General features: G+C 40.0%; 2 protein-coding genes across 5 annotated transcripts; one reads left to right on the plus strand and one right to left on the minus strand.

The window, feature by feature from the left end:
- Positions 1-10150: 10150 nt before the first annotated feature.
- Positions 10151-17261, minus strand: TRIML1 (tripartite motif family like 1). Of its 3 annotated transcripts, none has more exons than XM_060653026.3 (6): positions 16707-17261; positions 16371-16466; positions 14954-15127; positions 13674-13696; positions 13398-13495; positions 10151-11634 (listed from the first exon to the last, which is right to left on the minus strand). In XM_060653026.3, the coding sequence occupies exons 1-6, from the start codon at positions 17130-17132 to the stop codon at positions 11084-11086; spliced, it is 1368 nt and encodes a 455-aa protein (XP_060509009.1). In that variant the 5' UTR covers positions 17133-17261; the 3' UTR covers positions 10151-11083. The 3 variants fall into 3 exon arrangements, with proteins under 3 accessions (XP_060509009.1, XP_060509011.1, XP_060509008.1); XM_060653028.3 differs by having other exon boundaries at positions 10152-11634; positions 14954-15184; positions 16863-17261; XM_060653025.3 differs by having other exon boundaries at positions 10153-11634; positions 14954-15184.
- Positions 17262-41851: 24590 nt separating this feature from the next.
- TRIML2 (tripartite motif family like 2) lies at positions 41852-57225 on the plus strand. Of its 2 annotated transcripts, XM_060653023.3 has the most exons (8): positions 41853-42008; positions 42343-42583; positions 42859-42954; positions 45554-45742; positions 47323-47463; positions 49855-49877; positions 50047-50147; positions 56567-57225. In XM_060653023.3, the coding sequence occupies exons 2-8, from the start codon at positions 42395-42397 to the stop codon at positions 57154-57156; spliced, it is 1329 nt and encodes a 442-aa protein (XP_060509006.3). In that variant the 5' UTR covers positions 41853-42008; positions 42343-42394; the 3' UTR covers positions 57157-57225. The 2 variants fall into 2 exon arrangements, with proteins under 2 accessions (XP_060509007.3, XP_060509006.3); XM_060653024.3 differs by lacking the exon at positions 42343-42583 and having other exon boundaries at positions 41852-42008.
- Positions 57226-72089: the final 14864 nt, after the last annotated feature.

Below are 72089 nucleotides of genomic sequence, written 5' to 3' on the forward strand. Positions count from 1 at the left end.
GTTAGACATCTAGTTCTTCCTCTTGACAGATGTGGGGCATTGGGCAACTTCTTCAACCTCTATAAGCAGTGGAAATATTTTGCACAGTAGTTGGCCTATAATAGGTGTTTAATAAATGTGAGAAATTATTTTCATCTGGGATACATTATCTAAGAGAATATCTTATAGATAAAATACATATGCATAGAAAATATCTCACAAGTATTAGTTTTGTCTTGATCTCATAAACACACTAAAAAAGTGTGTTTAGCAATGGCTCAGCATATCTTGGTGGACTTGTTTATCTAAGCCCTAAGCTGGGATGATTAGCCATTTGGGTAGAAAGCCAGGGTATAATCCTCAACGGGCCAAGCTTCCAGGGAAAGGGTAAGGATCTAAACCCAAACACAGAACCAAGATAGTGTCCATAAAGTGAAAGGTACAGGTGGTAAAGATTAGAAGAGGTACATAGAGTAGAATCTGATTTCCAGCAGCACGATGCTAAGGCCCTACTAAGTAGATTATGTGTCTTCCACAGCTTGCTCTTTTTAAAGAGTTATTCTTAGCCTCTTCCCTGTAGGAGCTAATAGGAAAAACTAAATCAAATTATTTGTCCAACTCTTGAAGAGTTAATAATCATAGCTTTGTAAATTCAGTATATGAAGGATATTTTTCTTCTGCAGCAAAAGATAATGGTTAAAAATTGCAGACTTGGAGCTAGACCACCTGAGAAAAAGGAAGGCAAATCTCATGAATTGCCTTGTAATAGGTTAGCGTTAAAAAAAAAAAAGAAGAAGAAGAAAAGATTCTGGCGATTTTCAAGCAAAGAGAGATAGTAAAAATTTGGAACTAGAGGGACAATTGAGAAAAGTTTGGCTTATCGTGATAAATGAAGTGAGAAAAGTAAAAAAATATATATATGTATATAAATGTAAAAATGTAAAAATGTAAATGTAAAAAAAAAAATATATATATATATATATATATATATATATATATTTAAGGAAAAAATAATATCCATCCCAGTGAAGAATTTTTAGAACAGAAAACCTGGAAGCTAGGTCAGATTTAGAAGGTTTTAGAAGCCACAAAGCCAGAAAAGGTGCACTACCTCAACCTTTAGAGTTATTTTTGCTAAAACTCAATATCCTAAGCTTTAGTTCCTGAGGGAACAACTTAGCCTTAGCTGATGATAATGTTCCTACTGGAGAAAGAAATCTTATTTTGATGGTCTTGGTGAGTCTCAAGATTCCTATCCACTGTATCAGTATGTCCAAAACTGGTTTTATCTTTTCTCCTCACCCCTTTTTTGTTAATATGGGTACTCCAGGAAGCAGACGCCAAAGATAATTAAATGTGCAGGAATTTTATGAAGAATGCTGATGAGGCCAATAGTATGCAGATAATTATTCATCAACTAGGTCTCTATGAGAAAAAGACCTGATTTGTAATGTTTGTGTATTACTTGATGTAATCACTCCCACTTTAGCCCGTTTCACACTATCAGCATGGTGTCCCTGAACCCCAAGTTGAGAAGAGATGCACTTGATCCTCTTGAGCCAGTCCCAGCCAAGTGGGATCCAGCACACCTCTTTGTAAGGGAAACAGGGAGGGACTCATGCTAAGGCTGCACCTCAAAGTGAAGGAGAGAGGGAAAGAGGGTTGGATAGAAGTTGGGATGTTGGCTTTGGCCAGCCAGAATCGGCCATCAGAGAAATTGGCCATCAGAGGCCTGGCTCATGCAGATGGTGTGATGGATTTCAAAGCTCAGCAACAAGGCCCTTGGTCAATTACACACCCTATGATCGGCGGTCTTCAGGGTACATTCTCACGGACGCCATCCCTTGCAGACTTCTTTCTCCCACTGAAACTTGTTTCTGTATGAATGCTCTTACCTAATAAAGGCTAACCATGGGAACAATGAATTTGATAAAATTGACCAAAAGCATGTAGAAGAAGTCAGTCCATCAATTTTTTAAAAAGCTGTTGTCCAAAATAAGATGATAAATCATAAATGGAAGTGAAAGTAAAGAGTAGTACATAAACCAAATACTGAATAAAATAAGACAAAGGTAAAATCCAGGGAAAGAGCATTTTGCGGAAGACTCATATTGAAATAAAGCAACACACTCATGAACACTTACATTTCCATTTGGAATAACAAGCCCGCATTTAAACGTATACAGGCAGAAGAATTGTGTGCTGTGTATGATATTAAAGTAATGATTCTACTGTGTGGACTTGTCAAATACTACTTTAATTTATTGAGTTGAAGAAATGAACCCACATGAATTTTTGTTAATTAGAAAATAGAAAGCTTTAAAATGAAAGTCGAACAGAATCCTGTTCTTCCCCTTTCCTATTCAGGTCCTAGTCTCCAGCTTTTTTGTGATGGACATTTTGATGCATCTCGTAGATCCCTCAGCACAGAAAAATCTCACTGTCCTTATTGCTGGGAGTATCATGGACAGATAGGCTACGGCCATCTTCAAGAAATGGCTCAGCAGCAGAAAGCCACCTAGCTCAAGGGCACTCCTATGCAGTGACACATCACATCAGTGGCACTGCATAAAGCCTGAGCCAACTCAGTCTGACTCCAGATGACTCTAGTCTAAAAGGCCATTTTAGCTCCAGCATTCCTCCTGTGCATGGCCAAGGCAGCCTGACACTGGGCTTGCATTCACCTAGACTTCCTCCTCTGCATATTTCTGCTTCCTTCCCCCCCCATTGAAAATGCCTTAATAAGATTCAGAGAAGCAGAGAGCAGAATGCTGGTTGCATGGCCTGAGAGAGGGGGAAAAGAGGAGTTGCTAATCAGCAAGTATAAAGCTTCAGTTAGATAAGATGGATAAGTTCTAGGGGTCTGCTGTGCAACATCATGCCTATGCTTAACAACAGTGTATTGGACACTGAAAAGTCTCTTGTTGTGTTCTTACCATAATAAAAATAAAAGGAAAAAAGGAAAGAAAGAAACAAACAGGGAAATAGGGGTATTTTACAAGAGAACTCATGGAAACGTAATTTCACCACTTGGAAAATAAAATTCATGGTTTTAATACTGGAAGAAAGAGAAGGAAGGAAGGAAGGAAGGAAGGAAGGGAGAGAGAAAAGGGGAAGGAAGTAGGGAAGGAAGAAGGGAAGGAAGGAAGAAGGAAAGGAAGAATCTTCATCTCCATTGCATGTCCTAAAAAAATAAGGAACCCTCATGCAAAATTCCTACTCAGCATCTGCTCCTGCAGACGAGGACCCAATCTGCAATAAAAGGCAGCCACTTATTTGAAAGTTTTTACTGAAGTACAATTTACATACAGAAATTAGACATATAAATTTCCCGTTCAATGTATTTTCACAAACGGAACTCAAGATGTAATCAAATAAGCACAGAACATTTCCAGCACCTCAAAAGAGACAACAGTTTCACAGTTACTCTTTAAAATGTCTAATAAAATTTTAACTGAGTGTAACAGTTTTTCAGATGCATGCAAAGAGAAGAAAGGAAAAACCTTACATTATTTCCTAAGATAGTGCGCAGACCTTAAACAAAAAAGAGATTTAGACTTTAAATGCAAAGCTTAGAGTGTTGTACACAGTATCATATTGTTCTCAATATTTATATTACTTAAAACTGACTTTTGACTGATGCCCATTAATATAAAAGGGCTAGTTATACAATAAATAGGATGTATGTAGAAGCAGCGTGAATCCCTCCTGATGAGCCTTGAGAGCTCTCTGACTTCTTCTGCAGGAAAGCAGATGTGTGTTGGGGCAAAATCACCAAGCATCAGTCTGGCCCTGCTCTGTGCATTCAGCAGCTCTTCTCATCTTTTACGCCCGCCCCCCAACTGCAGAAACAGAGTCCAAGAAACCCCTGATGAGATTCTCTTCCCGAAGCAGGTTTACAGAGCCCATTCTTCATTTCCAAGAAACCGGAGAATTGGAAGATGAGCACCGAGGAAGACAGAGTGATAACTTGAAGGGGAGGGCACACTTTGAAGTCAAGAAGGGGGGCAGAGAAGAGACTCTGAGGAGAAACTCAGCTTTCCCCAGGACTCTCCCTACACCACCCCCCCTCACCACACGTACCACACGTCACACACCACATACGCTGCATACCATACACACACACACACACACAGCACACAACACACACATCACACACATACACAGCTCACACCCCCATACACATACATACCTACCTAACATACCACATACAACATACCACACCCCCACACACACATTCACACTCCTCACACAGTGGGAAATCTGTCTCTTCTGAGCACCCTGGACGTTTGTTTCCCATCTGGATAGTGCCAGAAGACTCAGGCACTCTGTGAAGAGAGGCTGCCCCTCACCAAAATGAAGTCAAACAATACTGGGGGAGGAAGAACTTCCTTTTGAAGAACCCGTGCATCCACCATCATTGTCTAAAAGCACGACCCAGAAAGACAATACCGGCTTGGAATGCTGTGACTTACAATTCACAAGAGTTTAGAATTTGAATCATCAACTGGAAGAGTCAGTGAGTTAAATAGGAGGCAATATTTGAAATGCTCAAGAATTTTTAGGAAAACTTCCTAAGGGATAAGGAGTGAGATCTGGAATTAGGAATGCAAAGGACCAGCAATATGCTTTGAGGTAGAGTTTCCATCAAGATTAGGACCTCAAGGGCAAGAAGGCAAGTAGGAAAAGGCAGTCTTCTGAACTCAGATATTCTCAGCCCATGGTCAGAACTGTAGGAAATGGAGCCGCAGAAGGCAGTATTCAAAAGTCCAGAGTCTGGCTAACGGAGATGCCAGAGCTTAGGAAGGACCTATTCATGATTAGCATCTATTGCGCGGTTATCCCTTGAATTAGGCGGTGTTCTAAACACACGTGTTCTGCCATTTGCTGCAACAGTCCCGTGAGGCAGGTAGGCTGCCAGCCCCATGTTGCCGACGAGGACAGTGAGGCCCGGGGTAGTACGCACCCTGCCCAGGGCCGTACAGTTAGGAAGTGGTGTAGCCAATATGCGAACGTAGGAGGCCTGGCTTTATTGCCCCTGTCTTTTGTACTTGCATCCTGCTAACCCAGAGGCACACACACCATGAAAATAGGTAAACTGCAGCTTATTGTCAGAGACCCTCTAAGACCCCCGGACCTAATGTTAGACTTTGTAACTTTTTATCATTTTGTCTTAAAGATCACTCCCCTCATCTGTATAAGCTTCAGGCCTTGCAAAAGCGGGTTCCTTCCTGCCAGCTGTCAATAAGAAAGCTGTTAACAGGAAATTCCAGGTAAGTGAGTCATTTATCACAGTCAGGTTATTTATAGATGCCTACAGTGGGGGAGGGGCAATGCTTCCCAAACTTCTCCATGTTGTGACACACATCTAACATGTTTTTATAAGGCTTTCTATGTTTATAACATGTTTTTATGATTTTTTAAAAACACATCTAACATGTTTTAAAAGGAGGAAGATATTCACAGCTGGTGGTGACTACTCCAAGCCTCACCCAAAGGCTAACATACCAGGCTGTGTCTAGAACACCTGTAATCTATTGGAAGAACAATGAGCATCGCCGTCCTTCTGGGTGCAGTGCTCTGAGTGCTGGCAGAGCTAATGATTAGCCAAGTTCTTACCAGGGCCTCAGAGCCCAGAGCAAAGGTGTGAGGTTCCCAAGGAATGAATGTGAGATTACCACTTTAGTTTTTGTTTTTATTAAGTTCCTATTCATATTATATGCATTTACTTTTTAAGTTTTTATTTTAATTCCAGGTAATTAACATACAGTGTTAAATTAGTTTCAGGTGTACAATATAGTGATTCTACAATTCCATACACCACCCAGTGCTCATCTCGGCAAGACTCCTTAATCTCCATCATCTATTTAACCTGACTCCCCACCTACCTCCCCTTTGGTAACCATCAGTTTGTTCTCTATAAATAAGAGTCTGTTTCCTGATTTGTTTCTTTTTTCCTCTTTGTTCATTTGTTTCTTAAATTCCCCATATGAGTGAAATCATATGGTATTTGTCTTTCTCTGCTGACCTACTTTGCTTAGCATTATACTCTCTAGCTCCATTCAGGTTGTTGCAAATGGCAAGATCTCGTTTTTTAAGACTGAATAATATTCCAGTGTGTGTGTGTGTGTGTGTGTGTGTGTGTGTGTGTGTGTGTGTGTGTGTACTTGAGCTGCTTCCATAATTTGGCTCTTATAAACAATGCTTTTATAAAGGTTGGAGTGCATGTATCTTTGAATTAGTGTTCTTTTATTCTTTGGGTAAATACCTGGTAGTGTGATTGCTGGATCATAGGGTAGTTCTATTTTTATAATTTTAATATGAATTTACTTTTAGAGATACCTTGGTGGTTCATTCGATTAAGTGTCCCACTCTTGATTTCGGCTCAGGTCATGACCTCAGCCAGGGTGGTGGGATTGAGCTCCGAGCGTCCAGCTCTGTGCTGAGTATGGAGCCTGCTTAGGATTCTCCCTCTCCCTCTTTGTACTTCACCCCTCCCTCCCTCTCTCTCTCTCAAAACAATACACAAAATATAATTTACTGTTAAAATTAGGTAATATATATTCACAAGTGTGAAGGTCAAAAGGACTTTCATGAAAGATAAAAAAAACAATCCATAGATCTAGGTTTTCTTTTTCTTCAATTGAATTTTATGTTAACACTTTTCCCCTAAAATAGTGACACCTACCTTAAAAATATTTCAAAGATTTTGGTGCCAATGTTTTCCATATTCCACACAAGTTTTCTGTGGCTCTTCTGTCCCCTTTATTACAAATTGCAAAATTGACATATTGTGGGGTGCCTGGATGGCTCAGTCGGTTGGAAGTCCGACTTTGGCTCAGGTCATGATCTCATAGCTCATGGGTTCGAACTTCACGTTGGGCTCTGTCCTGAAAGCTCAGAGGCTGGAGCCTGCTTTGGATTCTGTGTCTCCCTCTGTCTCTGCTCCTCCCCGGCTCTCTGTCTCTCACATACACACACACACACACACACACACACACTCTCTCTCTCTCTCTCTCTCTCTCTCTCTCTCTCTCTCAAAAATAAATAAACATTAAAAAAAATTTTTAATTGACATATTGTGTGAATTGAGGAAAAGGAAGGTGGGGGGAGACTAACAAAAATTCATCATACACCATGGATTAATTGTTTTTCTGTGTTCTGACATAATCATCATAACACATAGCTGTTTTTCATATCTTTGAGAAAACAAAGGCTCAGAGAGTTAAAAGAATTTGTCAAAGTGGAAAACAGTTACCTTACGGTAAAGTTGAATGTTCCAGCTAAGGGCTGTGTATTTCAAAGCCCAAGCACTACCGCCCAGTTTCTCCCAGGGTAGGTTTTTGTTTTTGTTTTGTTTTTTAAATAAATGCAGTGCTTCTGGCAAGACCATAGGGCAGGGGGAAACATGTTCTCTCACTTGTCTCAAAACGGTGTGTCTGCATCTTCAGTGTGGAAATGCCAGTGAGTAAAACCTTCCAGACTACCTGCCGTGCACATAAAACTTCTGTAGGGGAGTGTATAACCTGCAAACATGCCCACAGGATCCACAGGCGGCTCTCCTGCCTGCAGGAGACATTGGTGAATAATTAGAGATACACCCAGAGGTTTATGTACATGCGCATTCATCGTGGTGTTGTTTATAATAGCTACCAGTGGAGAACAATCCAAATGTCCCAGTGGGGGAATGATTAAATAAATTAGGGACATTCATATAATGAAATCTTACTGCCATTAAAAATCATAGTTTCCAAGACAATTGCATTTAATGCATGATCCTTTATTATTCCTGGATACTGGAAGACAGCTATAACGAACACTACAAGGCTAATTAGGAAACTTTTAATATGGACTACTTACCAAATAATATCGTTTATTAAATGTTTATATGATAGATGTAATTTAACAAAATATGTTAATTCTTAGAAAATACATGCTTATATATTTAGGGATGAAAAAGTCTTATTCTTAAGAAATATAAGAAAGAAGCTCACAATAGAATATTAAGATAATTAATTTTCATGTTGCTTAAAATATATATGCATAGAAAAAAAACAAAGACTAGAAAGACACACACCATAATATAAGCATTGGTAATCTCTGTATAGTGAGATCCTATGCAATTTTTAAAATTTTAGCCTTTGTACATTTTATCATTCTTCAATTTTCCTACCAGGGCCTACTATTATTCTGTTCCCACACCTTTAAGGTATATGCACAGGGAGAAATTCAAGAGTAGAGAAAGGTTGATTGGGCACATCGCTGACTTAAGTCAGTAAGAGGGCCTAGTAAAGCAATCCAAAGTAAAATAAGGTGCCCAAGTAGGTACTGGGAGCATAATAGGTCAAAGTTACATTGTTGGGGGGAGGGGTAATTAGGGCAGGAGGGTATATAAAGACCTCATCTGAAGAGCTAAAGGAGTTTTACTGGTAAATTAGATCTCAGGGCAAAAGATGTATAATATTTTATTTTTAAGGTACTCTAGGACAAGTCAAGACAATTTTTTAAAAATGAAGAAATCAAATTGCAACTTTGTATGGAAGATCACTCTTGATGTCCTCTGCCCTCACAACTTGACATACCCCTTCTCCTCTACCTCATGTCTAGAGAGGGAAATGGTCATGTTTCTGGATTCCATTTTGGCAATGTGCACGACAAGAGGCTACTTGTGACTTGCTAGCCCCCTGGGGAAATTTTCCACTCAAGAAGGTAGAAGAAAGAGATCTGGGAAGGAGAGAAGGAGTCAATAGAAGAGACAACAGGATAGCTTGAGTATCGGTCCCATGTGGGACACCATTCACATTTAAGAAAATGTCTGACAGATGTTCAAAGGCTGAGGCACAGAAGAGACCAGACCCTGGTCTCATACAAGGGGATGAGTTTGCCAAGCAAGGGAGTGCACCTCTCAGTTGCTCATTCCGCCCACTTTCCCTCCCATCCCCATCACCACATCTGTTTGGTGTGGAGTTTATATCCAGAAGCCTTGGGTGAAAATGCTTTTGCAACTTTTTCATGGTTGTTTATGCAAAGTCAGCAGAGTAAGAATAGTATAGATTCAATCTTCCCCACACAGGTGATCAGTGGCAGGCCCAGGGCAGACAATGATCCACATGGGATGACTTTGCCAGAGGAGAAAAAGTAGGCTGTTTTCCTTGATAATACCAGCCCCTTTGGGACAAAGGGAAAGAAAAGGAGCTATTACCTTACACCACAATTTAATGTAATGCGTACTAAGTTAAAATATACGACCTTTATATTCATTTATAAAAAATCAATGTGGGGTTTTTTTTGTAATTGAGAAAGCTGTAGACCAAATATATTTGGTGTTTGCTATTCATAATTTGTTCCTTAGCGTTTTGAGGTGATAAATCAAGAAACAAAATTTAATAAAATAAAAAATGGGGAACAGAACAAATTGTTCAAAGAGAGTGTGATTGGTTCTCCATCACTAGAGTTCTTGGACTCTAAGTGTATGTGGTGTCAGGGTGAAAATGCAAAGAGCGAACACAGAGAACAGAAGAGGGCACGATTCGGGACCCAAAGTCTAGTTCAGATCTGTTCCGATGCCTGTGAGGGCACAAGATAAAAATGCATAGGTTTGAAAGAGAAGACAGATCTAGATGAGTGAGAAAGGTGGATGCCAACCTTACAGTAAACCCAGTTACCTATCCTCTCTCCCTACTTAGCTCCCTCCCTCTGGTTGTCTATGCTAATTAACAGATTCAATTATCAATTTTTCACCCAACTGAGTCTCTAATTTAAAGACAAAAATCTGTGTTAAACATGTTCCTTAATAATCATGCAGTTGTGTAAGGGTTAAATCCTATCAGTTTTCTTGTCTGCGATTGAAAACATGGGCAGTGACTTCTGTGAGTGGGAAGAGGCAGGAAGGGGTACCCTCTGTGATTGGTGCCATTCTGCAATGCAAGCAAGGAAGGATTCAAACAAACAAAAAACCTGCAGGGACAGAGCACTAAGAATGGGCAGCCAAGAGAAGGTCGGTTCACAGAACTTTCTCCCAAATCCTCACGTGTTGGGATGGAATAAGTAAACTTGATTTCATCTTCCAGTGATTAAAGCCTTTTGCTTATAGCAAGTAGCAAAAACACATAAAATAACCTTATAAAAAATTCAGTAAAGTCATTTGGCACCTATAGCATTGATACATTTATTGAATAGAGACTTTGTTCTGTGATCTTTAAACATATTCACAGAAGGTTCCAGCCTCTTGTGGTTGTGGTAAACATGAAGGATAATGATGATATTGACAACTAAATTTGCAGTATTCTGAACATATAAGCCTTCCCGAGTACAGATACTCCAGGCCCCATGGAATGGAAAGAAAAGCAACTTTTCAGTGGAGGCTGAGTCATGAGTCCCTCTCACCAACCCTGGAAAGGAGAACCCATGCACTTGCTCCCACCCAGAGGAGTCAGTCTTGTCCCAGCATGCAGAGCTCTGCACATAGAACAAAGACATTCAAACAGCAGAGTTCTTAGGGTGCCTGGGTGGCTCAGTGAGTTAAGTGTCCAACTTTGGCTCAGGTCATGATCTCACTGTCTATGAGTTCGAGCCCCCCATCAGTCTCTGTGCTGACAGCTCAGAGCCTGGAGCCTGCTTCCAATTCTGTGTCTCCCTCTCTCTCGGCCCCTCCCCCACTCGTGCTCTGTCTTTCGCTCTTTCTCTCTCTCTCTCTCAAAAATAAACATTAAAAATATTAAAAATATAAAAAATAGAGTTCTTTAGAGTCAAATAAATAAATACACTCAAAAACATGACATACATTTATAAAACTGGCCTATGACAATGGGATCAGGAATAATAGGGGCTAATTCTTTCTCTACATTTTCAGTGACCAGCATGTATGCGGGACAGTCTAGATAATGAATTTGGTCAAAGACAAGATTTGATCAGCCTTCTATGGTGTTGAAAGTTGATTGTCCAACTTGGCCGTTGATTGTGGCTCAAGTTAACAGAAAGCCTTTTCAGGGGCTTTCCTTTAAGATCACCCAATATTGATAGTGTCAATGCATAAATCATCTTAATTAATAATCATCTGTTGGTCTTAGACCTCATCCTTGGTGAAGGCTCGGGGGCATGTCCCTCAGACATAACTGTTCAGTGAGCAGATGGTAAGAGGGCCCGTGTTCGTCCCTTCATTTGGGAGGCAAGGGGAGAAGATCGGCCTGAGAGCCTCTTGGAAAGAGGCTGGAGGGAAGCTGTAGATGAGGGACTCATCTGTCACGTTGTAGAACGCTATGTGTCCAGACTCGTAGTCTAAGAAAACGCCAACCTTATGCACAGGCTCTCGGACGTGTTGACCTTTTAAAGGTGATGAGACCCAAAGACTATAATCTTCTCCAATTTTTAAGCCTATAAGTGAGAAGAGGTCCCCAGGTGGCTTCGGGAGATTGCCCTTTCGGCTCACGGAGTCCTTGCAAATGCCCACTTCCCACTCGGTCTTGTTGCCCACCTCCACCTCCCAGTAGTGTCTCCCACAGGTGAAGATCTGAGCGCCCAGCACAGTTGCAGACTGGTCAAATCGTTCTGGGTTGTCGGGTAAGTGCTGTCGGATTCCTCCATGTCTCACGCTTTTCAGATCCTCAGACAAGACAAGATAGGCATTGGCTGTGGCTGGATCCAGAGTTATGTCCGCTGCAAGAGGAGAAAAGAATGAACCCCTCTCGCATTCTTGAAAACCCTTTTACATATGTGGAATTTTAATTAAATTCTTAGTTTCCAGTCCTATTTTTAAAAATATGATTTAGGTGAGTGTGGTGAGGAGTTTTGTTTCGCTGAGAACAGAATCTCTGAGCCCTTCTCTCACTGTTTCACAAACATTGAGAGCAAATCTCTGAAAAGAAACAGAAGAGAGTCATGTGGACAGTGATATTTAGCCTGCCTGAGAGGAGAGAGAGAGGAATCGCTGATATAATGGAATGGAATAGAATAGCAGGTTTCTGTTTACAGCATAGCTTTAAAACTCAGAGCTATTTATCCACACGGGGCATACTCTGTCATTTGTATTCAGTTGAGCCAAGGCTCCTTCTGATTCTTCAGTTTGGGTGGGAGAGAAATAGAGGCAGCTATCCTTTCTGGACTTCTCCTTAGGTGCCAACCATTTTCTGTACAATATCTCATTTAATCGTGGCATTTCCCCCCCATTGTATTTATTTATTTATTTAATGTTTATTTTTGAGAAAGAGAGACAGAGTATGAGCGGAGGAGGAGCAGAGAGAGAGGGAGACACAGAATCCAAAGCAGGTTCCAGGCTCTGAGCTGTCAGCACAGAGCCCGACACGGGGCTTGACCCAGGGCTCGAACTCAGAAACTGCAAGATCATGAACTGAGCCGAAGTCAGTCGCTTGACCAACTGAGCTACCCACGCGTCCTTTCCCAGTTTTACAAAAGTGGAAACTGAGGTTCACAGAGGTTTGGAAACTTGTCCAAGATTACAAAGTTACTGAGTGTTGGAATAGCAATTCCCAGTCAGCATTTTTCATTATGTCATGCTGAAATGCAGCCTCCTGTGAGATTAGTGAAACCACCTGTGACCAGTACACTGTGAACCAGTGAGAGACCCCTCCTTCCCATCTTCTGAGAGGAGGTCACAGAAGAGGCTTCCAACTTTCAATGGCCTCTCAGACAAGATTAAGTGCCCCTACCATGTAATTTCATACTTTTATTTATAGATCAAATTCTAATCATCACTAATTATTTGAGATTAATGTCTGTCTCCTCAGTTCCACTGAAAGTTCTGTAAAAGCAAAGGCAGGCCTGTCTTACTTATCACTATAAGAAAGCTGAGAGTTTAATAGCATAGCACCAGGTACATAGTTGGCACTTATCAAGTATCTACTGAATCCAAAGCCCGTTAGACCTTCCTCTGAAGGTCAGATTGTCAACAAGATAAAAGTTAAAAATGAAGGCTGAATTCTCTTCACGATAGCTAGCCTAAATATCTAGAGCATTCTAAAAGGATAGCTTGAATGTTGCCTCATTGAGATTAAGAATTTAAGTAGTTTTTACCCTCACAAGAACAGAGGTAGAAATGCAGAAACCCCTGAGGAGGTGTGCGTGTGTGTGTGTGTGTGTGTGAGCGCGCACGCAAGGCGATGAAATGGACAAAATGGGACAGTAAAAACAAACAAAGGAAGTGCCAGGAATCCTTAGAAAACACAGGTAAGCGAACCCTCAATCAAGTGTGCTTCTGTCGGCTCCAGAACCCAGACGGTCTGTGGCCTCAGCCCACCCTGAGGGTTCGCACAGACTCACGGCGCCTTCACTAGAAGCCTGGCACCCAGATGGTGAGTATTCTGTCAGAGGACGCTGCCAAAAAGCTCAATCTTGTATACCCTCGTACACACTGAAGTTCAGTCCGCAAATCCCTGGAGGTTTGACAAACGAGGCTGACTTACTGCTGAATTTTTTTAGCATCTCCCTCATTCCAGTGATGCGGCACAGACTCAGTTCCGTGGCGGCCGCCTCTGGACACTGGAGCAAGAGTGGCTCACTCCTACAAGAGGGCAGAGACAGTCACTCTGTCTGCCCTGCGCAGCCCGCAGGACCTGTTGCAAGCTGAGGGTCCAGCTTGATGTTCCCCAACAGCATGGACACTCTCCTCCCCACCCTGACAAACGTAGCAGCAGCACACCCCTGTGTCTCACATAACTGAACACAGACTGGAAACCCACCTTTCCAGTGTTCCTTTCACATCCTAAGGGGAGAAAAGAAAGAGGGTTAGTATCTGTGCCCTTTGATCTCTAACAAAGACAGAATCCATTTGGGATCTAGTCCTTTCTAACTTCACAGAATCCACTTTCCATGGCTGTAGGACACCTTGCGTGGGAGAGCACGGGGTAGGGGGAAAAAATCCCCAACTTCCTCCAAGGGTGGGTTCCTGTGCACAGGAGAGGGTTCTCCTAATGGCGGGACTCTCTTGTCCGGTCCTCATATCAACACTTGGTCAAGAGAACATGATGCTGACAAAAGAGCCAAACCATCGATCTTGTTATCCGATGCCTCAGGGAGTCAAAGATCAGCAAAAGGGAAGTGGGAGAGCTGGAGTAAGCCTGTGCGCAGTTGGAGTGCGTGCTTTGCTGGAAAATCACTAAGTTAAATAGCATTCTGTGGGGGCATCCGGGAGGCAGAGGTGAAGCAGCAGCTGGCTCACACAGCCCGCCTTTACAAAGGCCCCAGAGAATGCAGTAGTAGCTCCGGGAGGCAACAGAGCAAAGGCAGTGAACAACATGGGCTCAGTACAGAATACTGCATTTCGACTACATATTAGCTGTTTGATAGGCAAATTACCTAACTGCCAGAGGCCTGAATTATTAAGTAAGAGCTACTGTAAACCCACAGGGTAGATTACAATCACCAAGAGTACATAAAACAGTATTTAACTTCATCAGGTCTCTGTGAAGATGAAATGTAGTGTGCCAGCAGCACATAGTAAATGCTCATTAAACAAAATAACGAAGCTGAAGTTGCAGACAGGCAGGCACAGCAGAAAATGGAGTCATCCTCAGGCTTGGTTTGGATAGCTGTTCTACTGGGTTTTGTTTTTCTCTGCCTCTTCAGGACTGTCTTTCTACTATGGAACATTAATTCTTTTTTTTAAATGTTTATTTGTTTTTGAGAGACAAAGAGAGAGCACAAGCAGGGGAGGGGCAGAGAGAGAGGGAGAGACAGAATCAGAAGCAGTCTCCAGGCCCCAAGCTGTCAACACAGAGCCCAACGTGGGGCTCCAACCCATGAACCATGAGATCATGACTTGAGCCAAAGTCGGATACTCAACGGACTAAGCCACCCAGGCACCCCTCGAACATTAATTCTTTAGGAAAACTATGTTGGGGCTGGAACTTAGTTTTTTGGGTAAATAAACACTTATTTTTGCATGGCTTGAAATATTATGGGCTACGACATGTTGTTGTTGTTGTTGTTATTGTGGCATTGATTTTCCCAGTAGTCTTACCTCAAAAGATTCTAAAGTGGAGCGCTGACAGGTGGACTCTATCTGCTCAATCATCTTGCTTAGGCTTCTTATTTGCTGGGTCAGCTTGATCTCATTGTCCCTCAACTTCTTCATGTTCTCCCTTTCCTCCTTTTCCAGTAACTGGAGCTGTAGTTGTTCCTCCTCCTTCAAAAACTGGCGCATTTTTACATATTCTGACACAACAACCTGCTTACAGGCCTTTGTCTCTTCCTGCCATCCACACACACGCATGCATGCACACACACACGGGAGCAATATAATAAAGTTAGTGACAGAAATGCCTGTGCACACTTTTAGTCCTAGCAAAGGCCTAGAGTTCCACTGTGACACATAACCCATATTCTATTAAGTAGTTGGGGGGCTAGTGTGATATTTTAGGGGGTATGTGTGCTATAGATACAGTAGCAAACAAAACCAAAATGTCTATTCCCAGAAGACTGTCGTTCTAGTGGGGAAAAAAATATAAACAACAACTATGATAGGTGGTGATCCATACCACAATTTAAAAAAAAAAAAAAAGCAAAATTGGGGCACCCGGGTGGCTCAGTCAGTTAAGCATCTGACTTCAGCTCAGGTAATGATCTCGCCGTCTGTGAGTTCGAGCCCCATGTTGGGCTCTGTGCTGTCGTTCAGAGCCTGGAGCTTGCTTTGGATTCTGTGTCTCCCTCTGCCTCTGCCCCTCCCCCTCACACTCTGTCTCTCAAAAAATGAATAAATGTTAAAAAAAAATTTTTTTTTAAAGCAAAATAAAGCAAGGGCAAAAAATATGAAAAAAAAGTGTATATTCATTTATTTAATAAATATCCAATGAAAGCAGACATAGGATCACATCCTAGAGATAGAGATACCCATCACAAATACTCTGCTTTGAGAACTCCATTTATTGGGAGAATCAGATACATTTTTAAATATCTGACTCAACATTTAGGTCTTTGCAAGACAGCTCACGTTCAAATCTGTGACTAACTCAAGCTTTTGTTTAGGCGTACTAAACCAAACTATTATTTGGCCTTTATTTTATCTTTTTTTTTTTTCACTTTCTTTTTACCCCAAAGCATTTGAGCTATTTCTTTTTATTGATTTTTGATCCTCTATTGTCTGTAACTTGTAATTTTAAATAATTATCATCAGAGCCATAATAGAGGTAGCCACCAAGTTGTATAGGTGTATCCAGAAGAAAAGAAAATAAGCAGGCCTGGGGATGGGGAAATTGTTTGAAGTGAGTCTCGGGATTCCCAGGTGGACAAGCAGAGGTACACAGCCCAAAGTAAAGGCACTGCATATTGTAGGACAGGGATTGGAAAATTTGGTCTTTTTCGCCTGGTATTTCACTAGGTATCCCTTTAGTCTCTCTCATAGAACATATACGAGATCCAAAAGTAAGACAGATACTGACCTTGCACAGTGTTACTCTCTCCTTCTCGTGGGATAATACAACCTGAGTTTCCTTTTTCTTTTTACGCAAAAGATTTAAGATTTCCTGGAGTTTCTCCTGCAATAGAAACAAATTCTCTGTGGCAAATGAGCAGAGCACCGGGTTGTGAAGACTTGAGGACCAATAAAAATATGATGAGCGGGACCTAATACAAGGATTGAAGCAGGATCCACGCCAAGTTTGGGGTCTGGTGCCTGGAGACCAGGACCCGTGATTGTCACCAATAGAGAAGATTATGGGCATAAGTGATGGAACGTGATTTGTGTTCTGAGAGTTATATTGAGCAGCCAATCTTACTTTGTGACGCTCCTCAGCCTCACTGGAGGGATACAATCTGTTTATTCCATGACACTGGGTTGAGAAAGCGTTTACACCCTGCTGCTCATCAGAAAAGGCCTTAGCGACTGCCAGCATTCTCCCAGAGCTGCCTTGTCCGCCCTCGCTCTGCAGCACCTGGGATCGGAGCTGTTTGCCGATGCCAGCCAGCCTCCCCAGACGCTCATTGGGCTGGAAGTGTGGACTCTCCAAGGCCCTCCAGCACTCAGGACAAGATAAAGGAGTGCTGTGTTCCTCCCAGCTCCTCAGGAGACACACCAGACAAAAGCTGTGCCCACACTCAGTGGTCACCGGGCTGGTGAAATAGTCCAAGCAGATGAAACAGGTCAGTTCTTCCCTGAGATTCTCCATCAAATCTGCTGTAGACATTTTTACAAAGAAAGACATCAAGGCAAGGTGCTGCCTCTATTCCGGGATTAGAAAAGTCCTCCCTGAGGTTCTATTGTTTTGAGTAACAGGTGGGTGATCAGTTTCTATGTTGTTAATACGAAAAACTCTTACTCTCCTCTGTGCCTGATTTCACCAGTTGACACATACTCTCCCAACAAAAGGCCAATTATGACTTAACGTGGAACCCTTGTACACTGGGTTCATCATCAACCCCAGACTTTTAAGGAATGTCTCACTGTGCAAGCAACATACTGGGTACTGAGGGTACTTGTTTCTAACAGACTTTCTTCAAGAGTAGCCTATTGTATGTAAATAGCACCAGAAAAACAATGAAGTACCTTGATCTTAAGCTGAAAGGTTAGGTAATTTGGTGTGAGCCATTACAGAGATTTAAGTTATAATGCCCTCTAATAATATCCGAATTGGAAATATGGCCCATTTTGGAAAACTCCACTAATGGAATCTAGTTAAGAAACCGAAGGCAGAAAATCGTAATACCGATCCCTTCTCTTGATAGGCCCTTTTATGTGCTTGACCAAAGCCTAAAATATTTTTCTCCTTAATCAGGTACTGTGTACTTTTATTTAATCTTATTCATCCCAACAAAATGAGAGCAAGTCCACTGAAATATTCCCTGACTTTAAACGTATAATGGATTACCAGAGTTCTATTTAGTGCTCTGCCCTGCAGACCATGATACCTCTCCACCACCATTGAAAGCATGCAAAACCTCATTATTGTTGGAAGTTGCCTCAAGAGGCCATAACACTATGGACTGAATGGGGGCGAAAAAACTGTACTTCAGAATAAATATAATTTTATTCACTTATTTTCACTAGGTCTTCTTCAACCCCGTATCAGTTCTTACTGAGCAGGTATCCAATGTGCAAATCGTTTTAGACCTGTGTGAAACTAAATGTCTAGTATGGAAATGGTGCCCAGTGACCATTGAGATTATTGGTGCCTTACTCTATAAATCTGTATTGCCATATGCTCATGAGGCAGCACTTGTCATGGCCCACGACCCGCTCACTGACTGCCAAAAAGTGCAAACTTAGAAGTTTTTCCTTAGAATCTAACCAGTTTCTCCCTCCCATTGAGTTCATCATACCTTATTTTTGTTCTTATCCTGTCTTGCGCCAGCGTTGACAACTATCCATGTGTCTCTATTACCTATGCTATTTCATTAATTGCTTTCTGATTTTTGCGGTTGCCACTGATTCTTCTTCCCCACTTACCTCCAACAGATGCTGGGTGTTTTCCTATCTTGAACTTTTGTAAAAAGAAGTTTTCTGGAAGTTTCCTCCATTTTCCTTCCTCCTAGTCAACACTCATCCTTTTGAAGTTATTAATCCAAATGTTTTCATTGTATGTCCTTTGTGTAACATTTGTGAATTACTGAAATGAGAATTTACAAAAACATACAACAACAACAACAACAAGTAACACAGCAAGTTATAATAATTTAAATAGAAAGAGAGGAAGCATCAATTTGGGGTCACGAAACTTCTCTGTACTACTTAAGATTACTTCTAGCCTAGTAACTGAGGTACAGCTTCACGGTATTTTTTAGGAGTTAGTAGTAAGGGTCTTGCAAAAAAAAATCTATAATAACATTAACTGCCTTTACTGGAAAAAGGATTTATGAACTACCACCTACATTCAGTGTGTTATTCCCACACAAACCCAGAAGGAGCCTTTAACATTGACCAGGACCGTTAGAATAAGCCTTTCAATAGATATATGGTACATCACAGATCCTGTATTCCAATTTGGAATGGGGAAACCGACATGTTCTAAGTTAAAGTCACACTGATCTGTTCCATCCCACGTCCCTCTTCTAAGCAAACTCCTTTAGTAAACTCCTTAATACAATAACCATATCTTATTCATCAGTGACTAGAAGAATTATTTGCATATAGCAAGGGCTCAACTTATTTGTAAGTTGTAAATGAAAAAACAGAGGAACTATATTGTTATACAACCACAGTCTTTTATCTCGCTGGAAACCAAGTAATTATGTAGTCCAACTACCATGTATAGATGGTGAAGAAAATTGAGACAAATAAATTGAGTTGATCCCCTGACTACTTGCTTACTACATGAGTCCGGTTGGGACTGGGAAACTGGGCCTCTGACCTCTGAGTCATTCTGTTGTTCATACGCTACACTGCATCTCACTTGTTGACTTGTGAGTGGATGAAATTTTCCAGTTATCTCAATACAGTGAGTATTGGTAGAATATTTCAGAAGGAAATTGGACAGCTGTTATTATGGTGTGATGTTGTGACAGGTATCTGAAATCACTGGCTACACTCATTATTGGGGATGCAGACTTCTTTACCATTGCTCACAACACATTTGACTGAGCTTAGTTCATAGATGAAGAAATTCAGAGATAACTCGTAGACAAAGAGTCGGCCAGCCACCCCAAAATACATTACACCTACCCTTGGGGCACTGCACTGTCAGACATGATTTCTGAGATCAACAGCTCAAATAGCTTCTTCTTTGACCTGTCTCCTACTGTGCAGGTGACAGTAGGGATACACCCTAAGGTCTCCACAGTCACAACTGTTATCCACATGCTATTAGGGTTGGAGCACACAGAAAAAGAGAAAGTTTAAAGATGTGGTTAGAGCTTACTTATTGATGAAGGCAGTAGACTAGATGGGGACTTATTGGAAAAACATACTGCTTGAAAGCCTGATTTTAGAAATATGTCTGTCATTTCATATCAGTGTGGAAAAGATAGATTATTCAACAACTGGTTTGGGACAAGTGAGGGTAGCCGTCTGGGAAAAAAAGAAGAAAAAGACAAAGTTGGATCTCTACCTAGTAAGTTATAACAATGTGTGTTCCAGATGTGTGTGTGTGTGTGTGTGTGTGTGTGTGTGTGTGTGTATTTTCCCCACTCTAGTCATGAATTTATACTCCTATTATTTCCCTTTGTATTGCTTTTTTTACTTCATTTATTTATATTATTTTATTTTTGAATGTGTTTGTGTTCTAGATCACCCCACATCTATTTAGCAAGTAAGGAGCATATTTGTTAAATATGTGGTCAATTATTGTGTCCAAAAAAATGAAGCACATCATAAAAGGAAATAATTGGTAACATAGAAATTTAAAATAGACTACTTAGAAAAGGCTTTTTAAAGCATACTTCAGAGCTTAGACACCCCTAAAAGAAAAGATTAATAAATTTAAATAAAAAGTAAATACTTTTATACAGCAAAGTAAATAAAATAACTTTTATTTCAAGTTTTTATTTAAATTCTAGTTTATTAATATATAGGGTAAAATTGGTTTCAGGTTAAAATAATTTTTTTTTAATGACAATCTGGGAAAGAGAATTTGGAACACATGCATCAAATACCTAATCATAAATTACAAAGAGGACTTACATAAATATATACTTAAAAATAATAGCTCTTCAGGGTGCCAGGGTGGCTTAGCCGGTTAAGTATCTGATTTTGGCTCAGGGCATGATCTCAAGGTTCATGGGTTCAAGCCCCACGTCAGGCTCTGTGCTGACAGTTCAGAGCCTGGAGCCTGTTTCAGATTCTGTGTCTCCCTCTCTCTCTGCCCCTCACCAGCTCATGCTCTGTCTCTCCTAAAAATAAATAAACATTAAAATAGGGGGCACCTGGGTGGCTCAGTCAGTTAAGCATCCAACTCTTGGTTTTGGCTTAGGTCAATCTCAGAGTTCCTGGGATCCAGCCTCACATTGGGCTCTGCACTGACAGTGCAGAGCCTGCTTGGAATTCTCTCTCTCTCTCTCTCTCTCTCTCTCTCTCTCTCTGCCCCTCCCCTGCTGACCCTGTCTGTGTCTCTCTCAAAATAAAAGAGCTTAAAATTTTTTTTCAAATAACAGCTCTTCCAAAAAAATAATCACTTTTATTAATACTATATAACCATTTTAAAAATAACAGATCAATATATACACACTGACATGATATGATAGCCATTATATGATATTAAGGGGAAATACATTTTTGCTCCCACAAATAATTTAAGTATAAATAATAAAAATTAGGTTCTAAGTGTATTTTTTTCCTATAAAAATAAGGTCATGCTATAAGATGTTGGTAATGTATGTGTGTACATGAAGGCATAGAGAGAGTATGGAATTTCATGGATATGACACCAAAAGTATGGGCCACAAGAGCAACAGTAGATAAATGGGACTACATCAAACTAAAAAGCTTCCGCACTACATAGCAAACAACAGAGTGAAAGGCAACCATTGGAATAGGAGAAAATATTTACAAACCATGTATCAGAATGGGTTAATTTCCAGAATACATAAGGAAGTCTTATAAATCAATAGCAAAAAAACAAAAACAAAAACAAAACAAAACCAAATTGCCCAAAAAATAAAGACTTGAATAGACATTTCTCTGAAAAAGATACACAAAAGAACTACAGGTATATGGAAAGATGCTCAATGTCACTCATCATCAGGGAAGCATAAATCAAAACCACAATGACATATCACCTCACACCTGTCAGGATGGCCACTATATATAAAGAAAAAAAAAAGGCAAGTATTGGTAAGGATGTGGAAAAATTGGTACTATTGTACACTGTTGGTGGGAACACAAAATGGTAAGGCTTCCACGGAAAATAATATGGAAATTTCTTAGAAATTAACAACGGAAGTACCATATGATCCAACAATCCCACTTCTGGGTATTCATCAAAAATAATTAGGGCTCCCAGGTGGCTCAATTGGTTGAGCATCCGACTCTTGGTTTCAACTCAGGTCATGATCTTGCAGTCATGAGGTCAAGCCCTCTGTCAGGCTCCATGCTGACAGTGTGAAGTCTGCTTAGGACTCTCTCTCTCTCTCTCTCTTTCTGTCTCTCCTTTTCTCTCTCTCTCTCTCTGCCCCTCCCCACTCACTCATGCCCTCTCTCTCTCAAAATAAATAAACTGTAAAAGAATTTTCAAAAAAATAATAAATGAAGATCTTGAAGAGGTACTAATGTTCCAATGTTCATTGCAGCCTTATTTGCAAAAGCTAACATGTGAAAACAACCTAAATGTCCATTTATATATGACAAAATAAAGGATATTATGGTATGTATTCACAGGAAATATTTTTCCACCTTTGAAAAACAGAAAATTCTGGGGCACCTGGGTGGCTCAGTCAATTAAGCTTCAGACTTCTGCTCAGGTCATGATCTCATGGTTCATGAGTAGTTCAAGCTCCCCGCATCGGGCTCACAGAGCCCACTTTGGATCCTATGTCTTCCTCTCTCTCTGCCCCTCCCTTGTTCACACTCTTTCTCTCAAAATAAATAATTAAAAAAAAAAGAAAAAAAGAAAATCCTGTCATATGTGACAGCACTGGATGAAACACAAGGACATCATACTACATGAAATAAGCCAGTCACAAAAAGATAATACTGGATGTTCCACTCACATGAAGTATCTTACTTTAAAATATACTCAGGGACACCTGGCTGGTTCAGTCGGTGGAGCAAGTGACTCCTGATCTTGGAGTTGCAAGTTTGAGCCCCACATTGGGTGTAGAGATGACTGAAAAAAAATCAAAAAATCTTTACAAAGAAATAGACTCAGAATCAGAAAGGAAAAGGGTGGTTGCCAGGGGCCAAGAGAGGAGAAAAATGGGGAGCTGTTCATCAAGAGACATAAAGTCTCAGTTATGCGAGGTAAAGAAGTTCTAGAGATTTCTTGCACAACTTTGTGCCTATAGTTAACAATAGCGTATGGTACACTTCAAGTTTTGTAAAGAAGGTGGATCTCATGTTACAAGTTCTTACCACAATAAAATAAAATTTAAAAGGAAAGAAAACGTATGGAAGGGTACATACTGCTGTAGTGGAATTGGAGAATTGGAAGGCATCACTTTTACTTTGTTATTATATAAATTTTTGTATAAAAGTATAGTTTTGGGGGTCTTTTGGTTTTTGTTTTTGTTTTTGTTTTTTTTTTACTTCTTAATGTGTTTTCAACATTTTGGCAGTAAAGAAATATTGGGGAATGGGGTCGGAGCAAAGAAATGTGAGGTGTAACTTGCCGTAAACCAATTAATGAGGTGATTTTCTTCAGGTTGAGGGATAAAAATATCTCAGAGGATTGGTTTCAGCTGTGATATAATAAAATGTCTGTAGTGGTTTTATGGTTTCAACACAGCTTTTATGTAACTAATAGGTATTGAACCTCTATTATATATAGACAATGAGCTCAGTGCTCAGCAAGTGATATAAATACAACCAAAAATTCTCTTCTTTGAGAGCAGGAGATATATGTGCAAAAAAGAAGAAAGTACAAAGCATTAAAAGATGTGTGTTTTAAACACACATGGTAGTATTTAAATTTATTAAAATTTTGGCATTTTAGTGGAGGGAAGATTTCATTTTTGCTGGAACAATCAGGGAAAACTTGGGAGAAATGGCATTTGATCTAGACCTTTAAACTAAGGGTTTAAGTACATTTCAAAGGACTCTTGGAAAATTTGAAGATAAAATACATGATCTGACAGTGGGTCAAAATATTACCATAACAAAAAGCCTAGACTGTAACATTATTTTTGTCTCAGAAATATTTTTAAATCTTTTTAAAAAATATTTATTTTTGTTTTGAGAGAGAGAGTGAGTGTACACCTGAGTGGGGGAGGGGCAGAAAGAGAGGGAGAGAGCAAATCCCAAGCAGACTCCATGCTCAGATGGGAGCCTGATGCGGGGCTCGATCTCACGACCATGAGCTCATGACCTGACCCGAAATCAAGAGTTGGACACTTAAGCGACGGAGCAACCCAGGCACCCCGTCTCACAAATAGTTTTTAAAAAAACAATTCACCTTGGAAATATTCACTTTTCTTATTCTTTATAGGTAGCACTTTGGGCCTGCCAGTAACACCTGGAGACCAGCACTCCGCTGGAAGGCGCCTGGTGTCGTCACTACTTGGATTCAGTTAAAAGCCACAACCCAGCCATGCCTGCTGACTCATGCAGGTAGGAAGTCAGCTTCCAGAGCTTGGACCACTTACACAAGAATTTAAGGTGATGTTTGTTGTTTGTTTTTCTCAAGAGTAGACCCTTTTATTGTTCATCCCTTTGCTTTACACAAAGTTAATTGTTGAAAATGTACTTGCTCCAGGCTTCATGCTGAGTGTTTTATGTACTTTGTCTCTTAAAGAGATAAGAAGAGAAGCCAAAGAGAAATTGTATGAGTTGAGATATGAACAGAAAACTTTTTTAAAGCCGTTCAAACAAATCCTGGCAAATAAGAATAAAAAGACATAGTCTAAAGTAAGGATGGACTGTTAAGAGAGTCTAACTTCTTTCTCCTTTTTAATGAGGATTATGGGGCTTGAGATTATTACAGACAATTTGAGCTACCATGTGAATAGGATTACTATCAGTAAAGGATAAAGCTAGATTTATCTTTTAAAAAATCTTAAGGGGGCACTTGGCTGGCTCAGCCTGGTAGAGGATGTGGCTCGATCTCACGGTCATGAGTTCAAGCCCCATGTTGGGTGTGGAGCCTCCTTAAGACAAAACACAACAACAACAACAACAACAACAACAGTAAATAAATAAAAATAAAAAAACTTGAGAGTGCAAAAGTCACTTGCTTTTGTCCTACTCCTATCATAGGACACCCTTTACGAGCTGCCTGTCACTTGATTCTGCAGGAATTAGGAAATCTCTCCACATTCCAGGTGGTATACTATACACCCGGGGGATCAGATAAATATGAACAACCATTCCGTATTAAACTAGTATTTTATAGGTAGGAAACTGATGCTTATGCATATACATGTTGATCCCCATCCTTTTATTTACTTTTCTCTTAGGAAAATCTTAACGTTTATTCATAAGACTCTTAATCTCTAATCATAAACCAGTATTTTTATGGGGGAAAACACCACAAGGCTGGCTAACACAAGTAGAGTGTCCTGGCTCTGTGCCAGGCACCATTCTCAAAACCTTACTGTATTTACTTATTTAATACTCCAGCAGCCCTGTGGCATGGGTATTCTAGCACCATTTACAGATAAGAAACCACACTGGCTATGAGTCTTCCCCTAGATGCACAGAGGTGGCCTGACTTCAGAGTCCATGCTAGTGCCCACAGAGCAAGACTGCCATTTCCACGTGATCGAATCAGCCACAAACATTAAGCTCAAGGTACTTATAACTGCAACCAAAAACAGGTTTGCTGAATGTGCAAGGATCCAGTCAAGTCCAGCTGAAGGTGGACGGGGCTGAGTCTCCCCTTCTCCCATCCACCTAATGGTAACGGGCTCCAGACACTGCCAGGGGGCGCTTCTCACAAGCTTATGTATTGTTTGCAGGCCCAGATTAGGGTCAGATGAGAGCACTTACTTTGGGGTGTATAAGTTTATGGCACAGCTTTTTATTTATCTGTCACCGTAGAAAGTTATTACCGAATTGACTCTATTCCCTGTGCTGTACTAGGACATAGAAAAGAGCTAATGGAATCTCTTAAGAAACAAAATTGGTAATGCCTTCATTACCCTAGGCCTTTCTTGGCCTTTGATGCCCAACCTAAAAAGTATCTGTGAGGCTAGGGTGCCAATAGTTGGAGAGAACTTGAAAGAATGTGGGTCCTAGCCATCGGCACTCATGAACTGTAGGAATTCATGTCATTTACCAGGCACTGCATAAGTGTCATTAAGGAAAATTACTGCACGTGTAAGAACTGAGCTAAATGCCTCTAAAGAGCTTTGACATGGTTGGGGGCAGAGGAAGGCAACATTGCTGTGATGACTGAAAAAACTAAGGACAGCTAAATAAAGACTTTTAGGGGTAATGCACTCCCTGAAGACTGAAGTCTTTGCTGGCAGGGCAACTGGGGACACAAAACCTATTTTGTGGTCACCGGCTGGGCTAGGATTTAGGTTTTACATAAGCTTCCTTCTAGGTGTACCTTCATGCCTCCTTTAAATCCTGCCAGCCTTAGAGTTGTAGTCCTCAAACTTAGCTACATATGTGAATCACCTGATGAGTTAGACACCTGAAGTCCATGGCCTTTTCCTAGTGGTTCTGATTGAATTGTTAGTGTCCTAATTGGAATAGAGTATTTGGACTCAGCACCACCTAGAATTTGTTGGAAATGTCAACTCCTGGGCCCAGCCCAGTCCTACTGAATCAGAGTTTTTGGAAGTGAGGCCCAGCAGTCTGTGCATTAACAAGATCTCCAGGTGATTCTGACACTTGGATTCTAAAGTTTGGAGGCCACAGACGAAGGCGTCACAATGGTTACAGGTCTCCAGATAATTCTGATATGCAATGAAGTTTGAGAACCACACCGTTAATAAAACTACACTGCAAAGATGGGGTTCCAGGGCAGCTGAAGGCTGACCAATCGGTCATGTTTCCACTCTTCCTCTTATCAAAACCATCTGTCTACCCCCGGGTTAGAAACAAGAGTTCGCAGTATGAACATGGATGGTGAATAGCATCTAAGAGAAGTCTAGAGCAGGGGATTTAAAGCCCCAGACAACTTCTCAATGGAATAAGAATGAGTTACTAAGAAGATGAAAGAATGTGACCATGAGCTGATTGTGAAGACAGATCTGATCCTGCAAAAGAGTAGGTTGGAATGAGTGATCGTTTTTTCCATTCTTAAGCTTTCTCTACCTCATGGAAAAGGACAACAGCTGCCTCTTATCTACCTTGCTGAAGGGCTGAGCTGTTCCATCCCCTTACGCTACTTGAACCACCTGCAACTGAAGGTGGTTACAAGTCTTGCTATGAGGTTCTCTTAAGAAATTGGAAGGAAAGCCCACATTGAACCTGCCTCAAGGTCAAGGATATTTATGAGGTGAGAGATGAGAGATGTAACTTGCAGCTAGAGATGATGGCTGAGATAGCAAAGTCCTCACGACATGAACTTTTAGACTAATAATATGTGATCCTAACCAAGAGAAACTGAAGAGGTTCTATGTGATAGATCAGATGCGCCTTTGTGAGATTTGTTTTTCTCTCTTGGGCACATGAGTCTCACAGTGTTTACCATGGAGAAGGCAACAGGAATCTTCAAGGTAAGATCGTCTTATCTTTCAAAATTCCAGAGATTCATTCTTTTTAAATATTTTTTTAATATTTTATTATTTTTGAGAGACAGAGATGGAGCATGAGAGGGGCAGAGAGACAGGGAGACACAGAATCCAAGGCAGGCTCCAGGCTCTGAGCTGTCAGCACAGAGCCGGATGCAGGGCTCACCCTCACAGGTCGTAAGATCATGACCTGAGCTGAAGTCAGACGCTTATCCAACTGAGCCACCCAGACACCCTAGAGGTTCATCCTTAATCTTAATACTTTGCGTCTTTAATGTGATAAACACTTAAATTCTATTTCTCTCCCTGAGCTGTCAACCATGAAGTTTTGAGATCCCCAAAAGATCCTTTTTGACTAGGAGTAATTTTCACTGTGTAACTCCTATCTAAGTTTGCTATAACTTCTATTTTCATAGTTCTAATAGCAACCTCTAAGAGGAGTGAATTGATATTTTCTTTTCAGAACGAGATCCAAGAAATCCTGAATCTTTTATGCATATCCTTAGAATCTGGTAAGAGAGCAGATCCTTTGCAAGAGAGAAATGAGCAGGTAGGTATACCTAGGGTCTGCGGAATCAGAATGGACACCCAGTCTAGGAGGAGGCTTCAGTGGGTCCAAGGCTGTACTTACATCTTCAGGCTCTAGCTCCACCTTTACCCGAGCATTCAAACAACAGTTTGCTCAAAAGCCAGGACCTGAACTGTACTCACGGCTGGTAAAGTTCTGCCTCAATGGAATGATTACTGAAGATAGGTAAAATTCAAAATTAAACTAGCTATCAGGCATCCTTGGAATTACAAGACGACTAGACATCAACTGTCGGGCTAGAAACCACATGCTCTGTAATGCAAAATTAGAGAGTTGTAACATTAAAGTCACATTGGTTCCAATAAGACTTGCTAGCACATTGAAGTTTTACTCCAAGTAAAATCAGTTGAAGGCTAAGTACACTAACACAGACAAATGCAGAAAAAGCCATCAATATGATAGATAACCTACCCACTGCCATGATGACAGTTCACCCTATATTCTTCCTGGCTCAGTTCAACCAGGTACTGTCTTACAGATGTTTATTTGGTTCTATGTGCATTTTGTCCTTGCCATCCTACCTCCTCAGCCTCAACCCTTCCCAAGCCTGTCAGATATTTTTACTCCTTGAAAAAGCTGTTAAGATTTTTTTGTGGCTGTTCATCCATGAGTTTTTTCTTTTAAGGATGGTTAATATTTTTATAAACATCTGGTTCAAGTTGTATAGGGATTGAGTGCCCTGCTCCAACACTTATAAAAGTGCTATTAGTGTATGATTTGCAGAGTGATGGGTTGTGTGTTTTTTTAGGAAAACACGTCACATAACAAATGCCTGTATATAGAAAATACATCATTCCATCAAGATCAAGCTAGATTTCAATGAAAATGATGCTTAAAGAATCAAGGGAAAAAGTCGTGTAAAAATCTGTCAAGCAATAGGTGTATGTGAAGAGCAGGGAGGTACATCTTCGTCTTCAGGAATAGAAAACTGGAAGGGTTACCAGGGCACTAATGTAGGAAACTTTAGAGTTCTACCAGGGTGTCTGACAAGATCTCAGCAAGTATCTTGGTGTACATATCTGGCTATTTTGCCATTTGAAGCAGGCTGCAAAGGAACTGCAAAAAATAAATAAACCAAAAACATGCATAGAATGGGATTTATCAATCATGGTATGATCTCTGGTTCCTGGGTGGCCCTGACGAAGGCCCCTGGATACCTGCAGCCTCTACACTCATACCCAACTGAAGTTCTTGGCCCAATGTAACTTCACCTAACCAAGAAACTAATTATTTCCTAGTGGGTTTGTACCTTTTTAACCGAAGACTTTAGCATTTTTGTATTGAACATAGGAAATCTACTCAGTGTAGATTAATTGTGCAAGAGAATGTGGCTTGGAGTAGTCTCCATGTAATTCCAATCACAACCTACAGGAGAGTCACTAAATTTGGATCTAAATATATACAAAGAATTGTAATATTTAAGAACTTGAGGTTCACTAGTTTTATTTTTTTATTATTTTTTATTTTATTTATTTTTTTATATTTATTAATTTTGGGGAGAGTGCAAGTGGGGGAGGGTAGAGAGGGAGGGAGACACAGAATTTGAAGCAGACTCCAGGCTCTGCGCTGACAGCACAGAGTCCAACACGGGGCTCGAACTCACAAACAGCTAGATCACAACCTGAGCCGAAGTCGGATGTTTGCTCCACCAACTGAGCCACCCAAGTGCCCCTAGGTTCACTATTCTTAATAAGCTTAACTTCCCACAAGAATTTCATGCTTAGGGAGGTTTTAAGTCAAACCATTGAAGTAGTCAAAGATACTGACTAGATGAAATTGATAACTATAGCCTGTTTCCATGAAATAGAAACTCTACAAGTGGGACCAAACATAAGGCTCTTTGTGTGGTAAAGTTTGCTAGAATTATATAACAAGACTAAACTAAAAAGTAGAACTTCTTGAGTTTGGAGATTTTGTATTTATAAAACCAAATACCCTAAGTGCCCTTGAGGCACAATCTACCCCCAACTTGTGTTATATATGAAGGCCTTGTGGAGCCATAGACAACACCATGTGAAAGACTAATAAAAGGTTTTGAAAGATTGAGACCAAGCACATCTAGATGATAGGGGGAAAGAGAAACACAAAGAATGTGTTTGTTCTCTACTTGATAATAGCTTTCCCTTCAAACACCGATCACTTTAAAGAAGAATTCAAACATTTGTTTAACTGTTTGCCCAACAACCAGTGCCTTGAAAATGAGTCTAAGAGATGAATGACAGATTCCTTAGGGGGTACAGGGCATCCTGGCTTTCCCTGCATCTCCCCTGCTTCCTACCTTCACAGCTTCAGCTTCCTTGGGGAACGATTTCCTGACCTCCTTGGATAACCAAGTTCCTCATCTCTTAGTCCTTTGTACCTCTCCTTCGTGTTGCAGCTTATTTTTTAAATTGTCTCTTGCATTAGACTCTACTCTCCTTATGTCATTTTTTTTTTCAAACTCTTGTTCCTGACACACTGGAAGAAAGAGTTTGATGAAAATGTTTCATAAGCTGTGAGTCCCAAATTAACTTTTCCATGGAGAAGGTACTCAGTCATTATTTTTTAATTGTGGTCATGGTTCAGTAAACTGACAGATAGCAACCTGCAGGCTAGAAAACTAACCCATGACCATGAGAAATGTTTGTTTTCTTAAACCATTGCAGTGTAACAGCTCCATGTGTCTGGAAGCAGATAATTTAATAGTTGGATTTAAGAAAAATGGGTGGATGAGAAGTTCAACTTTTATCTGTATGTTATAATTCCTTGTAAGGCTCCCTTTGAAGGATTTCACTTCTTTTTTTATATACTTTAAAAAAAAATTTTAATGTTTATTTATATTAGACAGAGAGAGAGAGCATGCACGCGTGTGCACACAAGCAGGGGAGGGGCAGAAAGAGAGGGAGACACAGAATCTGAAGCAGGCTCCAGGCTCCAAGCTGTCAGCACAGAGCCTGATGCAGGGGGCTCAAACTCACAAGCAGTGAGATCATGGCCGAGCTGAAGTCAGATGCTCAACCGACTGAGCCACCCGGTCACCCTGAAGTATTTCACTTCTTAAAGTAGAAAATCATTGCTAAGAATATGTACTTGTTACTAATCATAAGATTGAGACATGCCACTAACTTCAACCAGCATGGAAGTTAGAACCTCAAGTTCTTAAATATTACAATTCTTTGTATATATTTAGATCTCTACTGAGGATCCAAATTTAGTGACTCTACTGTAGGTTGTGATTGGAATTTCACAGTTAACTGCTAACAGTCTAACAAAACCTTGTTAAAGCAGAATTCTTGATGTGTCCTCCATATCCAACTTAAGATGTAGAAATTGCCTGAAAAGTTCATTTCTAACCCTATTTCTCCTCCCAGGCACCAAGTAGCAGTGCACTGGTGTCTATATTAGTCTTACACTGCTGTGTAGCAAATTGCCCCAAATTTAGCAGCTTGAAAACACCTATTTATGGGCTTACAATTCTGTAGGTCAGAAATCTAGCATGTCATGTCCAGGTTCTCTGCTCAGGATCTCATGAGGCTGGAATTAAGGTGTTGGCAGGGATGTGCTCTCACCTGAAGTTTGAGATCTTCTTCCAAATGCATTTAGATTGTGGGCAGAATTCGGTTACTTTCTGTTGTATGACTGAGGACCCCATTTTCTTATCAAGTGAAGGATGGCTCTCAGTTCCTAGAAGCCATTCCTAGATCCATGCCATATATGCCCTATCCATCTCCTAAGCCACCCATCCCTCGTGTAGAATCTTTCTCCCCACAAAGAGCCCATCCCTGTTTAAGGGCTCTCTTGATTAACTCAGGCCCATTTAGGGTAAACTTCTAAGGTCTGCTGATTTGGGACCTCAATTATATGTGCAAAATCCCTTCACATCAGCATCCAGATTAGTGTTTGAAAAACTAGGAGAATGTGGGGGGGGGGGGTGGGTAGGATTTTAGGAGCCTTTTCAGAGTTCTGCCTACCACACCATCCATTCTATATCTTATTTCAAGCAAGACTTAGTGAGGGAGTCTAATGAGGGAAGGTACTTAGGAAAAATAGCTTCCTGGCATTGCCTAAACATCTTTGTAACTCCATCTTTGTTCACAGACACCATTTTAAGATTATTAACTTTCCCAAGTTGACTTTCAGTCTTGACTTTACCACAAAGATAGTTAGAATGGGTAAGGATTTTCAGGTGAGGTTCAGCAATGGTAAAATTGAGCTATCTTAACAAGAACGTAGGCCTGGATTCTCTGTAGTTCTATCATTTTCCTACTTCTCCAGGTTTGAACCAATTAATAAAGACCAAGGCTTATCCAAATAGGACTAAGATCAAATGGAACTATTCCTGACACATAGAGCCTAGATATAAATAGTGGTGTTTTTACTGCCCTCTCTTTCTAGGTACTGGCAGTTTTGAGAGAATTGTTTGGATTTGCAGCTTACCAATATATTACAGTCCTTTTTTGTTCTTAAATCCAAGTATTTTCTTTTTCTTAATGTTTGTTTATTTATTTATGAGAGAGAGAGACAGAAAGACAGAGAGAGAGGGAGACAGAGAATCACAAGCAGTCTCCACATTGTCAGCACAGAGCCTGACGCAGGGCTCAATCTCATGAACCATGAGATCATGACCTGAGCCAAAATCAATAGTCAGATGCCTAACTGACTGGGCCATTCAGGTCCCCCAAGCCAAGTAGTTTAGAAAGCACAGATAATCTGCATTCTTTACCACTTTTTCTTTCTGTTATGCCCAGAATTCGTGATCCCCAAAGACCACCAGGGAGCCAAGTCCGATGCAAAAGCAAAGAGCCTTTATTCGAGATAGCTCGAGCTCAATCCCCTACCTGCACCGATGCAGAGGTGAGATGCCGGAGAGAGAGAGAGAGCGAGTTTCAAAAGCACAAAGGTTTTATAGGGATCTAGGGGCAGTTGGTGGGGTAAAGGTTGTGGCCTTAGCCGATTGGCTGGGGAAGGGTCAGAGTCCTGTTGTGCAGGTTGCCGGGGGTGGTTTGAATGGGAAGTTTGAACGGGAATTTCTTTCTGCGGTTTTCCCGGAAAGGGGGCCATGTCGGGGACATAGTCACTCAAGATGGAGGACACAGAACAAAATGGAGTCGGCCAGTCTAGGTCCGCTCTTTCATTGCCTAAGCTCCTTCCTAGCTTCTGTCCCTAGTGAGGACACATACTAATGTTATACCCCTGGACCTGACTGTAGGATACAGTCTTTCAAAGCAGAAGAAAATAATTCTTCATCTGGGTCTCTGAAATGCTGGGCATAAAAGACAGATTTCATTCCCAGTTCATGTATAATTTCTTGTAGTTATTCCACAGAGGTCTTTCCTTCCTAGCTTCAACTCCCATCCCCCAGCACTTCCCCAAAAAGAAGACAAAAACAAAAACAAGCAGGATGATCACTATAAATCCCATATCAAGCCCTTTATGTTGGGCCTTCCAGACCTTAACTTTGGGACAATGTATTGGAGTTAGCTTCAGCCATGAGTAACAGTAAAAAAACAAAATAATGGCAGGTTAAATAAGGTAGAACTTCTTTTACTCATTTAACATCTGGAAGGCACAACGGGTTCAGGGACCTAGACTCCTATTTTTTGTTTCTCTGACATGTATAGCTTTTGTCCTATAGAATATCTGACTCAAGACAGCTGCTGGAGCTGATTACGTTCACATAGCTCTGGGCACGGCTATTTATAAAGTTGCCTTTTTCTCAAAGCCAGTAGTTTGGGCAATCCTTTATAGCAGCTGATGACAGTCTTTTTTTTTTTTCTTTTTTAACGTTTTATTTATTTTTGAGACAGGGAGAGACAGAGCATGAACAGGGGAGGGTCAGAGAGAGGGAGACACAGAATCCGAAACAGGCTCCGGGCTCTGAGCTGTCAGCACAGAGCCCCACGCGGGGCTCCAACTCACAGACCGCGAGATCATGACCTGAGCTGAAGTCAGCCGCTTAACCGACTGAGCCACCCAGGCACCCCGATGCCAGTCTTTTAACAAGTATACTTCCTGGTCCTGAAAGATGTCTTAGGTATGACTTTAACGTATAGAACAGGCTTTTTGAGTCCCCATTCCATGTGAAGGCTCAAAGATGCATATCTTCTAGTGATAGTGAGCAAGTAGGTCTTAATATCTTGATGATGGAGATGTTATTGAAAAAATATTTCCTTCCTGAGTAGGGACATGATAGAGACAAGAGGTCTTCAAGTTCTAGAATAAGCATCTCAGTAATAAAAAATTAATAAAATTAACAAATTAAATAACAGTTAAAAATTAATATAATTACGTTTCTAAAGGCTGAATATGTGTGCCTCGATATAAATTAGTTACCAATCTAATGTGTATTGAAAGAAATTAAAGGGGCATAAAAATGCTCTTTCTCATTTCCCTGTAACCACTCTGTATCTCCTCTACCACTACCAGTTGCATACTCCCTTCTTCAGGAAGGCAATGCCTTGACTCTGCCCATGGAGCACAACTGTGGATGCGCGGAAGAAGGAAAGGATACTCCTACAGAGAGAAATTTCTTGTTACCACCTTGTTCTTGCATTTCATACAGCCTCTCATATGCTCACGTGTACACAAAAGATGGTTATAATGATTCTTATTTTGCAGATGATGTTCAGTATTCAGGGGCTTGCTGAAGGCCATGGCAGTTAAATGGCAGAGCTGGAATCAAAATCCACTTTAGTCTAACTTCATCAGTTAGATATGACAGTCTTCTTTTTTTTTTTTTTTAATTTTTTTTTTTCAACGTTTTTTATTTATTTTTGGGACAGAGAGAGACAGAGCATGAACGGGGGAGGGGCAGTGAGAGAGGGAGACACAGAATCGGAAACAGGCTCCAGGCTCCGAGCCATCAGCCCAGAGCCTGACGCGGGGCTCGAACTCACGGACCGCGAGATCGTGACCTGGCTGAAGTTGGACGCTTAACCGACTGCGCCACCCAGGCGCCCCTATGACAGTCTTCTTAATGTGTGGCCTCTGGCAAAAATCTGACTTTCATTTGCTCAGAATCTAACTGATCCCAACTGTAGCCAGCCCATTTGTTTTGTTGAAGATACTCTATTGTCAAAACAGAGAGGGCTTGCTTGTCCTGTGTTGGACTAGGTGAGGTAAAGGTGACCTCTTAATCTTATCTAGGAGGATTATCTTCCTTTCCAAGAGTAAAAAACTGATGGGTTGGGTTTAGATCACCATTGATCTACAACAGAAAGGCAGCTGTACTACCACAGGAGTCTGCCATGAATGTTTATTCCTACACTTGATCTTAGCCAAAAGGCCGAGAAGCGATTGTTTATTCCTAAATAATAAAGAAACAGTTGAGCATAGACTTCTGAACCTCTTGGGAGTTGTGGGGAGCAGGCCAATGAAAGTTAAGCCCCTGCTTCTGATAGAACAGCCTTGGAAGAGAAGCCGGAGAGTAGCTCGTCCTTCCTGAAGAATAACAAGGTGGCTGATCTTAAGCCACATCCCCGCTCCTTTCTGAAATGGGGCAAAGTGGGTCTACTGTAGCAGAAATGAGCCCAGGAGTAACAAATAACATCCTGATTGGCACCAGGCATCTTCACCCTCCCCAGAAGCTGAGAGTGTGATACTTGGGGCCTGAGGTGAGGGGACCAGTGGCTAACGCATGTGATAGGACCGCTCATGAAATGAGCTGTGAGGACCATGACTTGATCATTTTGTTCTCTAACAATGGAGAGACAGAGAGTAAAAAAAAAATTTCTTCAGGAACTTTTTTCTTTTAATGTTTTTATTTTGTTTTTGAGAGAGAGATGGAGTGCAAGTTGGGGAGGAGCAGAGAGAGAAGGAGACACAGAATCTGAAGCAAGCTGCAGGCTCTGAGATGTCAGCACAGAGCTCCATGCAGGGCTCGAACCCATGACCTGTGAGATCATGACCTGAGCCAAAGTGGGACACTTAACTGAGCCACCCAGGCAATCCCAGGAACCTTTTATTTTTTAATCAAGAGCATTCCTATGTAAAAATTTAACACTTTAAAATGATCTGTGCTCTCTATAATGTTGTTACTGCAGGCCTATAGAAGAATCTTGTGGTAAATTGTAATGCAAACTTGAGGCGTTTTCTCTTTTAAACTGGCAAGGTACTTGATTAATGCTTAATAGAGGTAATGAAGTATCATGAAATTTGCCATCAGACAGGCTGTGACTCAAACCCTAGATCTGTAATTTCTGTTACTGCTTTGGGTCAATTACTTAACCTCTAAATCATCAGCTTTATCAGCTGTAAAATGTATTCTGATACCACCTGCCTCACAGGACTGTGGGATATATAAACTTTCCTTAGCACACTATAAAAAATTCTTTAGCACACTATATAACACAATGACTAGTATTATCTTAAGTTAAAATGTGTAATCTTCTAGGATTAATAATTTACTAATTACTTAAAACCTAAAATAGGTTTTAAGAGACTGCAAGACATGAGAATTTTGCTTGATGTTTTACCTTTCGAGACAAAGATTGTGAAGGTTTCCTGTAAGAATAAAATCTTATGAATTATGAAGCTTGGGATGATGAGAATAAATGACAGAGTAATTGATAAAATCTTCACAGAAGTTGGCTGCATCAAAGCTTAGAAAGGAGGAGGGGGCAAGAAAAACATTGAATAGAGAAGGAGATTGTTCTGGTTGAGAAGGGGAGGGGCACACAAAAATGAGTGGGGTCTACCTGGGGAATGTGGATTTAGAAGAGGGAGTGGATGGGAGTGTTGAGATAAGGAAAAAGATGTACTTAAAATTCCAAAGGGTGGAGCCAGGTTTTGGAAAATCAGATAGCAAGTAGTAGAATTTCTCATTGTCCTGTCAGCATTTTAAAAAATAAATAAATCACTCTAGTATGGTTAGCAAGGAATTGACTGGTGCAGTGAACATCTTCCAGAGGTAGAACTGTAAAACTTGCGAAGTCGTGCAGACTTCCTCTCCACTGAGACCAACTATGAACTATTGGATTCTCCCCTGACTTCCCACCTGTGACACGTTCCTCAAGCTGTCATTTCTACTCTTGACTTTTCTATCCACAACTAATGCCATGATCACCTTCTTTAGTAAATATCCTGAAAACTAACAACGAACTCTGGTATTATTCTTTAGTGAAAATACTTAATGATTTAAGATGAAATGGCATGGCTAAGGCATAAACACAATGAGATTCTAGGGTAATGGCTTCTAGGAGGATTTCTTCCTGTGGAAAGTATCTGTATCTATATACCTATATCACTAATTTAAAAAATAATAATAATAAGAGGCTACTAATGTAGTATCACCATTTCAGACCTTGGAGACAGAACAAAATACTGACCCACCCAAAGAGATTAAACCTCCTGACCAAGGTCACTGGCACATTAAAATATGAATTACGACTCCACCCAGATCTATCAAATCAGACTGGGGGTGGAGCCCAGAAATCTGGTTTAATAAACTCCTATGATTCTAATGCTCACTGAAGTTTGATAACCACTATCCTAGATTTATTATATGGATAGAATTTGAAACTTCACAGGTTTCCTGCATGATGGTGAGAGGTGAGGTCCTGGGAGCAGCTGAACAGATAAAAGCCCTTCAGTCACCACTATTCTGGCTTTTTCCCTGAAGGGAAATACTCAGGATTACAAAGAAAGGTGAGATTTTTCTTCTGGAGACCATTTCCTTCCTTATGTTTTTCTTTAAATATCTAGACTTGATCTTAATATTGTGAAAGTTTTAGTGTATATACGAAATGTAACCTTATAAAAGAATAAATAAGAAAGCGAAGGCAGAGGGGGAAAGATGAAATTAGGAAAAATGAGATAAATGTTGGTAACAGTTTAGCACATAGTCAACATTCTAGGAAAACAAAGTATTCTCCAACTTTCCTTTCTCTTTTTCCTGTAAAAATATTTAATCTCTACTCTCTCCGTCTTTCTCCGGTTTCCCTTTAACTTTGTGCTGGTTTGATTTTAAACATTTCTTCAAAATATTTATTGAGCATCTAGTATGTCAGGTGCAGACATAGGGCCTCTAAAGAATTGTAATTTCTTGTGGATGGAGAGTGAACAACAAATATATTTGTTCATGCATAAAATTAGATAACAAAGAAAACGAAAGGATATAAATAGTGGGAGGGTATTTCCAATTGCATAGTTCTAAAAGGGCCTCTCTGAAGTGATATTTGAGCTGAGAACTGAAGGGAAGAAAGAAGGAACTAGAAGTATAAAAACATGACAGAAAAGCATTGCCGAGTGAGGAAGCAGAAAGGGCACAGATGAATTTATCATAACTGGAATGGACAATGGCTGGGGGAAGATAAAGGTGAGATTATATGTAGGCATGGAAACCATCTAGAACTTGCTTAGCCATTTGGATTTTAGCCTAAGTGCAAAGGGAAGTTGTCAGAAACCTTGATTTAGGTTTAAAAAAGTATTCTGGTTGAGCTGAGGAGTTGGGGATGGGGGGTGGGGGCAGGGCTGAACACAAAGTAGTTGAGATGATGGCGGTTTAAATTATGCTTCTAAATGAATCAGTTTTAAAGTGAGCTGGGGAAAGGAAGGTATTGTTTGAAATCCTGGATAGTGCTTTAGATATGCTAATGTGGGGTGCTTATTAGGCATTTAATTGCCAATGAGTTGGAAGTGTTCTGTGTAGGTAGAAGATTAAATTGGAGAGAGGTACTTAAAGTTTTGGAAATGTGATTATCTAGGGAGTCACTGGAACTAGAATAAGGGACTAGAATTGACCCTCGAAGCACCCCAAAACTTAGAATCTCAAGAGGATGTAAGGTCAAAAAAAGGATGCTGAGAAGCAGACCAGGAAAGTAGAGGGATGTCAGATCTAAGATATCTTGATTGCAAAAGGAAACGTTCTGAGAGGAGGGTCATGGTCATCTGTAACTGCTGCTGAGAAGTCAGGTAAGATAAAGCCAGGAGTGGCTGCTGAATTGTAAACTTGTGTTCATTTTGTGACTGATAAGTCTTTTCAGTTGAGTGGTCTAGGACGTCAGGGAAGCAAAACAAGGGAAACCACAAGAAGGTTGAAGAATCTCAAAGTAGAGAGAAGTATTTGCAGTTTGTGTAGTAACAAGGGATCAATCTTTTCAATGTATAAATATCTCTTAAAATTAAGGAAAAAGCCCCCAAAAGCCTGGTTTAAAAAAAGTAAAGGGTGGGGCACCTGTTTAACTCAGTCGGGTAAGACTCAGACTTCAGCTCAGGTGATCTCATGTTTGTGGGTTTGATCCCCGCTTAAGGCTCTATGCTGACAGCTCAGAGCCTGGAGCCTGCTTTGGATTCTGTGTCTCCCTCTGTCTCTGCCCCCACTCATGCTCTGTCTCTCTCTCTCTCAAAAATAAATAAACACTTAAAAAAATGTTTTTGAGTAAAGGCTTAAACAAATGGTTCATAGAAAAAGAAATGAAAATGGCTTTTTAGCATGTGAAAATAAAATGTAAACTGACAATATATAAAGATACCATTTCTCACCTATCAAGCAAGCAAAAAGTTTGACACCTTTCTCATATGTTGCTTGGAACACAAAACTGTGCAACTTTTGTGGTTGGGATTCCAGCAAAATGTACCAAAATTGTAGGTGTATTTATCAGGAATCCCATTTCTCAGGAATATGCCCTCTAAGACCATGGTTCAGAACTTTCGTCTCAGGACTCCTTTGTACCCAAATTATTGGTGAAGACCTTAAAACGCTTTTTGTGTGTCATATCTATCTGTAGTCACTGATTTAGAAATTAAAACTGAGTTTAAATATATACATATATATATATATATATGTATATATTAAACTATTAAAAGTAAACATAACATTTTTATGAGGATCCTCTTCTGAACAATTAATTGAAAAAAGTGGCATGGTTTTACAGTTTTGCAAATCTCTTTAATTTCTGGTTTATCAGACAGCTAGTATATCTGCTCCAACGTTCCACCCACTGCAGTGCTATTTTAGTTGAAATATATGAAGAAAATCTGTCCTCATACAAATACATTGTTGGGAAAGGAGAGCACATTCTAATAGCTTTTTTCAGATAATTAGGACTTTTCTTCCTGAATTTACCAATGAATGTTTTCTATTGTATTAAAATCCATTGTTCTGTCTGATACTTTGCATCTACATTTATCCTTGCATAATCTTTTTTTTTTAATTTTTTTTTTCAACGTTTTTTATTTTTATTTTTGGGACAGAGAGAGACAGACAGAGCATGAACGGGGGAGGGGCAGAGAGAGGGAGACACAGAATCGGAAACAGGCTCCAGGCTCTGAGCCATCAGCCCAGAGCCCGACGCGGGGCTCGAACTCACGGACCGCGAGATCGTGACCTGGCTGAAGTCGGACGCTAACCGACTGCGCCACCCAGGCGCCCCTATCCTTGCATAATCTTAACATCAGGCATTGGTCTTTTGGAACACATTAGTTCACTGAGTTTTCAGACTTTCCAAATGTTGACATATTTCACTATACAATACCCAAGTCACATTTGTTAATATCACCACCAATTTTTATCAGAAAAGAAGCTGTCAAAGTCTTGGGAAGCTGTCAAGCTTACAACAGTGGATACAAGTTCTCCAAAGCCAGAATTTTATCATTGACAACTAATACACTCACTTGGTTTTCTTGAAATGACAGGGTCACTCTGTTAGTGTTTGAGAAAATATTTTCCAAAGTGCTATATCTGAATGACCACATTTGTCTCATTTGTTCTTTCAACAAAAATGTGCTGGAAAAAACATGGCTAGTATGGCTTGTAACTCAGTTATAGAAAGTGTTTTTTTCTTGAGACAACGCCTGTATTCCCAAATGCAGCATAAATGCTCTATGCAAAGTTTTCATTTTGTCACCCAAAATATTAATTAAATCCTGTACTTAATAGCTCACTTATTATTATGTTTCAAGAAAGTAAGGTTATTCTTAAGTAAAAAAAAAAAAAAAAAAAAAAAATTAACTGGGAGTATGCAAGAGATTGAAAAACACAATAAATGACCATACTTGGTGCTACTTACTTGATGAATGGTAAGATGCCAGAAGTTTTATCTACTATCAGCACAAATGTTAGCACAGTAAAAAAGGCAAATCAAGTCTTGGGAACCACACTTTGAAAACTGCTTTAATATTCATCCTCACAAAATACAAAGTTATCATATATACACAATTAATCAACTGCAGAACTATAAAAGTGTTTTGCATGCCTTAAATTAAAAATAAGAAGGGGGGCGCCTGGGTGGCTCAGTCGGTTGAGCGTCCGACTTCAGCTCAGGGCACGATCTCGCGTCCGTGAGTTCGAGCCCCGCGTCGGGCTCTGGGCTGATGGCTCAGAGCCTGGAGCCTGCTTCCGATTCTGTGTCTCCCTCTCTCTCTGACCCTCCCCCGTTCATGCTCTGTCTCTCTCTGTCTCAAAAATAAATAAACATTTAAAAAAAATTAAAAAAAAATAAGAAGGAATGAAAAGACAGGAGGTCTAGTTGATGGCAGAGTTTGGGTGACAGTGAGAGCATCATGGCGGGCGGGCGGGGAAGCTAGTAAGTCCACAAATGGAAGTCTGGGACTTCTGAGGTCTGTCAGATTTGTTCCAAGAGTTTGTCGAAAGAGCTAGTTAATAAGATGGAATGGGGACAAATGTAAACAGGATAGAGGATTTTTTTTTTTTTTTTTTGAGAAATTAATACTTGGTGTTACAGTGTCACCACCGTATGAATGGCTGGAGATGGAGTTAGAAAAGAAGTAAGGCAAGGCAATTCTTCGTTGGTGAAAAGCTACCCAAATTCAGTGGGTAATCCCTTTTAGGAATAGAATTAAAATGTTCCTCGAGTATCAGTAGAATTGTTGCTCAAAGGTAATCAGAATCGTCTGGAAATGGGGATGGAGGAGATTATAGATCCCTTTCTCTCTTTCCTTAAAAGCAGTTTCCCGTTAGCATTTTTGTTTTTTCTTTTGGGGGTGCCTTTTTATTTTTTTAATCGATATCTTTATTGGCCAGCTCTTAGACGACAGATGTCTTCGGCTTTGCACACAAAACTTGAGGTGCCTCACACTTAGGCGCATGCGTACTTAGAAAGCGGGTTCTCCCTTAAATTTGGCACCCAAGTGCCACTCCCCTTTAAGGAGGCCCGGGAAGCTGGCTGCATTTTCCGGCTTGTGCAAGCCCTGGGAAAGGGAGAGCGTCCTTAAATGCCTGAAGCCCGTCTTTGCCGCACTCTAGTCCCGGATGTTCCTCCAGAGTTTTAATACTCTCTGCCTTCTAGTAAGTGCCTTTTCTTCTTTTTCTTTCTTCTTCAGCTGCTTTTTTTTTTTTTTTTTTCCTAGTGCCTTACAGGGAAGTGGTGTCCTGTGTCCTCGCTTGTAACTAATTTTCAGCCCAGTGCTAAATTTTGAGAAAACTTGGAAGCCCCCTCAATCTCAGGATACGGGTGTGAGTCCCGTGTGTCCTCCCCCGAGCACGTGGCTGCTGGCTGCGGAAGACCTGCGGGTTCCAGGAGCCGCGGATGCGCTGAGGGGATCTGATGCTTGGCTGAGGGTGGACACCGCGGTTGGCAAGTGTGACTCCCCCAAATCACCGCCACTCTTTTATGGTTCAGTGTGCAGGGAGGTATTCCACGGCAGAAAGTTCACCTAGGGACACCTGCCAGGATGTCCAGGAGGCTCAGCTCCCAGTTACAGCGAAAATTCCCGGAAGATGTCTACTGTGAGAAACACCTGGAACTAGTGCAGTCCTTCTGTGTTGATGACCAAATCCTGCTGTGTGGCCAGTGCTTCCACTCTCAGGAGCACGAGAATCACTTGGTGTGTGGAGTACAAGAGGCTGCTGGCGTTTATAGGGTGAGCCTCCTGCAGATCCCAGAGCACTCTTAACACTGGCCGCCTCCTCTTACTCACTTATTTGGGGGAGGGGAGGCGATATTCTGATCCCGCAAGGCCACTTCCCTTAGGCAGTGTTTATCAGAGAATTCTAGACAGGTACTATATTTAGACCTTAAACTTAAAGGCTAAGAAAACATAGGTGTATTGGCCCTTTTTCAGTTGTCCAAGGTGAAAAATCTAACTATTCTAAAGCGATTACTTTACCTAGAGTTTTGTGATCTATTTCTCTGCAGAAGTTATTCCAGGAGATATTGAACACATTGAAGGAGAAACTTGAAGTAGCTAAAAGCATATTGGCTGATGAGCAAGAAAGAATGGTGATGATTCAGGTCAGTGCTTATCTCGAGTCTTAGGGAATTACCTATAACGTTGGACAGCAAATAACATAAACAAAGTCAAAAGATGAATGACAAACCAGGAAAAATATTTGAAATCCATTGGTAGGAAAAGTGTTAATTTCTTTATGAATAAAGAACTGTCTAACATCAGTAAGCAGAAGACTAGAAATTCAATAGAAAAATGATCAAAGAAATGAGATTTTGCAGAAAAGGAAATGCAACTACCTTTTGAATATATAAGAAGATCCTGAACTTTTTTTATGGTAAAAAGAATACAAATTAACTCTTAAATTTGTGAAATGACATTTGTAACCCTTATTGGAAGATACTAATGATTGATAACAGTTTATAACAGCGCCATGGGCGAGTGAGCATCTCATGTAGTGTTGGTGGCCATGTAAATCCTGAAACCATTTATTATTTTTTTTTAAGTTTATTTATTTTTGAAGGAGAGAGACACAGAGTGTGAGTGGGGGAGGGGCAGAGAGAGAGGGAGACAGAATCTGAAGTAGGCTCCAGGCTCTGAGCTGTCAGCACAGAGCCTGATGTGGGGCTCAAACTGACAAACCATGAGATCATGACCTGAGCCAAAGTCGGATGCTTAACCAACTGAGCTACCCAGGTGCCCCCCCCCCCTTTTTTTTAATTTTAATCCTAAAACCATTTAAAAGGCAGTTTGAGAATTACTGTCCAGAATGAGGGCTTGCTGTCTGTTATGCCCATGTTTCACTTCTGATTTCAAACCTTCTAACTCAAGCCTTTAACTCTATTCTGTGCCAGATATCCAGATTCTGACTCTTCTCTCTTTCAATTTTAAAGACAATAAATGGCTAGTTGAAGATGATAGAAGAATTGACTGACTCTGCAAGAACTTTTCAACTGATCCCCATTTTTTTCAGCCTTAACCACCATATATTCAAAAATAAAATATTGGGGTCCCACTCTTTGCCAGGGACTATACTAGGTGTTGGAGATTCAGTAGTAGGAGAGGGAAAAAAAAATTGCCCTTGTGCAACTGACATTCTCATGGAAGTAAACCAAATAAGTAAAATGAATGTTACATGGTAAATGCTATACATTCAGGGAGGGGTGGGCGGAGGGAAGCATGATGGGATATACTTTGAAATAAAGTGATCAGGACCTTGTTCAGAAAGTGGCATTTGAGAAAACTCAAGCTGTTGAGGGATTGAGTTATACTGTTTTGGGAAGAATCTGGTAGGTTCTTAGTTGGGGCTGGAAAGGCAGTGGAAGCTGATAGGTGAGATTAGAAGATAAAGGGGCCAAATCTATAGGGCAGCTGACTTTTTTTTTTTTTATGTTTATTTATTTTTGAGGGGGAGAGAGACAGTGCCAACAGGGGAGGGGCAGAGAGAGAGGAAGACACAAAATCTGAAGCAGACTCCAGACTGGGCTGTCGGCACAGAGCAGGAAGTGGGGCTCAAACTCACAAACCTAACCTTGAGAGATCATGACCTGAGCTAAAGTCCACTTAACCGAATGAGCCACCCAGGCACCCCTAGGGTAGATGACTTTAAATGAAATAGGGAAGGGTGCCTTGGTGGCTGAGTCTGTTAAGCATCTGACTTCATTTCAGCTCAGGTCATGATGTCAAAGTTCTTGGTTTCCAGCCCCACATCAGGATCTGTGCTGGCAGTGCAGAGCCTGCTTGGGATTCTCTCTCTCACTCTCTCTCTCTGCCCTTCCCCTGCTCTCTGTCTTAATCTCTCAAAATAAATAAATAAACTTTAAAAAAATTTTTTAACTGAAATAGGGAAACAAGGAAAGTTTTGAACAGAGGGGTGGCTTGATTGAACTTTCATTCTCACAGAAACACTGACTGCTGAGATCAGACAAGACTGTAGGAGGGTGAGAACAGAGGTGGGATACTTGACAGGGGACTGTTGTAGTTATCAGGGACAGGTGATGGTGAACCAGGGGTTAGTGGTAGAGGTGGTGAGCAGTGGTTCGGTTCTTGATAAGTATTGACTGCGGAGTCTCATGAGATGAAATATCATTAAGCTGGCCACTCCCAGTGCCAGTCGGTAGCTCCGACTTCCAAGTGATACAGGCTTTCACATCCAACTTCTATTCAACATCTCTTTTGGATGACTGATTGACTAATCAAAACCAGCATGTCCAAAAACTGAGCTGCTCATACACTCCCTGCCTCTACAATCTGTCCCTCCCTTGTTTTCCTGTTTTGGCAACTTCCTTCTTCCAGTTGCTTTATCTAACAACTTTGGTGTCACCCTACCATTTCCCTTTCCTGATACTCACTATCCAAAGCATCAGCCAAATCCATTTGCCCCACCTTCCAATTTTCCTCACCTCCCCCTCTTTGTCACTGTGATTGTAGATTCCTCAGTTTTCTAAGTCAGTTAACATGTGTTCATCTGCATTGCATGTTCTAAGATTATGTTGATGTTGGTTGATCTTGAAACTTTCTTTGCCCTCTGTATGTATGCATTTTGTTTCTTCCCCTGTACTTGATATTCCCTTGTCTTTGTATTGGAGTTAGAGATGGAAAGTGACCATGAATATTTATCTCTGCTGTTTAACTTGAAGTCTCTTATCTATATCTGTGATGAAGGGAGAAGAGCAGGATTTTAAAGAGATGATTGAGTCTGAATATAGAATAAGGTTCCGGTTGATGGTTGAAGAGATGAACTTCCGGAGCCTACAAGACTGCGTATTCAACCCAAAGTTGAGGGAAGACCATCTGAATCAAGTGCTGGCGTTTGCCACAGAGCTGAAGGGGCAGTCCCAGGAAACGCTACAGGTGAGAGGTGGAAAACGGCACGCTCACAGTATTTGGGAAATGAGGGAAAGGGGAGCTGAACATTATGCCAATTCTAGAATGAGACATCCAGTGACAGCCACACGTACATTGAAAGAATGTATGTATTCAGCCAGCCGTTCTATTTCCGGTCACTTATCTTACAGATATACTTACATGCATATAAAAAGATACAAGGATAAGGGAATGCTGTAAAATTATTCCAGTATAGAGCCATGGTTTAGAGGTCATGTTTGAAGCCAGACTGGTGAAATTCCTACCTGGCTTCTGCTATTTACTAGTCTCTAAGTGGCTAGTCTAACCTATACATGTTGTTTAACCTGAGACTCAGTTTCCTTAGCTATAAAGTGGAGAAAATACCTGTAGTTTTTATGCTATTGTGAGGATTGAATGTTATAATCTACATAAAGCTCTTTAAATAGTGTTTGTACGTATTATGCAGTGGAGACTATTAGGCATTATTATTAACTGTAATGTTTATGATAGCAAGAGATTAAGTACAACCTATATCCATCAAACCAGGACTCTCAAAATAGATTGTATTATGTACTTAAAATGGAATGCTCTTGGGCAGTTAGAAAAGATAACACAGCCGTATGTGTATGGATAAGAAATGCTCTCCAAGAGCATATTATTTATTAATAAAAAACAAGTAGGGGCGCCTGGGTGGCTCAGTACGTTAAGCGACCAACTTCAGCTCAAGTCATGATCTCACAGTTTGTGGGTTCGAGCCCCACTTCGGGCTCTGTGCTGACAGCTCAGAGTCTGGAGCCTGCTTCAGATTCTGTCTCCCTCTCTCTTTGCCCCTCCCGTGCTCACTCTCTGTCTCTCTCAAAAATAAACATTAAAATTTTTTTTTTTTTAATTTTTTTTTTTTCCAACGTTTTTTATTTATTTTTGGGACAGAGAGAGACAGAGCATGAACGGGGGAGGGGCAGAGAGAGAGGGAGACACAGAATCGGAAACAGGCTCCAGGCTCCGAGCCATCAGCCCAGAGCCCGACGCGGGGCTCGAACTCACGGACCGCGAGATCGTGACCTGGTTGAAGTCGGACGCTTAACCGACTGCGCCACCCAGGCGCCCCTAAAATTTTTTTTTTAAAGTAGGGTATAATATGCATCATTTGTGTTAAGAAAAAAAATAACATGAGCATGTGCTCTTATGCCTAGATAGAGCATCTTTGCAAGGATAAAAAATGTCAGTAGCTTGATTCATTCTTTCTTATTAATTGATTATATTTTTAATTTCAAATTTTAATTTAATGAAGGTAACAGGAGAATTTCTGGACAAAACTGTACAGCAAAATAACATGATCTGTTTTAGAGTCAGGTTGTCTTCTGTATAAGTGGACTATGTGCATACCTTCCACATCAACACAAATATATTGTGTCAAAGAATCTAGCTTCTATTGAGGTGTCCTTGACACAGAGGAGTTGTCGGGCCATATCTACTTATATGTATTTCTGAGATGGCAGGAAGAAAAGTGCATTGAAGAGGTAGTTGAATTAGTGAATAAATGAGATTATCACTTGTAAAATAGTAATAAGGAGATGATTCTGCAGAGACTGAACGATTTGGGGAAAGAGAACATGAATAAACTGAAGGAGAGTGAAGGCCGGCTTTCGGGACACATCTGCAGCCTCCAAAAGATGACTGTAGAGCTGGAGAAGAAGTGTGGGAAATACACCCTAATGGTGCTCCAGGTAAGATTCCAGAAATTATCTTCATTGCAGTATTTGAGAAATGAGAATTGGACCGTGCTCATTAAGTGTCAATTCTAGAATATTCTATGATTTGCAAACATACATGAAGGCTGTGTAGCTTTTGGCAGTCACCAAAAGCATTATGAATTATCTAAAACCCTGGTACAGGGGAGAGTTACTTCATGGTATGAATTCTCACCTTAAGACTATCAGTAATTTGAATTGAGATATCCCTTATTAGGGTGAATAATTGGTTAGTCGAATAATAACACATCAATACAATAGAATATTCTGCAACCAGAAAAAAAGAATGAAGCAACTCTATGGTGGTAAAAGGTATTTTCAGGGTATTTGATTGGAGTGGAAACATACGGAACTGCTTTTTTGTTTGGTTTTGTGGATACGTATATATGTATAGACATATGTTCATTAACATTCACGGACTGACTTTGGCAAAATAAACGCAGAGATTGTAACACAAACATTGAGCAGTAACCTTGGAGAAACAAGGGTGAGATTTATTTGCATAGTATTGTATATTTTAAATGCATTACCTTTCAACTAGTAAATTATTATCTTTTTAAGACTTTATCCATATCCTGCTGCTGCTGGACTCATATTTGCAATGGGAGTGCTCTTATTTGAAAAACACTTGCTGATAAACTCTTGGGTTCTATTCTAGAGCCCAGTCCCAGACAGTTAAAGTAGGTGTGGCTCAGTTATGCTCAGCTTCTGACCCAGCTTCCCCCACCGTCCCCAGTTCAGCAAGCCTTGCGCCTGCTCAACTCTTGCCATTGACAGTATAGAAAGCAAGTAGATGGGCAGAGTTTGAAATGATGACTATTCTGGATAAGATGACTGAGGTGAGGAATGGAAAATATGTCCCTTGGGAAAGGTAAATCAAAACCACAGTGAGGGACACCTGGATGGCTCAGTCATTTAAGTGTCCACCTCTTGATTTCAGCTCAGGTCATGGTCTCATGGTTCATGGGATCGAGCCATGCTGTCAGTGCAGAGCCTCTCTCCCTCTCTCTCCCTCTCTCTCTCCCCCCACTCCCTCTCCCCCTTTCCCTGTCTCCCTCTCCCTCCCTCCCTTTCTCCTCTCTCAAAAATAAACATTTAAATAAAAAACTACAATGAGCTAGACACTCTCAACTGTTAGAATGACTATCATCAATAAAAGACAATGGGTGCTGGTGAGGATGTGGTGAAACGGAGTACTTAAACATTGTTGGTGGGAATGTAAATTGGTCCAACCGCTGTAGAAAACAATGTGGAAGTATTTCAAAAAATGAGAAATAGATCTACCATATGATCCAGCAATTCCCTTTGTGTGCCTATACCCAAAGGAAATGAAAACAGAATTTCAAAGGGATGCACATACTCATGTTTGGAAACAACCCAAATGTCCATTAACAGATAAATGAATGGAAAAGGTGTGGTACATATAAATGATGGAATATTACTGAGCCATGAGAAAGGAAAATATCCTCCCATCTGTGATAACATGGATAGACTGAACACATTGTGCTTAAGCAAGATAAGTCAGAAATACAACTATTGTACAATATTGCTTATATGTGGAATCTAAAAAAACTTAAACCTATTTAAAAAAACAAAAGTAAAAGGGTACTTACTGGAGAATGGAATAGGGTGGCAGATCGTTGATAAGAGTGATGGTGTTTAAGGGCACAAACTTGTAATGAATAGTAATAAACAATAGAGATCTAATGTGTGGTATAATGAATATATAAAACAATATTGTATTATAATTGTATGATGTGATAAATTTTGCAGTCATTACATCATGACCTGAGCCAAAGTCGGACACTTAACCACACAGGCACCCCAAGCATCTGGACTCTCCATCTCGGCTTGGGTCATGATCTCATGGTTTGTGGGTTCAAGACCCACATCAGGTTCTGTGCTGACAGTGCAGAGCCTGCTTGGAATTCTCTCTCTCCCTCTGTCTCTGTCTCTGTCTCTGTCTCTAGCTCTGTCTCTCTCTCTCTTTCAAAATAAATAAACCTTAAAAAAAAGTTTTAAAAGAAGGAAAGAAAGACATCCAGATTAAATATAAATCTTGTCAAGACATCATCTGACTCAGCAGGTTCTAAATTCCATGTAAAATGACTATATAGTCCCTGAATAATAAAAATAAGAATATTAAAACAAAAAACCCAAATAGTTACCTTGGGAATATAACTGTGATTTTAAGTATTTTTTCTGACTTCTACCATTCAGTGTTAAAATTTGGTATCTGATAATTAGTACCATGAAGCTGAGGAAATTATGTAGAAATTGAGTTTCATTATGAGAAGATATTTTCAGGGGTACAACTCACAAGAGGCGTGGCTCAGATACTAACCTTATCTCTTTTTCACCCTGCAGAATGCAGGATCTTCTTTGAAAAGGTAAGTTTTCATTTTGGAAACATTGGGGTGGGAGTCAAGGTCTGACACACGAGCACCCAGGAGTAGGGATGTTGGGGTAAGGATCGGGAGGTCATGTAACAAGATCCATCCTCTGAATAGTGGGGGGCCTGGCGTCTGCACAGGTAACAGGCTGTCCTTTTTTTAATAGGAGTGAGTCACTACTGCTTCAGTGTCTGGAGCAAGCCCAAATCACGGACCTGAGTTTATGCCAAGTAACAGGAATGAGCAGAATGCTCAAAGTTCTGCAAAGTAAGTCGACACACCTCCATGATTACAGGGCACTTGACTTTGTATTGGAAAATCCAGCGAACATCCTACCGTAAATACAAGTAGATTCCAAAGAGCTTAAGGATTTAAAAAGACTGGAGAGTTTAATAATGCTGTGCACATTGGATAGTTATCAAGAAAATAATTGTATGCTCTTATGTTGAAAGGCTCTCCTGTGCAAATCCTTTCCCAGTTTTCAACCCTGAAACATGATTGCAAGCAGATTTCAATTAAAAAAAAAAAAAAATTAAACTTCTAGGGGAAAAAATGTCAACATGTATAATGAAAGATTTCTATCTCCTGCCCCACTGCCTTTTCTGGAATGTCCTGCAGGTGGATTCATACGGTAGGTAGCCTTTTGAGTCTGGCTTTTTTCACTTAGCGTAAAGCATGAGAGGCATATCCAAGTTTGTTGTGTGTATCAGTAGTTTATTCTTTTTTGTTGTTGTGTTGTACTCCGTTGTATGAATAGACCACAATTTATTCTCTTGCAGTTCCATGGCCACTTGAGTTATTTCTAAATATATGCTATAAATATTTGCTTAGGGAGTTTTAAGTGGACATGACTTCATTTCTCTTGGTTGCATATCTAGGAGAGGGACTGTAAAATTTGTTTTCCAAATTGGCTGTGCCATTTTGCATTCCCGCTGTTAATGTATGAGATTCAGTTGCTCTACATCGTCATAAGCATTTGATAGTGTCACTTTTTTTTTCTTTAATTAAAGCTGACCTAATAGATACGTAGTTATATATCACTTTAAATTTTAATTTGCATTTCTGAAATGACTAGGGATGTCAAGCATATTTTCATGTTTATTTGTACTTTATTATATCTATTTGAAGTACATCTATAAACATTTTGCCTATTTTTAAAATTTTGTTGTATATTATTGAGTTTTGTGATTTCTTTATATTTTCTCATTAATATTTACCAGTTCTTTATCAGACACGTTTTGCAAATATTTATTCCACTCTGTGATTTATATTTTCTTTTTTTATTAAATTTTTAATTTTAATTCCAATGTTAGTGCACAGTGTTTTATTAGTTTCAGGTGCACAAGTAGTGATCCAACAAGCCTGTACATTACTCAGTGCTCATCATGAGAAGTGTATTCTTATTCCCCATTGCCTGTTATACCCCTTCCCCAACCTGCGTCCCTCTGGTAACCATCAGTTTGGTTCTCATAGTTAAGAGTCTGTTTTTCAGTTTGTCTTCTTTTTGTTCATTTGTTCTGTTTCTTAAATTCCACATGAATGAAATCATGGTATTTGTATTTCTTTGACTCGCTTATTTCACTTAGCATTATAGTCTTTATTTACATCCATGTTGTTGCAAATAGCAGGATTTCATCCTTTTGTGTGGCTGACTGATATTCCATTGTGTATATCTACCACTTCTTCTTTACGCATTCATCTGTTGGTGCACACTTGGGTGGCTTGTATATCTTGATTATTGCAAATAATTTTGAAATTCAGCTTACCAACTTTTTTTTCTGTTATGGTTTGTGCTATTTGTGTGCTAAGAAGTATTTTAGTATCCAAATAGAGATTTTTTTTTTCTTGAAGCTTTAGCTCTTACATTTATGTCTGTTATTCTTTTGGAGTCATATGTGTGTATGACTCAGGATCTGGTATAACTCCCCACCTGCTCCTTTTTTGTTCATGTATGTATCCTTTTTTGTTCATGTTGTTCCAGCATTATTTGGTGAAGATATTATTCATTAAATTTACTTAGCACCTTTGTTGAAAATCAGCTGGCACGTTTAAGCAGGTCTATATTGACTCTAATAGGTCCATTGATCACTGTGTTTTTCCTTTTGCTAATACAACACTGTCTTGAATGTGTACTTTATAGGAAGTCTTAAAATTGGCATGTGAGTTTTCCAAATTTGTTCTTATAAAAATAATTTTGCCTACTCTAGATCCTTTGCTTTTTCACATAAATTTTAAAATCAGCTTGTTGGGTTCTACAAAAAAAAACCCTGAGATGTTAAATGGTGTTATATTGAACGTATAGATTAATTTAGGGATAAGATGACATAGTTCTTTTTAGGTTTGCTTCACTATCAATGTTTTGAAGTTTTCAGCAAATATCATGCATATTAGATGGGTCTCTAAGTATTTTATAGTTTTTAGTTCTTGTACACACTTGTAATTGAAATTTTATTCATTTCTAGTTTATTGCTTATATATAAAAATAATTTGTATATATTGACATTGCATCTATGACTATGCTAAACTCATTCAGAGCTGGTGGCTTTTTTATAGATTCTTTGGGATTTTCTGCAAAGAGAGTCAGGTGCTCTATTAATACAGGCAGTTTTATTTCTTTACAATATGTAATCCTTTCTGTATTCTTCTCACCTTGTTGTACTGGTGCTATGACCTCAAATATAATATCACATAGGAGCACTGAGAAACATTTGCCTTGTTCTTGATCTTAGGGTGAAAGAAAGCATTAAGTCTTTCACCTTGAACTTTTCATTAGCTGTAGGTTTTTGTAGTTGCCTTTCATCAAGTTAAGGAAGTTCTCCCTCTATTCCTGGTTTGCTAAAACTTTGTATCGTGAACAAATGTTGAATTTATTAGATGCATATTTTTTCTTCATATATTAATATGGTAAATATATTTTTTAATATGTTGGCCCAGCCTTGCATTCCAGGAGTAAACCTGGTTATGATGTTTTATCCATTTTATATATTGCTGGATTCAATGTACTAATACTTTAAAGAATTTTGGTATATAGGTTAATGAGGCATATTGATATATAGCTTTCTTATAATCGTCCATAGACACTTCAGTTTATTTATACAACACCCAGTGCTCATCCCAACAAGTGCCTTCCTCAGTGCCCATCACCCACTTTCCCCTTTCCCCCACCCCCCATCAACCCTCAGTTTTTTCTCAGTATTTAAGAGTCTCTTATGGTTTGCCTCCCTCCCTCTCTGTAACTTTTTTTTCCCCTTCCTTCCCCTCCCGTGGTCTTCTGTTAAGTTGCTCAAGATACACATATGAGTGAAAACGTATGGTATCTGGCTTTCTCTGACTGATTTATTTCACTTAGCATAATACCCTCCAATTCCATCCACGTTGCTGCAAATGGCCAGATTTCATTCTTTCTCATTGCCAAGTAGTATTCCATTGGATATATAAACCCCATCTTCTTTATCCATTCATCAGTTGATGGACATTTAGGCCCTTTCCATAATTTGGCTATTGTTGAAAGTGCTGCTATAAACATTGGGGTACAAGTGCCCCTATGCATCAGCACTCCTGTATCCCTTGGGTAAATTCCTAGCAGTGCTATTGCTGGCTCATAAGGTAGATCTATTTTTAATTTTTTGAGGAACCTCCACACTGTTTTCCAGAGTGGCTGCACCAGTTTGCATTCCCACCAACAGTGCAAGAGGGTTCCCATTTCTCCACATCCTCTCCAGCATCTATAGTCTCCTGATTTGTTCATTTTAGCCACTCTGGTGTGAGGTGGTATTTCAGTGTGGTTTTGATTTGTATTTCCCTGATGAGGAGTGACATTGAGCATCTTTTCATGTGCTTGTTGGCCATCTGGATGTCTTCTTTAGGGAAGTGTCTATTCATGTCTTCTGCCCATTTCTTCACTGGATTATTTGTTTTTTGGATGTGGAGTTTGGTGAGTTCTTTATAGATTTTAGATACTAGCCCTTTATCCAATATGTCATTTGCAAATATCTTTTCCCATTCCGTTGGTTGGCTTTTAGTTTTGTTGATTGTTTCCTTGGCAGTGCAGAAGTTTTTTATCTTGATGACGTCCCAATAGTTCATATTTGCTTTTAATTCTCTTGCCTTTGGAGACGTGTCAAGTGAGAAATTGCTGCGGCTGAGGTCAGAGAGGTTTTTTTCCTGCTTTCTCCTCTAGGGTTTTGATGGTTTCCTGTCTCATATTTAGGCCCTTCATCCATTTTGAGTTTATTTTTGTGGATGGTGTAAGAAAGTGGTCTAGTTTCGTTCTTCTGCATGTTGCTGTCCAGTTCTCCAAGCACCATTTGTTAAAGAGACTTTTTTCCATCAGATACTGTTACCTGCTTTGTTAAAGATTAGTTGGCCATACATTTATGGGTTCAATTCTGGGTTCTCTATTCGTTTCCATTGGTCTATGTGTTTGTTTTTGTGCCAGTACCATACTGTCTTGATGATTACAACTTTGTGGTAGAGGCTAAAGTCTGTGATGCCTCCCACTTTGGTTTTCTTTTTCAACATTACTTTGGCTATTCGGGGTCTTTTGTGGTTCCATACAAATTTTAGGATTGTTTGTTCTAGCTTTGAGAAGAATGCTAGTGCAGTTTGGATTGGGATTGCATTGAATGTGTAGATTGCTTTGGGTAGTATTGACATTTTAGCAAAATTTATTCTTCCAATCCATGAGCATGGAATGTTTTTCCATTTCTTTGTATCTTCTTCAACTTCCTTCATAAGCTTTCTATAGTTTTCAGCATACAGATCTTTTACATCCTTGGTTAGGTTTATTCCCAGGTATTTTATGGTTCTTGGTGCAATTGTGAATGGGATCAATTTCTTTATTTCTCTTTCTGTTGCTTCATTATTCGTGTATAAAAATGCAACCAATTTCTGTACATTAATTTTGTACCCTGCGACTTTGCTAAATTCATATATCAGTTCTAGCAGACTTTTGGTGGAGTCATAGACACTTTAATTTTCATTTCTAGATAATCTATTTTGTTCTTTGTCAAATCCATTTGGTCTTGCTTTTTAGCTTTTCTATATCCTGTAGATATTTTTAAGCTTTTCTTTTGTCTTCAAACTTGTAAGCAAAAATTATTTTAGTTCAGTGCCTGGTGATTCCAATATCTAAAGTTATTCAGGTTTATTTCTGCTAATCTCAATAGTGCTTTCTTGGGGCGCCTGAGTGGCTCAGTTGGTTAAGCGTCCGACTTTGGCTCAGATCATGATCTCACGGTTTGTGAGTTCGAGCCCTGCGTCAGGCTCTGGGCTGACAGCTCAGAGCCTGGAGCCAGCTTCAGATTCTGTGTCTCCCTCTGTCTGCCCCTCTGATGATTGCACTCTGTCGCATTGTCTCAAAAATAAACATTAAAAACAAATTTAAAAAAAAATAACGCTTTCTTACTTTGAGTATGTGTTTGATTTTTTTAAACAGAAAGTTTTGCTTTTTTCCTTGGATATTATTTTTAGAAATTCTTTGAGTTCAAAAATGAATATATGCGTTATTGTAGAGAGAGTCCGCATATGTTTCTGCCCATCTTCTGGAAATACTAAAAGTCTGGGACACCTTGTATTTAAATGTAAAGGCTTATGGCTTTTAAGACCACCTAATAATATGAATGAGGCCTAAACTCCAGAACTTTAAGTGCATTTGGCATCAAAACTTTCTGCTGGATTAGAAATTAGAGTAAGAAATAAGCAACTACTCCAGGTTTATGCTTTAGCAACTGAAGAAGTAAGTATGATGTTAACTGAAGTAGAAACTAGAAAGGGGTAGTTTTGAAGTTCCATTTTGGGCACAGTATGTGTTAAATGCTTGTGTTATTTCGAACTGGTATTTCGCAACTTCTCCATGAAGTAAGCCATGAACATATAGAAGATATTTAAAACTGAGGCTAGGTGAAGTAACCTGGGGAGAAAGAGTGCATGTAGTGAAAAGGACGACCCACCATTTAGCCCTGAGAAACGGTTGAGGAGAAAGAGATAAAGAGAAGGAACAGTTTGAGGTATGAAGGCAAGTGTTACTTTCATCCAAGTATAAGAAATCACATTGAGCTTTCTTGTTCTCAGCTTGATTTTTTTTTTTTTTCTGGAGGATTCCTTCAGGTCTTCTAGCCTCTGCTAATATGTTCTTTTGATTTACTCAATATCAAGGGCCTGCTGGCAACAATTTATAGGCATCCGGGTCACACTCTGGTGATATTTAAGATGAGAGCAATTCAGTTACAGGGAATCACAGCCGGTCACAGGGAAAAGCCTGATCTGTTAGGAGATTCTGATGATTCTGTAGGGGAATAGATCTTGGAGTTCCAGGCTTGGAGATCTTCAGAGGAGTAGAGATGGGTCCCAGGTGATACCTAAGTAGGATTGGATGCCATTTTTACAGCCTGCTCAAATTCCTTTCTGGTTTGACAGGTACTTCCAAACCTCTGTGTGTTCCATTATTCTTTGTTCTTCCTCCTCAGATTGCATCTCCTTCCATTATCTCACTTTCTTCTCTGGTGTCCACTTCTTGAAACAAAGCTCAGAGTGTTTACCTGTCCTGAACTCTTGGATTGCCTCTTCCATATCTGTGCCTGCGACACGAGCCCACTCATTGGCAAGCCTCTGCATGTTAGAAATAGTCTGTGGTGTGGGCATGGACAACTCTCACTGAGTTTAACTGAGTTTCTCTCTCCCTGCAGGAGCTGTCACTTTGGATCCTAAAACAGCTAATCCCTGTTTGGTCTTATCTGAGGATCTGAGAAGCATGCATCTCAGAAATGTCCAGCAGGACGTGCCTCACAGCCCAGGAAGATTTGTCTTCAGTGCCACCGTGTTGGGTGTGGAAAGCTTCACCTCAGGGAGGCACTACTGGGAGGTGGATGTGGAGAAGGCCACCAAGTGGCAGTTGGGGGTATCTGAAGATTCTGCCAGCAGACATGGTGATCTACCCACCGCTTCGGGAAATAAAGCCTTGCTCATGGGTTCTTTGATGGGAACCAATTATACCTTCTGGGCCTTTCCCCCTCTGAAGAGGGTCTCCTTGAGAGGAGAGCAGATGCACAAAGTTGGAGTCTTCCTAGACTGTCAGTCTGGGCAGATATCCTTCTATGATGTGGCAAACAGATCCCTCATTTATAATTTCTCTTCCCTCACCTTCCAAGGAGCTCTCAGGCCCATATTTTCTCTTTGTATCCCAAGTGGAGTCACAAATTCAGACTCACTTAGTGTTTGCCTTCCTCCCGTTTCTTCTTGTGATGTTACTGTTAGCCCACAGTCTTCCTTGGCATGAAATCTAAGAGGGGGCAGAAGTAAAGAGTTTGACTTTGTAAAAGAATTTACATAAAGTAATCCAATAAAAGATTTCTCACACTTGAGTTGGAATCTAGTTCATTATCCCAGAGTTTTTGCATTCATGTGGCTTTCAACACTTATTTAGTGGCAGAGGTTACATTGAAACTGAGTCATGAATGATAATAACGGAAGGGCCCTACTAATTAGAACAATAAATGCATATGCAGCATAAAATTGGGAACTTAGAGAAGTAATACAGCCTGGACTCTATAGGACTAAGTTAAGGACTCTAGCGAGTTCTGAAAACACAATTAGATGAATCAAGACTTTAGATTTGAGGACATCATCACAGTGACAGGTGAAATGAAGACATCCTTTGATCCTATTACTGGCAGTGTCAAGACTTCCTGACATCGTTCTAAACAGAGAACTCGATTTCCCGGGGTACTTTATCTGGGTGGGGAGGAGGTATTGCAGAAAATGTGAATATTTTAAAATTATTTTTGCAAGTATTCTACTTTCTTACAAGGATAATTAGATTTCTTATAAGAAGCCTGATAATTCAATGCTTCAAGATATACAAGTAAAGTCAAGACAAGAAAAGTCTTTGCACATCTTCACAGCAAATCACAATAAGTCTTGGGGGAGGAGGCACATGGGTGGTTAAGCATCCAACTTCAACTCGGGTCATTGTCTCAGGGTTTATGAGTTCAAGCCACTTTGGATGTGATGTTCCCCTCTCTGCCTCCCCCATCCCCTCATGCTCACTCGCTCTCTCAAAAACAAACATTAAAAAAAGAAAAAAATTATTGTTCATGTACAGTAGCGGGTTTACAAATTTGATTTATCCTAAAATCACCTGAGGAGTTTTTTAAAATTATCTGGGGCACCTGGGTGGCTCAGTCAGTTAAGTGCCCGACTGGACTTTGGCTCAGGTTATGATCTCACGGTTTATAAGCTAGAGCGCTGCACTGGCCTCTGCACTGACAGTAGAGAGACTACTTGGGATTCTCTCTGCCTCCCTCTGTCTCTAAGATAAGTAAAATAAAATAAAAAATATGAATAAGCCACCCCTCCTGAAACACACTAATTACGTCAAAATCTTCGTTGGAACCCAGGCATCGTTTTTCCAGAGCTGTCTGGGCGGTTACAATATGCAGCCAAGATTAAGAAGCAAGAAACAAAACAGCTGGTTTGGTCGGTGGCTATAGCCTTTTGTGTGGCTTGCAATTCTAAGTCTTAAAATGTAAAGACATGGTGATAATACTGGGGAGATAGGCTATTTGGTTTACAGATGAGAGTAAGCTTTGCATGGCATCTAGTGACAAGTGAGTGTGCACGGTTCATGTGACTGGGATTGCCAACCATACTGCTGTTTTAGGAAAATTGTTGGCTGGTAAGATATAATTAGCAGTGGCTTTAAGAAACTGAATGTCTTGGATCCTGGGCTGAGAGGAAGGCTATCTTGGGTCATCAGAGGAGCCTCCAGTGATTTGAAACACCTAGGATTATCCCACCACACCGGAACGATATCGCTACCCTTAAAACGCTTTGCATATGGTTAAGCTTTTTGCCCAGGGTACATTTAAGTTAAAAATCCAGTTTCATTCTGTAGTTATAGCTTGGAAATAGTGCTCTACAATGTGTAGCAAAATCAAGCTGTGAGGCTCTTTATAGCTGAACTACTGATACCTTTCTGGGTTAAGAATTAAGGGAAGGCTCACAGCTGCTACCAATCTAGACCTACTCCTACCTTCAGTTGAGAGTCAGGTCAGGCTGCTTGAAATAATCTATAAGGGGCTAAAAGAAGGAAAGGTAAGTGACCTCACTGCAGTTAATTTTCTTGATCTTGTATAAAGCAAGAAAAGGATAAAGAGAAGATAAAGAATTCATAGGGAAGTCATGGGGAAGGTTCTGATTTCTTGGGTTTCCTGCTTATTGTGTGATAAACATCGTCCATCAGTAGTACATGGAAAGTAAAAAGCACATAGACGGGGAATGTAAAAAGACTGAGGTCACATTTTAGTTGTGTCCTGACAAATTGGAAAGTATGCAAGAGAATGGGAAATTTGCCCTGAAAAGCACTAAGTGTGACATTGGAAATTTACGCCCACAGGAGAGGAAAGAATTCTCTGCAGCAATAGATGATGAATGTGGTAGGATGACAAAAAGGATATTGAATTTAAATATTACATATTAAAATAATTTAAGTTTCTAATATGCTATCTGCAAGGTAAGGTTCCAAATATTTTGTATGTATCGTCTGGATCTTTTGACTCTAAGAGGTAGATGCTTTTATTTTTAATTTACAGAGACAAAAATTTGCTAGAAATCACCAAATAGTAACACAATCTCTTAAACAGGCTATTTAATCTTTCCACCCACTCAGTTTGTCTCTCCCTAAAGGTATCAGTCAGATAACTAGGATTGACTGGAAGGGAAGGTGGGGGAAGTCAAAGCCTGATAAGATGTAAAAGTGAAATTCACATTTCTCAAAATAATTTTATCTTATGTATTTGTATAGTAAATTTTTTAATTAAAAAAACAGATTACGACTTAGGTGAATATTTTTGTTTCTGAGTATTTTTATGAGCTTTGTGTTTATTCTAATGAACACTCTCCGGTCAGCTAAAGATACCCTGCATTGTGTTTCCTGTTTCAGATAGAACTATGTGGTCATTCCAGAAACCAGTGGATTTTCTGTTTGAAAAAGAGGGTGGACCTCAGGGTCAAAGGGTACTTGTTGCAATCTCCTTAACTCTTGTTCTTTGGCCTGTGAAATTTCTGAAGCTAAAAGCTATTCCTACGTTCGATGTTGAAATTCAGAACTTCAGAGGTGAGTGAATTTTAGTCCAGGGACTGTACATGTGAATTTTCTTTGAGAATATCCTAGTCTTTTTAAAAAAATTTTTAATGTTTTTATTTATTTTTGAGACACAGAGAGAGCATGAGCAGGGGAGGGGCAGAAAGAGAGGGAGGCACAGAATCCGAAGCAGGCTCCAGGCTCCGAGCTGTCAGCACAGAGCCTAATGCGGGGCTCGAACTCACAGATGTGAGATCATGACCTGAGCTGAAGTCGGACAATTAACCGACTGAGCCATGCAGGTGCCCCTATCCTATTCTTCATTATGGAGTTTGGTGGCTTGTTTTAGAGGGAAAGGGAGAGATACTGCTTTCCTGGGTTGAGTAATTTAGGGAATTGGAGAAGGTGTGTGACATGCTTCACCTCTTTAAGACCAAAGTCTCTTTTCAAAAACTTGAGAAAAAGACATGTGAATATCCATCAAGAATATCTTCCCCACCTTCCGAGCCCACTACATTCCCAAGTGTGCCAACTTCTTAGGCATCCCATGCTTCATGTAAGCTTCACGCTTCACTTTGTTTCAAATTACTTAGGGGTCATCACTGACCCTTTTACTTTGTTCCCATTCTACATTCAGTCCATCACCAAGTACTTCTATATATATCCTAATTCAAACTTTTTTTTAACCATCTTTCCTCTTTCCACACTAGTTCTTGTGGCTTGTCTTTCATTTAAACTACTGTGGTGGCCTTCTGACACATTCCTTCCCCTCTTATCTTCCTCGGTCTACACTCCACAAAAAAAGACCTTCCCTGAACATTCTATCCAATCCTCACTCTTCCTCTTACATTACTTCCTTTATAGCAACAGTAATTCCCTGGATTCTTCTTTAATTTATCTATCTTCTCTCTCGGGAATGTAATCTCCACAATGGCAAGGGCTTTGAATGAATGGAGAACAGTACAATCAACATATATCACTATATTCCAGGTACTTTACATGAGAGAACAAAACACAGATCCCTGACATCGATGGGCAAATAAGACAGTTTGACATTGGAGCTTTAGAATATAATGTTGTCTAAGGAACTCTCTAAAAATGGCTTTTATTTTGTTTTCTCAATAGGATAGCTAGTAATGAAACAGAGTTCTCTAAGATCCTTTCATCATGATCCAGTGACCATCTGGTTTTTCCAGGCAGGTTTCTGAATATGATTTAAAAAATCAGAGCTTGGGGCACCTGGGTGGCTCAGTCGGTTAAGCGTCTGACTTCGGCTCAGGTCATGATCTCACGGTCTATGAGTTCGAGCCCCGCGTCGGGCTCTGTGCTGACCGCTCAGAGCCTGGAGCCTGTTTCAAATTTCTGTGTCTCCCTCTCTCTCTGACCCTCCCCCGTTCATGCTCTGTCTCTCTCTGTCTCAAAAATAAATAAACGTTAAAAAAAAATTTTTTTTTTTTAAATCAGAGCTCAATTTTTTTCTGACCCAATAGTAGACTAACTTTCCAGCTCAGATATAGAGCCTGAGATGAATATGCAGTATGGGGAGTTGGATAGTTGCTTCAAATAAAAGAATCCATTGGGGTTAAATCTTTTCAATCACTAAGAACAGATCTTCGCACTACAGTTTATTCTTGTGGCACCGATGCAATATAGTAATTCTGGCCTTACGAGGGCAGAGGTCACAAAAAGGGTCTGCAAAAGAGAAGGCTATAGCTACTCATAAAAATGGATCATTGTAGGTTAAGATTTCTGTACTAACTGGAAATCCCTTTAGTTCATGATGGCTGCTCTGAAAAATTCCCCTGTAGCTTTAACATGAGTCTCAAAAAACAAGGCATTCTCGAGAGTCCTGTTTGGCTAATGGTTTCTCTCTCTTGAAGCATTTGCAGTTCCTCTCTTTGGTTATGTTTCTCTAAATTAGCGTTCCTATACAAGGTTTAAAACTCTCCTTTCATTTTAAAAACTAGGTTGAAGAGAAGATATACATATATGTGTATACACACACATAAAGACAGACATATGATCACTAGCTACTTCATATCTGAGTGATTTTATTCCCCCAGTAGAAGGTTCGTGGCTTCTTTTTGACAATACAGCCATACTTTTATAGAATATAACATAATTAATACATTTTCCCTTTGGAAAAGTTGTCTTATTTGCTGCTGTTTCACCTTAAACACTGTGAATGTCCCACAGGAGCCTCTCATTAAATATTGGTGAGTGGACTTCTTGTTAAAAAATGAATGGACTTTTAATGTGTTGGTTGTGGTGAGACACCTTATTGAAAAGAGAGAAAAGAAGTTAAAGCTTGAATACTGAATAGTGAAACCCAGGCCCCTAGATGGCTTCTAGAATGCTGGGATCAGGTTTATCCCTTGTCCCAAGAAAGACTGTTAAACTAAGAGGAAAGACCTGGTATTTGTTGTCCCACCTAGTTTCCCAGTCATCTTTTAAGTACCCTAATCATAGATAAAAATGAACCACAAATGATTTAAGAAAAATCTGGAATGTAGTAGACAAAGACTGAGAATAAGAAAGTGGAATTTGGAGGAAAACCTAAAACCATTAATTGCCTCAGAAATGAAAAGATATTCTAGAAATACTATGTATATGTAAACAAAAAAAAATGAAGAACTTTATAGTATAAAAAACACAGTAATGAAACTCGGTAAAAAGTTTGGAAGAAAAAAAAATGGAAATATTCCAGAGAGGAAAGCAAGAAGATGAAAAATAGTTGAAAAGGATAAATGTAATCCAGGATTAAGAGAACAGAGAAAGTGGAGGGGAGGAGAATTTCAAACACATTTTAAATTGATGGATTTTACATCGAAAGAGTCCCTCATGCCATCATGAATGAAGGCATCCACAGCGAGGTGGAACATTATCAGGGATATCTCTGAATATCAGAGATAAAAAGACGAGTCTAACCACTTCCAGGAGGAGAGAAAATAGGTAACACAAAATCAAAATCAGAATGGCTTTGTACTTAATATCAATACTAGAAAATAGAAGTCAAAGGAGTAATGCCTTTCCCAGTTCTGCAGAGAAATGCTTCCAACTTACATTCCATACTTAGCCAAATTATCAGTTGAGCTTAGCTCTTTGCTTGCTAAGCCATCATAGAATGTGCTCCATTACAATGAGGGAGTGTACTGAGAAAGAAAGAATTTCAGAAGTGGTAAATGCAACATAGGAAAGAGGTAAGGGAATTACCAAAATGCTGGTGAAGGAGAAAATTCCCAGAATATCAGCAACAGCTTGCCCAAAGTAGAACAGAAGATTCACAGAAAGATGTGGAAAAAATCATTAGAACTGATTATTTGATAGATGTTTGACTATTAAGAGCTTTATACCTCCACAGGAAAGTTTAAGGGATGAGTTAGTGACTGGTACATTTGAAAAGTAAGGAAAGAAAACATAGGGAAAATGAGGCAGTAAGTCTATAGAAAATAGTGTTGATTAATGAAGAGTATTTATATTTGCTCAGCTGAAGGATATTTCTTGGGTCACAAAGTACACAATGCAAATTGATATAATCAAATGTCGGTATGATTATATTAGAATGATGAGGGAGGGAAAGTTTACCTGTGGGGATGGGGGTAATGTAAATTCTGATTTCTTAGGGTAGGGAGCTACTGATAATGCCTAAAAATGAAACATTAAGAACTATGTAAATTCTGGGGCACCTGGGTGGCTCAGTCAGTTGAGCATCCGACTTCGGCTCAGGTCATGATCTCACAGCTTGTGAGTTTGAGCCCCACGTCAGGCTCTGTGCTGACAGCTCAGAGCCTGGAGCCTGCTTCGGATTCTGTGTGTCCTTCTCTCTCTGCCCCTAACCCACTTGCATTCTGTCTCTGTCTCTCTTAAAAATAAATAAACATTAAAACAAATTTTTTAAAGGACTATGTAAATTCTATAAGTCCTGAGTTGAGTGTATCTAGGTAGCAGGAATGGAGGGAAATAGAGGTGTTGGACCTATAATTTTCATGTTGATTTTTTAAAATTATAATCCTTGTGGCTCTTCTTGATCTTACGAACTACAGTACTTATTTGCAAAAGAAAATGTAAAACGCTGGATATTCTCCACTTATTCAGTGGTATACTATAATTCCTTTAAACAACCAGAAATTTAATCTCAGAGGTTACCTGGAATATCAGATTATTTCTATGACAATTATAAAAGGAGGGATTTTTTTTTTTAATTTTTTTTTTAACGTTTATTTATTTTTGAGACAGAGAGAGACAGAGCATGAATGGGGGAGGGTCAGAGAGAGAGAGGGAGACACAGAATCTGAAACAGGAAGGAGGGATTTTTTAAAGTATTCTGTCTGCAGTGTTATCAAGACCTTTGGAGCTCACGAGAAAAATATGTATAATTCCAAAACAAGGCAAAACGTGCACACTTCAATTTCCCAATTTAAGGAGGAAAATAAGAAACAAGCCAGTAAGAGTAAGGAGGCTAGGCGGTGAAGACCCAGGGAGCTCCCCAAGCAAGACCGAATGCTGGAAGATAAAGTGAAAAGTTGGTAAAGATAAACCAACTATCAACTGCTGCAGGAATGCAAAAGTCCACACTTAGGACAAACATAATAACATTAAAGTCTAACAGAAAATCATCCTTGTAAGAACATATCTAAAGAAAGAAACAAACAAACAACAACAACAAAAAAACATATGGAGACGTTCCAGCTAGGATTTGGTGCAGAGACCAGTGTTCAGCTAGCTACTGGTTACTTTGTGAGTGATTTTGTCCTCCACCAACACTGCAGTGTGCCCTTAAACCTGTGTCTAACAAAAAAACTTGTGCTTTTTAGGCTAACGTTTTCCAAGTTTGGTGGCTGTCCAGAGTAGTAAGCCCTGCTTTGAATCCTGGATGCATGGGAATTGTTTTAAATATTTAAAATTAATCAAATGAACTTATGAATCTTAATTAATATGATGCAACATATTCATGCAACCTAATGTTACTTATGTTAAGTGAATAGCAACAATTAACTAATATGTCATAAATTAATAAACTGACAATGGTGGGAATGCCAGGGTCTGACAGACCCTCAGAATAACAAGACCAATAAATCTGAGTGCTCACTGGCTTTTCCTTTCCCCCAGGGTAAGGATGTGTTCTGATCCTTTCTGTACCAGGTAGGTCCCAGTGTTTGTAGAATTTCTAGAAGTGGAAATATTGCAACCAAATTGTGCACTACCTTTGAATGGTAATGTAAGCATTGCATATAAAGTGTCTGTGATTCAACTTCAAACTACACTTTTGGGATCTATCATGAGACTTGTACAAAGAATGTCAGTAGCAACTAGAAGATGCACCAAGATACCTGCTCTTGCTCTGTGCGGCCCTCTTACTTCAGTGAAGTTTATCTACCACGGATAAAAGCAATCGGGGAATGTCATCTGATCTTTCGAGGGGTTTGTGCCTCTGTTTCTGTGTGTGCAATGCCCTCTCTCTGCCATAACTACATGAGTAACCGGAAGCTCTGAACCCTCTGCAACCCCCATAAACAGAGTGGGAATCTGAGACTGATTTGCTGCCCAGCAACCTGAAGACTAGATCATGTTCTTTCCACCCTTTGCCACACTCCATCCATTCTCCCCTCCCTTTCTTTCTCAACATGTTGCCTTTTGTCATAAGCGGGGTCTTTCACCTATCCAGATGGTGGTTGTAGTTCTAGGTATGCATCCAAACAAGAGCATCCAAAGTGGGGGGGGGGGGGGGGAGTATCTATTTTTGAGATTCTCTCAGGATTACAAAGACCTACCCACACAATTAGACTCCCAGAAAGCAAAGTTGTGTTCATTAGACTTCATGCATTAAGGGAAGACACATGGGAGTGCGGAGCTAAATAAAGGAAGCCTCATTTGAAGTGGAGCCCTGAGGCCAGAAGGGGCTCACACAGCAAGCACCTCTCCTGAAGCCTTCTGCAGACCCATGGGGAAGAAGCCTATAGTACCCCAGCATAAGGAAGAAAGATTTTCTCTTCCCCTGGCAACGGCTTAGCCAATGAGAAACTGTCACATTCAGCCAATGAAAAGCCACTATCCTTCATACTCCCAGTTTACTTCAATGCATTTTTTGTTTATAACAGCCCATCCCAACTCCCTTCTCTCCTCTGCAAGAGAGTTTTCCCCTCCTTTGTTCTCTGGTATAGTGTAAGATTTTGCTGGAGTTTACATGTCCTAAATTGCAATTCCCTACTACTCCCAACTAAACCCATTTTGCTGGTAAAATAGTCGATAGTTTTATTTTTAAGGTTACCAGGCTATACGTAGGGTCTCAAAAGGGGAAATTAATGAGGAATATTTATAGGGTTTTAAAGGTCTGTGTCAGATAATTTCTAAGGTGGGTTTTGTGGGGCAGAGAACTGGCAGATATTGAGCCGAGTAAACTAGGTATTGATTAAGTATTGATGAGCATGGCTTACCAATCAAACCATTTTAGGTGATTCATAGTCATCTTTCAAGAGTAAATTGCCTAAAGTTAGTTGCTAAATTACCTTCGGTCTTAGTATTGTTTTAACATAGGGGTGGAACATTATGTTGATCTCAATTTCCCTCATTTCTTGGGCATAATTTTTTCTTTCTTCTTCTTCTTCTTCTTCTTCTTCTTCTTCTTCTTCTTCTTCTTCTTTTCTTCTTCTTCTTCTTCTTCTTCTTCTTCTTCTTCTTCTTCTTCTCCTTCTTTTTTCTTTTGCATTATCTCATTTAATGTCATAGTATCCCAGTGAAGTAGGTTATTTTCCCTATTATTTTCCACTATACAGGTAAGGAAATTGAAGCTCTGACAAGTTCAATATTATCAATAATCAGGCATAAACTCAGGATTCAAATCCCAGTATTATGATCCAAGAATCCATGCTTTTATCCTCTATTTTCCTTTAAATATGTTTAATCATTCATAAAAGTTGTCAGAAAATTTATTTTTATTTATTTTTCCCTTTTTAAAAAAATTTAAATCCAAGTTAGTTAACATACAGTGAGGCATAATTTTTCATAGTAGTTTTCTTAACTTACCTTTCCTTCCTTACCTTTCCTTACCTTAACTGGGTCATGTACAGAATTAGATAAAACAGTCTAGCGTGTTTCTCTGTGTATCTCTGGGTGTGTGGAAAGATAAAGTGTCATAAAAATTGGATTACATTAGAGACCCTGCTTTTTAGGTTTTTTTTCTCACTTTGTGTCACTCAGGTAGTTTGCAAGCATTCTTCAGCCTCTTCCAGTTCCTGTTTCTCCCCTGTTCAAGTCAGTAGACTTCTTTAATCTGAACCCTGATAATTCTTTTGTGTTAGTCGCCCCTACTTATTGCTGTGATAAAGCCCATGAGAGCCAACTGTTACATTCTTAGGAACAACGCCAGCCAGTTGACATCACATTCGAACCTTAAGTCCGTCATGGTGAATGTATTTACACCATGGCAATCAGTGAATGCTGGAGATTCATGCTGCTCACTTCAGCTGGTTGTTAAACACTTCCCGGCACAGCACTGCCTATAGGTGCCACTCTTTAACCAAGTATTTGATTTCATAATTACTATAATTTTTCAGAAAAAAACAGAATTATTTAACTTAAATATTCATTTGCTATAAGGAACAGCATTTCCTGTAAGCCCTCTATGGTTATAAGGGGGAGAAAAAGTTATAAAACACATAAAAGTGCTTAAGTTTTTATGCATTTGGAAACTGAGCTCAACTAGCTTTGGGTATTCTTTGACTCTTTGACCTATCTATCCTTTATGTGTTGCTCTTTTTCATTAGTTATATTGTTGTTTTCAAGATTTCAAGGGCCCTTGGGGCACCTGGGTGGCTCAGTCGGTTGGGCGTCCGACTTCGGCTCAGGTCATGATCTCGCAGTCTGTGAGTTCAAGCCCCGCGTCGGGCTCTGTGCTGACAGCTCAGAGCCTGGAGCCTGTTTCAGATTCTGTGTCTCCCTCTCTCCGACCCTCCCCTGTTCATGCTCTGTCTCTCTCTGTCTCAAAAATAAAGAAATGTTAAAAAAAAATTTAAGATTTCAAGGGCCCTTGAGCAAGCTGGCTGGCTGGTAAAAAGAGTTGATGAACTCCTACAGGTGAATCATCTTCAGTTGATTATTAAAAGCATCATCTGTAGTCCAGTTCTTTAAGTTAGAATGTGTGTGATAACAAACACTCTCCTCCTCTGAGTACCTTGTATGTAGTTCGTCTGCATACCCTTTCCACCCATCCTGTGGTTTATCTTTCCACATATCTGAAAAGCACCTGAAAAAAATGCCTGGTAGCTAGTAGGAGCTCGGAACGGCAGCCATTGTTATACAATTAGAAAATTATCAAATATATTTTGCACTTTCTTAGTTTCCTAGGACTGCCTGCTATAACAGATTATTACAAACTCATTGGCTTAAAACAACAGAAATTTCTTCTCTTGCCATTCTGGAGATCAGAAGATGGAAATCATGATGGTACTAGGGCCACATTCCTTCTGAAGGAAGGATTCTTCCAGGGAAGAATTTTGCCTTTTCCAACTCTTGGTGGCTCCAGATGTTCCTTTTCTTCTGGTAGCGTCATTCCAGTCTCTGCCTCCACCTCCACATGGCCTTCTTGTCCTCCTTCTTCTCTGTGTGCCTCTTATAAGGATACTTATTTCTGGATTTACTGCCCACTGGATGCCGGTGATGATCTCACTTCAGGATTCTTAATGTAATTATACTATCAAAGACCCTTTCACCAAATAAAGCCAAGGTCACAGGTTCTGGGAATTAGAGCATGAAAATATCTTTTTGAGGACCACCATTCAACCCACTTATAGGACCTAGACCTAGAAAAATGGATAGAACATTTATTGAGCTCACCAGAAGTTTACAGTCTAGACAACCACATAACTAGACAGCTATAGTCTTGAGGAATCATAAACAGGGCATTAACGGAACACAGAGGAGGAACGCCTTACTTCATTACACTTGGGGTGGGGATGGGTGGGTGACTTAGAACCAAGGGGCCTCTGAGCAGAAATTTAAAGATGAGTTTGAGTTTTGTAGGGCAATGCGGGTGACTTGGAGAAGGCCATTTAGGCAAAGCAAATAGCACCATTAAGTCAAGGAGAAGAAAAGTAGCTGGTTTGAGTAGGAAAATTACAAGCTCAGTATTGCTGGAATGTAAAATTGCACATTAGCAGGTGGTGAGTAAAGGTGAAACAGGAAGTGATCGGGGCCACTCAGACATTAATGTGCAATGAAATCATCTAAGCCTCTCATTAAAATGCAGACTCTGATTAAGCAGAGCGATTAAACAGGTATGAAATGGGCCTGAAATTCTGCATTTCTGAAAGCCTTAGGTAATGCTGGTGCTGCTTAGCTGCAGAGCACCCTGAATAGCACAGATTTAGAGCAGTGAATTGAAATCTTGAAGAAATCTTGAAAGGAAGAAAGGAATGAAGGACAGTGCTGACCAGGGCAGACTAGAGAGCCTTTCTACTCCACGAGAGTATTGCCAGTAGGAAACAAAGGGTCCATTACTGCCAGATCTTCCTGCTATTTTCCAAGAAAAATATGAATCAGCATTTCTATTTGAAGTCATTCAAATTACGTGATAACAACCCCCACCGCCCCCCCAAAAATTGATCTGCTAGCTTTGACCCCTGTGAGGAACTTTGGATCCTTTCAGGAATCCTTACATCTGGGAAGCTGGGATAGGGATGACCTGAGGGCACTGAGACCTGTTGTTAAGTCTTGGAACACCTGGGATTGTCACAACAAAAATGGCAGAATTGCAAGTATCCTGGAGCAAATTCCGGTTGATTAAGATGGTGACTTCGGTCTGAGGAGATAGAATGACCCATGAACATTACTTAGGATCAAAAAAGAGGAGGAAAAAAAACCCTCCAGGTTTCATAATATAACTGTAGAAAAATGAAACCATGAGGTTTTAGCATGGCCAGCGTTGGGTAAAAAGTAGCTTTCTCAAGGTTTCCCCCAGGCATAATTTGGCTTTGGGAGGCTCTTGACAAATGGTTTTTCTTCTACACGATAATCAGTGAAGAAAGCATCAGAGAAGGGTTTAAGTGTAGAGCCAAGCATCACTTTCTGAAGCAGCTGAAGCTATGCTGTTGGCATAATCAGGGATCCACTCTTTTGCATGTCCTACTACCATTCTCAGGAAGAGGGGGACGAGTAGTGAATTGGTACCAAAAGCTGCAGAAGAATTTGGGTTAGATGGCCTGCTTGGTCTCAAAGTCTATAGCATCCTCTTCGTTAGATACGAATCACTGAATGAATTACATAACCTCTCTTGTTATTACTTCCTCATCTATAAAATAGGGAACAATAGTATGAACCTCCTTGGGTTGTTAGAAAGTATTAAATGAGCCAATAAATCTAAAGCTTTTTGTGCTTGACACATAGGAGGCACATAAAAAGAATAAACATCCCCTGATGGTTCTCCTAGCCACTAACACCATTAATACCACAGACAGGGGAACCCATGAGGGTCCTGGTTTGACGAATACCAACTGCTGATTGAGTATTGGCAGCTCAATATGGATTGAGCTCTTTTGTAGGGTCAAAGCCATAGAGAAGACACGTATTTCATTTCCAGGAGATTGAGGCTATTCTAGATAATCTTAAAAAAGGGACTTGAGGACTAGAGGCTGACTAATAAGAGGAAGAGTTTCCCTCAGAGGAAGGTTCATGTCTGGTTTCATCTTTTTCTCTGATGTACAGATTTACTCAGAAAAACTATAGGCATAGTTGCATCTTCATAAACTGGGCTACATCATATAAAAGGATGGTCTCTTACCACCGGAATATGTGTTCGTAGGAGGTAAAGTCTGTCCCAAAAATATCCCAGTGTGTGGCATCTTGGAGGCATTTAGTAAAAATGCCTGGACTAACGAATGATTTATAATATCTGCAAACACCTTTCATTTAAGGTTTGTCTCTGTTTAGTCAGAATATAAAATGTTTTTACAAATATATTGTAATCAGTGACTTGAAGGAAGTTTTAGACCTCTATCCATTTGATAATGTATATTAGTATCTGGGGATATCATAACAAATATTTTCACTTTCAGAAAGGACTGAAAAAGTATAGAATGTTTTGGAAATTAAGACATTAGGAGTAGTGCCTATTCCTGGAGAAAGAAAAGATTATAGCAGAAGCAACTTAGTAAGAGACCATGCCATGAACTATAGATCTCCCTGCAAAATTATGGTCTATGAAAAATGATGTAAACTTTCAGAAAGCTTTCCAAGTTATAATTTATAAAGTTATAACAATTTCTAAAGATATTTTTAAGTTGGCCTCTATGATGATTATGTAAGCATAATAATAGTATAAAATAGAATAAAAGAGTCTCTTAGAATATTTCAAATCCTATATTTGGAAACATCCAAACTAGAAATAAATAGTAAAAATGATACAAATATCCTCCAGGAGGACTTGGCTTCAACTATATAAAGTGAGAAAGGTAAGGGAGGGTCTTAGGGATGATGACAATTGATACACATGATCTCTGAAACTATAAGGAAGACCAGTGTGAACATTCTTAAAATAAAAAAAGAAAACACTTGCCCTTGTTAAGGTGGTGTGGTGGACAGTCTGTAAAGGAGCCTCATGACCTCACCTCCTGGTATTCATGTCTGTGTAATCCACCCCCTTGGAGTGTAGGTGGAACATGGGATTTGCTTCTAACCATAGAAAACAGCAAAGGTGACGAGATGTTGCATCTGTCATTATGTGATGTAAGATTGTAACATTTGTCTTTCTGAGAGACTCTCTCCCTTGCTGGCTTTGATGAAGCAAGTAGCCTTTTGGGTGGTCAATATGTCAAGGAACCGTGAGAAGCCTGTGGCCAACAGCCAGCAAGAAACTGAGTCTCTCAGTCCAAGAGCCATCCAGGAAGTTAATGCTTCCAACAACCACAAGAATTTGGAAGTGAATCTCTATCCAGTAAAGCTTTCAAAAGATGACTGAGCCCTGAGTGACATCTTGATTGTAGCATTGCAGAACACCGAGCTGAGCCCTTCCCGACTCCTGACCTGTGATATGACAAATGTTGTTATATGGCAATAAATAACTAATGTAGGCTATACGTTGTCGTGATAGTTCTTAAAGACCATGATGATATTAATATGTTAAAAGGAAGATGAAG

The sequence above is a fragment of the Panthera onca genome, chromosome B1, assembly GCF_046562875.1.
Source record: "Panthera onca isolate mPanOnc1 chromosome B1, mPanOnc1 haplotype 2, whole genome shotgun sequence".
NCBI lineage: Eukaryota > Metazoa > Chordata > Mammalia > Carnivora > Felidae > Panthera > Panthera onca.

Coding starts and splice junctions, on each gene's coding strand:
- TRIML1 (XM_060653025.3), bottom strand. CDS start 17,132: ATGTCTTTCTTTGTAAAAATGTCTACAGCAGATTTGATGGAGAATCTC. Junction 16,467..16,706: donor AGGCTGAGGAGCGTCACAAA/GTAAGATTGGCT, acceptor TTTCTATTGCAG/GAGAAACTCCAGGAAATCTT. Junction 13,697..14,953: donor CCACTTTAGAATCTTTTGAG/GTAAGACTACTG, acceptor TTCTCCCCTTAG/GATGTGAAAGGAACACTGGA.
- TRIML2 (XM_060653023.3), top strand. CDS start 42,395: ATGTCCAGGAGGCTCAGCTCCCAGTTACAGCGAAAATTCCCGGAAGAT. Junction 45,743..47,322: donor AGTCCCAGGAAACGCTACAG/GTGAGAGGTGGA, acceptor ATGATTCTGCAG/AGACTGAACGATTTGGGGAA. Junction 49,878..50,046: donor GCAGGATCTTCTTTGAAAAG/GTAAGTTTTCAT, acceptor TTTTTTTAATAG/GAGTGAGTCACTACTGCTTC.